This window comes from Crotalus tigris, unplaced genomic scaffold (assembly GCF_016545835.1).
Source record: "Crotalus tigris isolate CLP2741 ecotype Arizona unplaced genomic scaffold, ASM1654583v1 scf7180000017987.690289119674:8195010, whole genome shotgun sequence".
NCBI lineage: Eukaryota > Metazoa > Chordata > Lepidosauria > Squamata > Viperidae > Crotalus > Crotalus tigris.
In genome coordinates, this window is record NW_024096758.1 from 7,208,877 (window position 1) to 7,269,824 (window position 60,948).

The following is a 60,948-nucleotide window of genomic DNA, read 5'->3' on the forward strand; positions in this document are numbered from 1 at the left end:
CACTTTTTTCAGTGCCGTTGTAACTTTGAATGGTCACTAAATGAACTGTTGTAAGTCAAGGACTACCTGTATATAAACCCATTTTTTTTGTAAATGGCAGCAGAGCTTGGGTCCAGAATGTCCCATGGTTTGTCACACTTATGATACTCTTCCATGTGAAAGTACTAGTTTCAGTAGTAGGTTACAACTAGCTTTCTCCATCAGCACAGAGCAAGGCAGTGGTAGTGTTGCTGAATTAAAGCCTCCTCCCCTGAAATCCTTCATCATTGGCCATGCTTCCTGGAATTGCAATCAAGTGACATCTCCATAACTTAGATACAGGGGTAGGCAACCTTGAGCATGGCTGGCTCAGGAATTCTGGGAGTTGAAGTCCACAAGTCATAAAAGAGCCAAGGTTGCCTACCCCTGTTCTAGAACATTCTGAATGGTCTTTAAAGATTTTGAAGAGCAATGTGGTAGACAACAATGTAAATTAATTCCAAAGTGGAGCAGGTAGCACCATTCCTCCATAAAAATGTGCTGGAAAATAAAATAAAAAAAACCAAATTCCAGAAAGAGCGAAATGGGAATTGTCTGTCTTTAGAAGAAACTGGATTTTTTTGTGAAGGGCTATTGGAGAAAACACAGTGGCAGAACATGTGTTATCAATGATAGTGCATAATTATGACACGTCTAATCTTGTATAACAGCCTTGACAGATTGCAAAATTAGCAACAACAAAGGTGAAAAATAAAAATTAAAAGCAGTAAAAACGTTAATAAATAGCACAGGAAAGATATGCTCAAACATGTGATAACCACGATACCAGAATAGCGTTGGCACCTAAAACAAACTTTTCAAAATGCTTGGAAGAACATAGAACATAAAATAATAGAGTTGGAAGGACCTATCTAGTTCAGCCCCCTGCACAAGCAGGACACCCTATCCAGGAATAGGCAACGTTGGCTCTTTTATGACTCGTGGACTTCAACTCCCAGAATTCCTGAGCCAACTGGCTCAGGAATTCTGGGAGTTGAAGTCCACGAGTCATAAAAGAGCCAACGTTGCCTACCCCTGCCCCATACCATATCAGATAAATGGTTACCCAGTCTCTTTTTGAAAGCCCCCAGTGATGGAGCACCCTGAACTTCTAAAGACAAGCTGTTCCACTGGTTGATTGCTGCCACTGTTAGGAAATTTCTCCTTATTTCTAGGTTGCTTATTTTCTTGGTTAGTTGTTTCTCATCTTGTTTTTGGTGCTTTGCAAAATAGGTTGATCCCCTTGTCTTTGTATTGGAATACTGGAACACTTCTATCATGTCTCCCCTAATCCTTCTAGACATACCCAATTCCTGTAACCATTCTTCATATGTTTTAGCCTTTGGCCCACTAATCAATCTTGTTGCTCTTCCCTGTACTCTTTCCAGAGTTTCAACATCTTTTTTATATATTGTGATAACCAGAACTGCATCCAGAACTGTATCCAGTGGTCTTCTTAAGGCAAGGGTAGTCAAACGTGGCCCTTTTGACTTGTGGACTTCAACTCCCAGAATTCCTGGCTGAGGAATTCTGGGAGTTGAAGTCCACAAGTGATAAAAAGGCCAAGTTTGAAGACTCCTGTCCTAAGGCTTTGTAAAGTAGTACTAGAACTTCACATGATCTTGATTCTATCTCTCTATTAATGCAACCTAGGAAGTTGACATGGATTAGATACGGCCCTTCCTGGTTAAAGAAACCTTGGCAACTGCCACTCAGGTGACCATTGCCATGCACTCCATGTGAAGCTACCTTTGAAGGCAATTTATAAACTTTAATTGGCAAAGGACATAGCAGCCAGGCAAATGCTGGGTGTAAACCTGCTGCCACAGCATAACATCAATAATTTTATCACACTAGTTGCCCAGAAGCTTCTGAATACAATTCAAAATATCCTCACTACACAGCTCTGGGTTATTTTAGGATTCATCTTCTCCAAATTGTGAAATTCTGTAGATTACCTATGCTCAGGATCCTGCTCTCTTGAGAAATGAAGAGGGCCAGAGCCTGAAGGCAGCCCTTCTCTGTGGTGACCAATTCCCTCTGTAAGCCCCCAGAATTTCCCAGCCAGCATGGAGATACACCAATTGCTTCCCTATTAGACTTTGGTAAAGACCTTTTTTTTTTTTTAATGGGACTTTAATGGCTGAGTTTTGTGGTGGCAACAGCTGCTAGAATTGCTATGATTTTATCTGATTTTATTGGGGATTACTTTCAGGGATGTGTTAAAGTTTATTTGATTTTAGAACTTTTTGTATATGAAGCTGTGAATCACCTAGACTAGAGTCTTAGGGCACAGTAGTATATAAATAAGTGTAATAAATAAAATAATAGTACCATATACTGAACTGATTAGACCACACCTTGAGTATTCTGAACATCACATTTTAAGAAGCGTGCAGGCAAACCAATGTTGATGGTCAAAAGATGGAAAACTAAGGCTTATGAAGAAATCAAGAGAACTGGGAGAAGCCTGAGAAATGATATCATAGTATTCTCCAAGTATCTGAAGAGGTATCATATAGGAAAAAAAAGTTAAAGCCAGTTCTCCTTTATCTCAGAATTCAGGACATTAAAAAATCATCTTAATTTTCAAGAAGAATCTGGATGAATATTAGGAAAACTTTCTGAGAATTAGAAGTGATTGATAGTGGAACAAATTGCTGAGAAAAGGCTCAGCTTTCTTTCAATGAATATCTTCAAGCAGTGCTTTTTTTCTTTAAAAAAAAAAAGATGCCGGAACTCACACTTCATACAACCTGCCTTGCCTACCCTACAAGGTTCTATCCAAAAAAAGGTGCCAGAACTCTGTTCTGGGCGTTCTATGAGAAAAAAAGCCCTGCCTTCAAGCAGAGGAAAGTCATTCATCCACCAATGACATTTTATTTAGATGCCTGGTCTTTCCCCACTTGCATCTAACCCCAGTATAAACATCCCCTAGTCCCCGCTGACAGTTTTGTTCTGCCACATCCCATGACTCTGGCGTCATCTCATATAAAGATGAGACCACATATGAAATAACCTTAAGCCATCCATATGTAGCTGCAGTGGTGTTAAAGTGATAGCAACTGATGGTACTTTTTGGAATAAATACAACCTGCCATATTTCTTTCCCCCTTTTGTTGGTGCCACAGACTGGTCAGCTTCTGGGTCAAAAGAAGCCCGTCACTTGTTAAATAATGACGGCTGGTACTCTGTGTATTTGCTCTCTTCAAGTCCAAGGTACTTTTTGGGGAAGAAAAAATGGAGCACAGCTACCTCCTGCCATAGTGTTGGCAGGTTTCTCTGGTTGCCAGCCATCTATTCAACAAGATGTGGGAGCTTTATAGTAAAAAAGGTATCTGACTCCTATGTAGGAGGAGTTCTCTGCCATTTGCTGAGAAGACTTGTTTTGAGTGCTGAGTGGTGGAATCAGCTGTTGGGAAGCTTGCTCTGAGTGCAAGTCTAGCACTCTGTCGAAACAATGCTAAATCCACCCAAAGCATGTCTGCCAGTTGATTAGTGGACTAGGGGACATTTCTATTAAAGTTTTCCCTAGATACTTGTTCAACGGCTTAAGGAAGTATCAACCTTTGACCAATGGCTAATCCCATTAATCAACTGTCAATCCTATCCACCAATCACAACAGTGCTATAATTGGATGAGTTCCCACCAAATGGTATCTTCCAGAATGGATGGCAGGTAAGTCAGAGGGCTTAACCAATGGCTTTATTTAACCTACACTGAGCCCCTGAAATCAGGACAGCATCACATGGTGTAAAGGCAAAATTGGGGCTACACTGTAAAGTCAGGGTAGGGATTGGCAATGGAGACGGCAAAGTTTATACGAGTGTAATTTCCTGCTGGTTCAAGGATGGGTAGAATGACCCATGGGGCAAGATTTGATGACTCCTCCTTCCTGTACTATAATTTGATGACTTCTATGCTTGTGAACGAGTTATGAATCTAGGTCTCCCTGCTCACAGTCCAGTACCGTAAACACCCTACCACATTGACTGTGCAACAGAATAACAGAGTTGGAAGGGATCTTGGAGATCTTCTAGTCCAATCCTCCTGGTCACACCCCTTAGCAGTGGCAGTTCCAGTTGCTGTCATTGGGTGAGGATCTTCTGTTTCTCCTGTCCTACTGCACTTGCCTTTGCTTCAAGTCCCCCCCCCCAATCTCTGCTCTTTTGGCTGTTTTGCATTCTACTGCCATCCATCTCTGATGCCCCCAGCTGAGCATCACTGCTTTTTTTCCTCCTGCTGCTGACAAAATGTGTCAGGCTTAGGCAGCTGCTAGCCCTTCGTAAGGCAAAAGGGCACTTGTGTGCCAATCTTTGAGAATTAATTTGGACTCCTCCACTACTTCCCAAATTCATGAAAAGCTTGGATTGAGTGTATCAACCTATTGTGAGTTATTTTTGCTTCATGTTAGAATTCTTCTTTTTTTCTTTAAATACTTAAAAAGCAAGAAAAACAAGCATATTTTTCAATATACTTCAATCCTACAAAGCCATGTGATAAATGCGAGATTTAGAATAGAAAACAAATTTCATGAGAATTCATAACTATAGGCAGAAGTCAAGAATATATGCATCAATTGCCTGAAATTCCTGCATGGTGTTGATATTATAAATGAGAATCAATTTACAAAACATATTAAGAAAATTTGTGAAAGCAACATGAATGGATCAAGAGGTAGGGGAAGACTAAGGTTGTAGCTGGAATGGATATCCCCAGAGAGATCGAAGAGAAAGTTTAAGAACAAAACTCAATGGATGAAGCTATATAGAGATACAGTATAGTGGAAGGATGATTTGCTGGTGAACAATATTGGTACAAACTGAAGTCAGCTATCAAAGCACAGGTTTTAATTCCTTTGGCTTACTATTTCTTCTTCCCTTACTATGGGTTGCATAATGTTACCTACTCTGAAAGGAAATAGCACAATGGAAGAGGAAACAAGGAGAAAAGCAAAATTGTGGTTGTCAACTGTTTGTCTGCCAGGTTCGAAGAGGCATCGCTACAAGTTGATAGTGCCCTTCTCCAAAATCTGATTCAAGAATTGGAAAATATGCTTTAGGTTAGGGCACTGAAATCAAACCCCAAATGCATCACACTATGCACACTGCTGAAGCCACCTATCCTATCTCACTCTGACCCCAGAAAAAAAAAAGCACAATGCTCTTAAGATATCCTCCAGCAATGTTTAGTGAATGCCAGCTAGATCAGCAATTCCTGCCTTGCGAGAAGAGCTGAATGAGGGGTCATCATGAGTGGTCCTGCTGTTTCCTTTTTGTCTTCTTCAGTCTGGTCTCTGGCCATCTGGGCAGCCTGCTTGTAGCTGGTTTCCAGGGCCTGAACAATGCAGGACACAATCCAGGTGAAGCAACTAACTGAGGTCCAAGTTAAGTGAATTAGGAGGTTCTCCAGATTCCAGTAGTAGCTTTTCAGTAGTGAAATCCTCTGGGCAAGCTGCTTTTCCAGGACCTGGCAAGCAAAAACAAGCAAGAACATGTCAGGGTGTGTGGAAGGAATGGCTTAAATGGTGGAATTTTGGAAAGGGGAAAGGCCCAAGGACTCTCTGCACCCCCTTCATCCTAGAGCACTCCGTTATCTGGGTTCAGACAATCTTCCTCCCCTTGAATAGCTTTGGAAAGTGACTCAATACATTGATGGAGGGAAGGTAAATTGAAGACTATCAGGCTTGACAGTGTGCCCAAATCTGCACACTTTCCAGCTTTTGATCACCTGCTTCTGTGCCCTATCACAGACATGTCAAACACAAGGCCCATGGGCTGGATCCGACCCATGATTGGCCAATATTTGGCCCCTAGGGATGCCCCAGAAATGACAAGGGACTGGTCCCTGCCCTGGCCAGCCCGGCGGACCCCAAGGCATGCTCACAGGAGGCAGTGAGTGCACAGGGGCCAATGGCATCCAGCAGCAGGGGCTGTGTAGCCCGCTGTGAATACTGGGCTGGTCCTCCAGCAGCAGCGCTGCGGCAGCGCTGGCAGCACACAGAGTTGGGGGGGGCACATGATGCGGACCACTGGACACGACTAGTCTGTCCAATCTCTTTTTGGTTGGAGAGTAGGTGACCACTGGTCATCTCCTTAGCCCCCTTTAGGATCTTGCCCTTGGCCCGCAGGTGGAGCGCATTCCCATCGTGCACCTCGGTACCTGCCATGGCCACCAACTGCTTGTGTAGGTCCATTAGGCCGCTGCCCAGAGCTGCAGGCCCAGCCAGCACAAAGGAGGCAAAGTGGTCGGCTAGGAAACCCCGAGTAGAGGTTTCTACAGGGTCAGCAGGCAAAAGACCACCCCGAGCGGGGAAAGCCAGATCCCCATCGGCGTCATGGCTGCCCAAGCCCAGCAGAGATGGGGAGGAAGCATGCAATCCTAGCTGGGACTGGGGGGCCATGGCACCGATGGGGATCCGGCTTTCCCCGCTCAGGGTGACCTTTTGCTTACTGGGCATAGGCGTGCTCTACCACCTCTACTTGAGCTGCTAGCTGGCCATTTTGCCTCCTTTATGCTGGGCAGGCTAGGCCTTCTGGATGGCACTGGTGGCCTAATGGACCTGAGCGAGCCGCTGGCAGCGGCCCAAGGTGGGGCCAAAATGCATCGGGTACGCAAGGGGAACAAGCTCCACACACAGGCCAAGGGCAAGATCTGCGACAGGGCCGAGATGACCAGCAGCAACCTGCTCTCCAACCGCAAGCAAAAACAGATGGGACGGAGTAGGTGTGTCCAGCAGTCTGCATCATGTACCTTCCCCTCCCCTACTCCACCTGACGCTGAAGAGCTGGCCCAGTATTTGCAGTGGGCTGCGGAGCCCCAGAGTGTGCCATTCGAGGATCTGGCAAGCTGTGACTGCTGACGGACACCATCAGCTTCCATACGCTCATTGGCCTCTGTGTGCAGGTGCTGATGGTGTCAGGCAGCAGCCACCCCAGCCCATCTCACCTTGCCCCGAGGCAATGGCACCCCCACCCTGCCCCCTGCCTCGTCTCACCTCACCCCACAGGACGAGCTTCCTGCCCACCACTCCACCTGCCAGAGACCCCCTGGATCTCCCCCAACCCTGCCCAGCCCCTACAGATGCCCCCCATAAGCAACATTGAGGTGGCCATGCTCACCCCGGCCACGGCCACCTGGCCACCCTAAGGGCACCACAATGCTGATGTGGCCCTCAATGAAACTGAGTTTGACACCTCTGCCCTATCAGAAGGACTTTATCACTCTGTGTCTCTCACCAGCCTTTGTAGGAATGATCTCCAGCCATATTCCTTGGCTCCACTGTGAATTTGCCATGCTAACAGCAGGAGCATCATGGAAGCTAGGAGGACATTTTGTGCCCAACAGAAGAAGAAGTCTATGGTTAGCTCCAAGGAAGCATGGATCCAGCACAGGAGGTCCCACTGAATCTGCTTCAGACATAAATACCAATTCAGAATCCCCTCTTGCAGTGAGAGAAGGTGCAGGTACAGGGTTCTCAGCCCCCCTCGAACTGCGCCCTGTAGGTTTTTCCCCATAGTTGGAAGCGAGGATCCTGACTCAGGAAATTTGCTAGAAGGGTGTCTCTTGGGTTCCATGGGGAAGCACTGTTTGGCAAGAGATGGCACAACACACAACACTCTTCAGAGATCTGTGAATGAAGACAGCCTCATACTATCAATTTCTTCCTTTTAAGCAAAAAAATAATAATGCTGTACTAAACTATATATCCTGTTGTTCTTTTTGATATCCTGCTTAGTGTATGAACTAAACTTTTACTCTTTCCTCCCCTTAGCAATCCTGTAAAATTGCTTAAATAAAAAAATAATGGCTAAATATTTTAAAAATAGCTACTAAACATGCTAAACTATAAATCAAAACACATTAACAGTGACTAAACTAACATTTAGTTCAGGGGTCTTCAAACTTGGCCCTTTTATGACTTGTGGACTTCAACTCCTAGAATTCCTCAGCCAGCGTGCCTGGCTGAGGAATTCTGGGAGTTGAAGTCCATAAGTCATAAAAGGGCCAAGTTTGAAGACCTCTGATTTAGTTAGTTATAAAGTAAATATTATACAGGTACACATAAGTGAACCAAACAAGCTACAATATGCAACATGCTAAGCCACAAAATTAATCAAGCTTAACATGCCTTAACTGCCACAAAATCTTTAATTTGATTGAATTATATACATAAAAACGGTGGCTGTGTTTGCCCAAGTGAACCCATTGAATCTGTTCAATCATTTCAGCTTGTAAGCAGCCCTCCACAGCTGGGAGGCTGTCACTTTCTCTTCTAGCTCCCTTTTATAATTTTTCACTGGAATACTTTCACACGTAATCATTGGAATATTCCCTCTCATCCATTCCTGTCAATAAATCCAAATCCATGAACTGGACATCTATTTTAATCCTGATCATCAAGCATTTGACTGTTTCTTTGCTGCCTTCTGTTAAGTCCCTTGTGTCGAAATTTTTATAATTCATTATGAACAGATTCCTTAGTCATCCTGCTTTCTTTTTCCCTGTTCATAATTTTTCCTTTGGAACTATTTCTTCACAGGTGGGAAGAGGGACGGCCCTTAGAGCAGTCCCCCTTTGACTCTCTGCACTTGGGAAAGAGCAGAATCAGATTTCCCTATCTGGACACATACAGTTCCAAGGTCCTGAGAATTTTCAAAGAGACAAAGACTTGTCCACAACTTTCCTTCTGCTCCACTCTCAAGCAACTGTTAAGCAGATACCAGTTAAATATCTTGGCTTTGTGACATAGCAGTGATGTCATTGCAGAAGGCCCTCGTGTGAAATCATGAAAGTTGGCCCAGCTGTGACCATACACTAGGGCTGGCTTTACACAATGCACTATACCAGGGGTGTCAAACTGCCGGCCTGTGGGGTGGATGCGTCACATCAAAACTGTGCTCACCCTATTGCCGGCAATGGGGAAAAAGTCACGATATGTTGCGACATGTCACGTGACATCGCGAGTTTGGCACCTGTGCACTATACCTTATACCCAGGTTAATACACCACAACCACTATTTGCAAAATGAAGTTATATTACTATTTCACACAATGGCTGAGATTGCACAGTATTCTGAACCACAAACTTTCAATCCCCAGGGTTGCCTAGATCAGCATTTTGTGGAATTCAAGGAAACGTATTATGATTGGTAATTATGCTTGGCAAAGTTCAGTTAAATGTAAGGGGACAGCAACAGAGAAAGGGAGGGGAGCATCAAAAAGCTTACTCAGGTCTCTTTGGAAAAGCTAGACATTGATAAAATTTGATCATGATGGAGAACTTTTTTCCATGCAGTTGTCAGGATTAAATCCATCTTGGTAGCCTTTTATTAGCATGCTGTGCACTCAGCTGATCAAGGACCAATAAAAGTTCTGGCCACACACTTAACAAAGGCAAAGAAACTGATACATGTAATGAGGACTATCAGATTAGAAACTCAATCCTATGAACGCTATGAAGACTATAAAGACAAGTTCAAGATCCAAAAAGATCTTGACAGATTTGAACAATGGGCCCTATCCAACAAAATGAAATTTAATGTGGAAAAAAGCAAGGTTTTACATTTAGGCAGGCAAAATCAAAAGGTACAAGTACAAATTAGGAGAAAACTGGCTCAAAAATGGTAACTGAGAGAGGGACCTTGGAGTTTTAGTGGATGGTCACTTAAAAATGAGCCAACAGTTTGTGGTAGCAGCCAAAAAAACCTAATGTATAAACAGAGGCATAGAATTAAAATCACATGATATTAGTACTGCTTTATAAAGCCTTAGTAAGGCCACACCTGGAATACTGCATCCAGTTTTGGTCACATTACAAAAAAGATGTTGAGACTTCAGAAAAAGTGCAAAGATGATTAAAGGCCTGGAAACTAAAACATATGAAGAACAGCTGTAGAATTTGGATTTGGCTAGTCTAGAGAAAAGAAGGACTGGGGTGTGTGTGTGTGTGTGTGTGTGTGTGTGTGTGTGTGTGTGTGTGACATGATAGCAGTATTCCAGCATTTGAGAGGCTGCAACAAAGAGAAGGGGTTCAACTTTTTTTCCAAAGCACCAGAGGGCAGAACAAAAAACAATAGATAGAAATTAATCAAGGAGCAAAGCAACCTGGAATTAAGAAGAAACTTCCTAACAGTGAGGACAGTTAACCAGTGGGACAGCTTGCCTTTAGAGGTTGTGGGTGCTTTATTACTAGAGGTTTTTAAGAAGAGACTGGACAGTCACTTGTCTGAAATTGTATAGGGCCTCCCGCTTGAGCAAGGGGTTGGACTAGAAGACCTCCAAGGTCCTTTCCAGCTCTAATTGATCAATTGAAGCCTGAAAGAGCATGCCATGTTCAACCTTGAGAAGAATAAGCAGGGACTCTGGCAGCATTCTTTGCTTCTCCTCCCTGAAAGTAGAACTAAGCTTGTACTAAACTGCACAGGCTCAGGAAAATATTACTTTTTCAAGAGCTTTTAATAGTTCCAATAAAGGAGCTCCACTACGGTAAATCTAAAGCCCTCTGTCTTCTTCAAAACACTGTATGTCTCTGCCTCAAAGGATGTCACATGCAAGGTTAAAGGGATTGTTTATTTTGAAGAGTGTTCCTCAATTCAGCAACTTTTAAGGTGTTCGACTTCAACTCACAGAATTGCCCAGCCAGCATGGGTGACCGGATAATTCTGGGAGCTGAAGTCTGCACATCTTAAAGTTGCTGAGGTGGCAAAACATTGCGTTAAAACCTCCTGAGCCACAGATCCTGGACACAGAGAGACCATAAACTGAATTGGGCTGGAATATCCTGTTTGGGTATCTCAGAGCAAGTCCTTGCTTGCTGCTCCCACCAAGATAACTTAAAGTTGAGGTCTTGTTTTTTTAAAAAAAAATAAAATAAATCCAAGGAATAATTATTGAGTGTCCTTGAACTTCTAGTTTCCCTTGGCCTGTACTTAATACTTCCCCAGCTTCCGGACTGATAAAGGCAGCAATAGGGCATGTTTATACAAAAGAAGCAATCCACACCTGCCCTTTAGATATTGTTTCTTTGTCTCCTTAATAACATCCTTGTAATCTACTTTTTTAAAAAAAAAAAACAACAACACCTCTCTGGAGCCAACTTGTCTGCCCTTCCTGGGAGTTCCCAGATTCCACCCGCAGCAGCTACCGATCCCTCGCCCTTTGTCTTGTTGAAGAAACAGGAGGAGTAGCCTATTTTCCCAGATAGCGCTTCTGTCGAGCAGTTCCCCAAAAGAGAGCACCCCCACCGCCAGGAAAAGCGCTCAGGCAGCGCCGAGGGAGGTAGCGTCATAAGCGGGTGGGCCAATGGGAGGAAAGGCAGCGTCTGCTTCCAGATAGCCATGGCCGATCTCTCCAGCCGTCCCCTGGCCGAAGTGCAGCGCCGCGTGGCCGAAGTGCATCACCAAAGAGATCTGCAGCAGCAGCTGCGCTTCTATAACGGCTGGGCCAAAGACTATGACCAGGTGCCGCTCCTTTTCCCTCCCCACCTCGCTTAGGGGAGAATCTCGCTTCCTGCATCCGGAAGGAGTGCTTATAAAGGAGAATGTACTTGTTCAGGGTTGAAAAGGGATCCTGGGTGCTCTCATATGAGCTTGTTTTCTTACAGACGTTTCATTGCCCAAACTAGGTAACATCATCAGTGGTACTGCTTAAAGCGTTTATCCTCCTGAGCATGTGCAGACCGCGTTTACCCTGGTATCAACTGTTGACGGGATTCCACTGTTGTCTTCCGCGCCAGTGGCTTGGCTGGGGACTGGTGAGGGCTAAATAAAAGGAAGGGATTTGAGAAATTCTTGGCTTTCCTACGGTAATACCTACACCGAGCCTGAAGCGCAGAGATGCTTTAATACAGATAGTTCACAACAGTTCATTAGTGATTGTTCAAAATTACAAGCCCTGAAAAAATTGGCTTATGACCGTTCTTCACACAACCATTGCAGCATCCCCAAAATTAAGATGCTTGGCAACTGACTCATACCTATGACCGTTGCAGTGTCCCAGGGACATGCAAACTTCTTACAGGCAAAGTCAATGGGAAAGCCAGATTCACTTAAAAACCATGTTAGTAACTTAACAACTGCAGTGTTTCATTTAACAACTGTAGCAAGAAAGGAACCAAAATTCACTTAACAGTTTTGCTTAGCAACAGAAATGTGGGGCTCAATTGTCGTAAGTGGAGGACTACCTGTAGTTAGACTGAATTGGCAGAGTATTTCTGAATTCTTAATATAAGTATTAAGAGTTACGTATCCCTTTTCCACAGTGTAGTGGATCAAAAATATGTCTTTAGGAGATCTAGCCCCACCCCATTCCTAAATCAACCAAAGGTTAATCTATAAACAAGTAGCTGATCTGCACTAATAAAAATTATTAAGCAATAAAAATATTAATCTTATCAGAATAATTTACTCTCCATAATTTGAAACATACCAAAAGAATGTTTTTGAAGCATCCTGTACTTATGTCCTGGCTTATCTCTAAGAGTTCCACGCAGCTTCTGTGGGGATCTCCCTTTATTTTATTTTGGTGAGATAGGATAGGCTCCAAGGTTTATTGGCCCAAAGTCACATCATCAGTTTCCATGGTTGAGGGTAGATGTGAAGTCAGTCTCTCTAATCCTTGACTTACGACCATAATGGAGCCTGACCATTACAGTCATAAGGTGGGTCACCCACATGTCCAATCCAATTTTACAATCTTTTTTGCAGCAGTCATTAAGCAAACACTCTATTTGTAAAGTGAACATCACTGTTGTAAAGCAAACCCATTGATTGCTATGGGCTGTTTATGATATAAAAAAAAAACATTGTAAAATGCTGGCACCCGACAGCGGGATGCTGCAAATGTCTGTAAATGCAGACCAGTTACTGAGCAGCTGACATGCAGTCACATGACTGCAGGAGATAGTGGCTTGTCAGAACTTTGAAACCAGGCACAAGTAGCCCTGTGGAGGTCTGTTGTAACTTTGAACAGTCGATTAGTGACTGATCATAACTCAAGGACTAGTTATATTCCAAATTCTTAAGCACCACAGCTCAGAGACTTCTTAGTACTCTCTCATCCAGGTACTAACCAAGCCTGGCCAAGTTTCAGGTTATCTTCCTAGACAAGGGTCTCTGGGCCTCAGAGAAATAAGACTGGTCCAGCACATCTGGAATGGAGCCACAAAACAAAACTGCAGAATGTTCTGTTTGGACAAAGAACAAAGTTTAATTCTTTGCACAGTCATGAAATTCTACAGATGGCCTTCAGCAAATCTTAGCCTTACTTTCAGGAGCTGATACTGCCTTTTATTAGATGCAATTATTTTAACCACCCTATAGATAAACATGCAAACCTTGGAGCTCCCCCATTCTTGGAGTGATTAGAACTCTTTTCTCTTGTAGGATGTGGCAGTGTTGCAATACCAAGCCCCCAGTCTGGCCGCTGCTTTCTTGGCCTCCGTTTTCCAGGGTTCACCAGAGAATGCATTAGTGCTGGATGTGGCCTGTGGCACAGGACTTGTGGCCCAGGAGGTAACTGAGATCAGAGTTGTGCTTTAGCCAGAGACATTAGGCTGGCGCCACCAGGTTTTGAAAACTATCATCTTATAATTGTCCCTCTGATGTGATTTGCAAACTCATCACTGAGGGAAGCTCTGTTTTCTTAATGCTGCCCTACAGATGACGTGCAGGCCTTCAACCCTCTTTTTGTTTTGTGCCATTGCCATTTGGGGTACCCTATTCATTCAATTTTTTCCCCCTTGAACTAAAGTTAATGAGAGGGTTGCTATCATTGGCACTGTTTTCAAATGGTGTTTAAGGCTGGTGCTAATACAGAATTTGCATGTAGCAGGTGACGTTTTTAAGAGGTTTTGAACGATTTGGAGCCCAGCAGAAGCCCTGGTGTACAAACAAGAGCATCATCATTCATTTCTGTAACTGTGAGGGTACATAGGGAGAGGTAACAATGCATGTCTTGACATCATTGTGTGAATAATACTTTGATGTAATTTCTGTCATTGGCATGATGACATTATTTTGCTGTCATTGTGGTTTCTAAGAGATACTTGGATATGCTGCTAAGAGTGGATGAAGTAGTTCAAAACATATAGAGAACATAGTATTTGGAGGAAACTTTTAAAAAATGTGTTCTCTTTTGCAGAAGTAATGCTTCCTGATGAGTGTGTTCTGCTTTCAAATACTAGATGCTTTAATAAGCCCAGGGTTCATTAAATTAGGAGTAGTTATATTAATAGCAATAATTTATTAATAAATAGGTATGAAAAGAATAGCTGTACTTTGTCAGATTGCATTCTTATTACCCTGTAGGCACCATCCTAGAAGATGCCTTCCCTTTCGTGTGACACACATAAAGAAGAGAATGCCTCTTCCAAGTCTGTTTCAGGCTCCCTTGGTTTTGGTAAATAGTTTTAAAATAATTGGATGAATTAAGAGCACCATTTGGAGCTCATCAAAACATAGTCATCTATTACAAGCTACAATGACACCAAAATAATGACACCTACACTGTGACATCATCATGCAAATGACTCAATTATGTATGCTCATGCACAAAAGCATTTAAGCATTAAAGAGCACTCTTGTTTCCTGGCATAAGAACAAGAAGTGACAGTGCCAGCCACTGGCATCCCCAGTTAACTGCTGGGATCCCAAAATTGGGAGCTGCCTAGAAGATTGGCAGCTATATAAATGTTTTAAATAAGTAAATGATGAAATGTGTCATGATTCCATTTTGTCTTTCCATATCGGCAATGCAGCATGGCATTCAGATACATAAGAATCATCATCATCCACATTTCATCACTTCCATGGATGATCATGGCAGCACTTCGTTGCCACTGAAGGTCCCCTTACTGATTCGGCCTTGGCCAGATCCCAGTTGGTTTGCAGCATTCATTTAACTGTTGGCAAGCAAGAACCGACTGTCTTTCTGGCTGGGCTCCTGTGACTTATGCTTTGTGTTCTAAGCTTCAGGCAAAAGGTTTTCGCCATTTCCATGGCCTGGATGGCAGCCAGGAGATGTTGGAACATGCACGGCACAAAGGACTGTACGAGGATTTGAAGTTGTGCTTGCTAGGCCAGGAAACCTTACCAGCTCCTGAAGGTAACAACGGGAACAGTTATCCTTGGCAATGGACTGAATAGATTAAAGAAAGGGAAGAAACTGGAATGTGCTGGCATGCATGGAGATTTCTAGAGAACAATGCCAATCTCCTTCCTTGACGCTACCTGTTACTCCTTCATCTTCTCTGCAGACTCCTACGATACTACTGTGATTGTGGGTGCACTCAGTGAGGGACAAGTACCCTCTTGTGTCATTCCTCAGCTCCTTCTGGTCACCAAACCAGGTAAGCATTTGCAAAAGAGACTCAGATGTACTTTCAGAGGACTTATGAGCAACTTTTTCCAGTGTCTGATCACCACGTTATATTGTGTTGATGAATGTGAAACCATGAAAATGAAAAATTATTTACATTGAATGAAGTTGCCAAATTTCATAATATTTTACCTATTCCCCTGTGAGAATATCAAGCATTGCTGAGATCTGGCCTTTCAAAATAGTTAATTAGTTCATTAATTATAAAGTAATTTTAGCATTCCGTAATTATGGCCGGCTGGGGAATTCTGGGAGTTGAAGTCCAGGCATCTTAAAGTTCCCAAGATTGGGGAACCCTGATCTAGTTCACTGTTTTTCAGACTGGGGGAAATCTGGGCGTTGAAGTCTGTGCATCTTAAAGTTGCTAGGTTTGAAAAACAGTGATCTAGGGTTATAGTAGGTGAGGTGCAATAAGCAGTTATGTGGCAGGGAAAGTCAGTGGGTTTGAGCACTGACCAGCATTGTGCAACTGTTCCATCTTACCTTCCTTAATAGATATGCTCTGGCAAGAAAAAAAATGGTGGAAAAAAATACAGGAAGATTATATCCTATTTTCTGCATTCCCCATAAAATTTTGTGGATTAGGCAAGGAAATTACACACTAAACACCTTGCAAGGAAATACAATCACGACTGCCTGAGGAACATCAAGTAACTGGAAATCTTGGATTTGTTAGGTTGAACCCCAGTTCCCTCTAGCCATTGGTGGAGAGAAGGACATTTCCTTCCCCCCCCCCCCCCCGCAAATGGCTTTTGTTCTATGCTGCAGCTCTCGGCTGACCAGAATGCTGAAGTCTGCCAAATGCTTCAGATCAATCCAGGCTTTTATTTAAAAGCCTATACAGTAGTTTTAAGAGCAAGCATTGATGAGGAAATCGATGCAAGCAGAAATGAGACCAGACTGATTTTGGCCAGTATAATTGAAAATACATAATTGAAAATATGTCTGAAGCATCATGAATGAAGCAAATACTTCTCCAATCTTCCAAAGAAGATTCAGTCCCGTGAATGCAGACAGGAGTAAGATATTATCTTACAGTATATATTATGGACAAAATTATCCTAACCAGATGCTCTTGATGAGGGCAGAATCATTCTTATCAAAGGTAGCAACAACCGTTAATTGAGACGAAAGTTTTGTAGATAACAAGGAAAGTGCTATGTTTACCAATTTCTTTTTCAAGGGCATATCGAAATATGCAATTAGGTCATGGGTCAAGCAGATTAGATGAGTTGGTAGTGTATGATTATCTGTAATCGGTGGCACTTTAACTGGATTTTTCATTGCTGAAACCATAAAGAATGGAAGTTCTTTGTACATATAATGTTGCTTAATGCTTTATGGATTTATGACACTTTAGGGACTAGAAGCATTGTTGGTGAATATTTGCTTCATCAGGTATTAAAATCAGGCTGCGAACATAGATGGATATCTGGAGGTGGAAAGGACCATAGCTTGTGATGCAGGAGTTATAGATTTGGAAAAGATCCAAATCTAGGAGGCAGCTATCAGTTATGGCAGTTAATAATTCCAAGCTAGGTGGGTTGGTGATCTGATTTAGTATGAGACTGTTCTGAGGTCTTAGATACAATAATTGAATCCCCTTTGGCATTTGGGGGATTAAAATGGGCAAGGTGGGGGCTGCAGGGTTGGATCACAACTTCTCCTCTTATACAGTACAAAAGGGGCGGGGCTTGGACTGCAAAGCTATCCCTGTCCTCTTGTTTTTTTGACTCACCCAATTGACACTGATTCATTCCCAGAGATTATGGTGCTTGGATTTGTGATGCTTTTCATTAGAACTGGCCCAGTGCAGGTTAAGAAGGATGCAGTGCAATGCACCTCAGCTTGAGCTTCCTCCAAGGCACCTGAAAATCTTCTCCAGAAATTATATAAGCAACTGGATCTCAGGCTGATCTTGTGAAACTGGGTGATGAAAGAGAAAGGACTTTCACACAAAGTACAAGTAATTTCTGAAATGCCCTATGGCAAGATGCAGTGATAGTTGTGTATCTTTTTAAACAGAGGTCAGACAAAATGCATGGATTGGAGATGGGAAAGAAATGTAACTGGGATTGCTAAATGCTAAACCCCACATTCAGAGGCTGTTGACTTTTAAATAGCTGGTAACCAACCATAAGAGAAACCTTTTGGGGTTTTAATGCCTTCAGAGTTTCCCAAAGGGACTAAATCAGCCCTTTTTGGACACAGGATGTCGGACTGGCTTTGATGAAAAACTCATAACCACCAGATGGTGCTGCTATCTTGCAACAATTCACACACAGACCAGGGAGCCAGATCCTTGCATTTCATGTAGCTCTCAGGAGTGTGCAGGGCTGAAAGAAATACCATTTAAAATGTATTTTGACCAGAGTCTTGTAGAACCACAGAACTTTCTTCAGATTGCCTATATTTGTGTGTGTGTGTGTGTGTGTGCGCACACCTATGTGTGTATCCTGGCATCAGACATGTTCTTTCTCAGAAATTTAGTTTTAGTGATCGCTTGCCTCTTCTTTTTTTATCTCCTTACATGCATTTGGCCGGGGTTTTATTTGTTATTTAATTTCTCTCTCCTGTGTGAAGATGTGATGAGTAAACCTTGCCACAAACTTGCTTTTTGGTCATCTCTGCCCTCTAAGTTACTTGGTGAACAGGGTGAGATTGGATAGGTTCACACAACATACTTAACCTAAACCTGGATTAACAATGCTAAGTCCTGTATCCAGAGAATATGCTATTATTGCCTGCACAAATAAATCCATGCTATAGTTTCATGTAATAGCTTAGTTCCCACAGTCTAAGTTATAACTGAGTTATAGCTCAACTGCATTTTATCTTAGTCTAGCATTTATGGAAACTCACCCATTCAGTTTCATCAGTAACAGGGAGACTTGTCTTCTTGTCCTCCTCTTTCTTTTATTTTCATTTCATTACCTGATTGTAAGGGGCAGAATATTCCTGTACGATAATATTAGTGCATCTAATAACAGTTGCATCTCTTTAAAAAGGACTAGGATTTTCTGGATTTTCTGCCACAGAGGCATTCTGTGGTTGACCTTTTCTGGGTTTTAAAGTTAAGCAGGTTCAAGCTTTTAACCTGTAAGGAACAGGTTAAAACAGTTGACATGACAGCCCAAATTATATGGTTATGGTTGCTGTCTTTATTTTATTTTTAATTTTTTTACAAATTTCTTCCATATTGTGACCTGCTCCAGGAGTCAAACTCGGTGCAAAGAAGATTTTAACTTTATCTGGTTTCTAGGATTATCAAAACTTTCGTAACGGTTTAAACTGAAATGTTGTGATCTTGCACAACAGGTGGCTATGTGTGCCTGACCACACGAAGCAACTCAAGCAACTTACAATACAACATGGAATTGCAGCAGTTGCTGAATGACCTGGAGCAGCAAGGATTGTGGGAAAAGGTTGGGATGCAGGAAGTTGAAAAATGGGAGAGAGCAACATCACATCAGGAATCCGATCAGGGGTCGGGCTATATCTCTGGCGTGGTCTACATATATCAAAAAAAAATAAAAAGTCTGGTTTAAACTCTTCATTCCTCTTCATGTTGGAAGACCCTTCTAGGCAAACTCTGGAGCCTCCTCATGAAAGGCTTAGCCTCACCCTAACTAGCTTCAAGATCTGTAGTTTTTAAAAACAAAATGTGAAGCGGTAATAAAGCAGGCTGGGCCATGGGTTGGTTGCAGAGTATTTTCTCTTTACCACTTGAGGAGCTGCCCTCAATATTCAATATGTTCCAGACCAATTTAGATTCTTCCATAATTTCATGTTTGTGCATAAAATGTTCCCAGCTTCCACTCTTCCAACAGTCTTCACTTGTGAAGTCTTCGTGGAGTTTTTATTTCTGAATGTAAACTTCCTTCATCTTAGTAGTCAACACTGCCAAATATTTGCAATACTGTAACACAGTGCATCGTCTAAGAAAGTGTGTGTGTTGCTTCATGGCTATCTCCCCCCACCAATCACTCTCCTGACCCAGGAGACTAACCCCATTGTAAATTCCAGCCAGCACAGCCTTTTGTTCTCTGAGCTGAGAATTACAGTGCTTTTAGCTCATCATTTCTCAAAGGTCTGGGTAGGGAAAGGGCAGCATGAGGAATATGGCTGCTTGTGCATTGAACCTTTGCAGATACCCGAAAGCTCATGAAAATTCCTGAGAGGATGAAGGGAATTCCAAAGAAGAAATCAGAATCTCCAAATGCCTTCCTTTTCCTTTTATATGCCCTCTAAGTCAATAATTCTCTCTCCAGACATGTGGTCTATAAATGGCAGATAAAATCAGTCAGAACCGGAAAATACCAAGGTTTTGGGTAAAATGTTTGTTTATGCAGGAAGGTAAGGCAGGGAAAACAGAGGAGAGACATATAAAATAATGCACAAAAAGCGGTAACAAATCAATTTGTTCATGGGAATCAATCAGCAGTGTGTGCAGGACAGAGAGTGCTAGATACAATCAGGTTCCAAAAACATTTTATATTTCTTTGGGGCCAAAAATGCTAGTGGCAATGATGGCCAATGCTAGGATGGCCTTAAAGAGGACTTGGAAGAAGAAGAAATGCATGTGATGAGTAACACCTAGCAATTAGAACTCTATGGAATCTCCCTGTTGAGAAACAGTCTGCTTTTTAACGTCATTTGCTGGAGTTCCAAGGAAAGAAGATGGCCATCCTTGTCACCGCTGGAAGCAGGATGCTGGCCTAGACCTTTTCAGCCTGCTGAGTGCTTATATTCACAGCTCAACTGGAATGAGTGGTTTGGACACATTCCTTTGAGAGGCGTTCCAGGGGCCATATTCATAGAAGTGGGCGAGGCCAGGACAAAGAAGCACGTAGGGACTGAACAATTTAAATTCAAATGAGGTTAAATCAATTAAATGCTGCTATGGTGAATACTCTCCACATAGTTAATAATTTCCATCCTCTGTCTCACTAAAAATTACAATTGCACTGTGGCCCTGGGAGGAGGTCTGGAGCCTTTTGGGAACCACACAGGGCTTAGGCTGCGTACCTGTAGACTACACCTTGCAACTCCCTTGAATGTCATTATTCCCATCTTTGAAAGGGATCCAGGGATGTGAAGTTGCTCTGAATGGTTTAACATCTCTGCTCCTTCCACAAAAGATATGTGGATGGGGATGAGTGAACATGAAAACAAAATTTCAGGGAATGAAAACATCTTTAAACACCACCAGCCTATCAAGGACTTAAAAGGCAAGGGCTGGGCAGCAGAAACAAAGGACAGCACAAGCTAATGACTTAAAAGCCAGCCATCAACACACCCCAATCAACATCTAAAAAGCCACTTACAACAGACACTATAAATAAAAACTCTGTTGAAGATGTTACCTAGCCTGGTAACGAAATGTTCAGAAACCAACCCACAAGCTCAGAGAACGAACCTTCACCCTCACTATAAATACCACACACAGAACAGCACACACTCTGCTAGAGGGAAGTTCCCTGAAGATGGACTCCAGCATGAGTCCAAAAGCTCAGAAGACTAAACTTCTGGTCCCAGTGACTGACCCAGATTGGATCCTGCAACATTATCCTGGGACACGTATATTTGCCTTCATTCATTTAAACACAGATGCCCCCAATTTGGCAGCATCATTTGAAGGAGGTCTTTCATTTCTCAAGAGTAGTAATAGAGCAGGGGTCCCCAACCCTTAGGCCACGGCCCACTGTTGGGCTGTGGCCCATTTGGAACTGGGCCACAGAAGTGGTAAATGGGTGCATGTGTGCACACATGCAAAGCTACATTTGTGAAAGTCCCCTCTCTCCCCAATGCCGTTGCCACCACCTCCGCTGGTCTACCAAGCTGGAAAGGTTGGAGACCAATGTTGTTGTTGTGATTCCTCGCCAGCCAGTGGACCCAGCAGCTGAGTCTGAGGAATCAGAGGAGGAGGAGTGGCCTGGAGTGACATCAGAGACAGAGGAAGGCTCTGAGGAGCTCCAAGACTTACAGTCTGACAAGGAGCCTGACCCCTCTACTCGCACTCAGGCTGAGACACAGCTGTGCTGAGAGTCTCAGTTGGACAGTGATGAATCACAGCTGGGAGGTATCCAGGATGCATGAAAATGGGAAGAAAAGAGAGTAGGACAGAGGAATGCAATGGGGCGACTCCAAAGGCAAAGGAGAAGGCATTAGGAAGCCACGCCTTAGCTGCCTAATAAAAGGGAAGGTATGGGAGGTGCTAGTTATCAAAGCCAACTGTTCATGTTGAGGATTGAGTTTCTGTGAACTGTGTTTGCCTTGGACATTGACTCAGGTCTGTGAGAATAAAAGGGGATTGGTTTTTTGCTGCGGTTTCAGCCTGCTTCTTGGAAGAGGGGTTTCTCCTTGTGAGCTTAACAAGGACTCATGTAGGCTGGGACAGAACAGTTGTATAGTACTGTAGTAATAGTAGTAGAGTTAGCCCTTTACTTACAACCATTAGTTTAATGACCGTTCAAAGTTACAATGGCACTGAAAAAAAGTTACTTATGACCAGTTTTCAAATTTAACACCATTGTAGCATCCCTGTGGCTATGTAATCAAAATTTGGGCATTTGACAATTGACATGTATTTATGACAGTGGAATTGTCCTGGGATCTTGGGATCACCACTTGTAACCTTCCCAGCTGGCTTCCGACAGGCAAAGTCAGTGGGGGATGCCAGATTTGCTTAATCACTGCATGATTCACTTAACTGCAGTGATTTGCATAAAAACTGTAGCAAAATGGCCATAAAATGGGGTACAACTCATTCAATAAGTGTCTTGCTTAGCAACATAAATTTTGGGGTCGTAAATCGAAGACTACCTGTATGATTTTTGCAATGGAGATCATCATCATCATCATAGGTGGAATGGAAAACATGATTCACAAATAAATGTGGTTTGGAGTGTCCCCTCCCCACCAAACAAGTTGTAACAAGGACTATGAAAATTGAGAGTGTTTGTCAAAAATGGTTTCGCTATCTTTGAAATGTGGAGAGCTCCAAGCTGCCAGGCAGGTTTCTCCCTGCAGGAGGCAAAATAATTTATGGGGAGGCAGACCAATAGGAGAAGGAAAAGATGGCTCAAGCACTGAGCTGCCTTCAATAAAAAGTTTGGACTTGTGGACAATGGACCATCAAACTAATCATGGAGGTTTAGATGGATATATCTACAGCCTTGTTCACACAAAAGGTGCAACCCAGTTAATGCCAGCTGCATTCATGCAGTTGCACACTTGGGCAAAGTTGGCTCAAGTTAACCTTAGGTTTGGGAGTCTTTAAGAGAAGCAGTCCCCTTTCTGGCTTGGCCTGGCGGGGAAGGAGGGAATGGTTCTGTATGAATAGCAGGCGTGCATGCAAGCACGTGCAGCTCCATTTGTATGGGGTGGGGCACGTGCCTGCCACTCACACAAATGGAGCTCATAGTTTCGAACAGGCTGCAGTCGGGTAGTGGGCTGCGGCCCGGGGGTTGAGGACCCCTGTTTTAGAAGGTAGCATTTTGTGTGAATCATTCTACCTATCTAGTAATTTCTGATTCATCATGTAGTACCACTAGTCATGCTGTGACCCATTGGGTCATCACTTCAAAGAAATTTCCTCATCAGATTCCTCAATGCCTTGAATAATGGCCAAGTTTCTAGTGTACTGGAAAAGTATTTAAAAAATCAGGGTAAAGATGTACAGGTAATCCTCGATTTACGACCATAATTGAGCCCCAAATTTCTGTTGCTAAGCAAGACAATTGTTAAGTGAATTTTGCCCCATTTTACGACCTTTCTTGCCACATTTGTTAAGTCTATCACTGCAGTTGTTAATTTACAAACACGGTTGTTCAGTGAATCTGGCTTCCCCATTAACTTTGCTGGTCAGAAGTTTGCAAAAGGGGATCACATGACCCAGGGACACTGCAACCGTCATAAACATAAGTCAGTTGCCAAGCGTCTGAATTTTGATCACATGACCAGTCTCAAGTCACTCTTTCAATGCTGTTGTAACTTTGAACGTCACTAAATGAACTGTTGTCAGTCGAGCTGTATTTGCCTTGAAAGTATTCCATGTTAACTGTGCTATAGCCAAGCATCCAAAGTGGACCACAGAAGAATGTTTATGACATTTTGTATTGTGTGCTAAAATGCTTTATGACGTTTTTATGTCACAAAACGTTTTATAAAATTTGCCAAATTTTAGTTCCACGGATGTCATGGATCCCAGATTTCGGATGCATTCTGTAAGTTACTCCATTTGAGGTGCCTTTGGTTCAAAAGGTTTTGCCCTATGATGCATCATTTAACCCGGTTAAAACTATGAGAATTTTCTTAGGTACAGATTTCAGAAAATGGGTCAATTCAGTAACTGCAATCAAAATGTTTGGCGAACAGAGTCTAATATACAAATTTAAGGCACTGCAAACTTCAAGTTGTTGCCAATACGATGGGAATGGAGAGAGCATTAAATACAAGGAAAGTGCAATTTGTTTAATCACTTTTTAAATTAACATTCAATCTAATTTAATTTTTGTCCTGGCCTTCCCCATGTTTCGGCATGCATTCCTTCCCTTCCTGCACATTCTGCTTACAGGCCAAGGGTGGCTTTCAGTCTCATAGAGGTACACCCCCTTATGTACAGTACAGATGTCCTGCTTTCTGCCAACATAACTTGACTTCCACAGAACAATGGATGCACACTTTTAACGAAGGTCTGGATAAATATAGCCTTTCTCACACAATTAGAATTGCTTGTGCAACTGGATGAAAATTCCTTTAAGGAAGTTCTTAGCCAGTTGAACTCCCCTCTAGAAACGATTTCCTCCTCTTGAGACAATATTACTTCAACGTTGGTTTCATTTAAAAAGTAACCGTCATTCTAGCTTCAGTTTGTGCCTACTTTATGAGGCATTTAAACTTCCGCTTATTCTTTTCCATTCGTAACTGTTTTAAAATATCAAAGTGCACAAGGTAGATCACACGTCCCTTTGATGCACAGCGAACCTAACTGAGGAGGCAAAGAAACAGGTTTTATGCAAATCTTGTTGGATTCTGACAATAAGGGGACGTCTGCAAAACACCAACTCCTGATCAGAAGAAAGATTTGAAGCGAAGTATACAAGAAGAGCAGGTCAGAAGGATGACTAGGATGGGAGATTCTGAATTGGGTGGATGGGTTGCTCTCACAACAAATTATTTGATAAGTCATATTTGTTTTAAAGGAAAACAGATACTATCCTGCCATAGATAAATAGACCTTTGATCTGATCCAATAACATTTTTCAATATCATCCTTTCTCCACTAGATTTTTTTTTTTTACACTTGAGCAGCTTTTTCCATAGTGAGGTCATTTTCTACCTGCATCTAACCTGTGGGGCAAATATATCCCAACAACCCCTTTTTTCTGCCATAACCTCCCGATATTGTCTTCAACTCATTCCCCAAACCATACCTGGAGCAGCTTTAAATTTGCTTTTAGCTGTCCCTATGTTTAAGTACTGCTTTTCCTCTTAGTCAGGCAGCAACCTGTGGCTATTTTGATACAGGTAATCCTCAATGTATGATCCCAGTTGGAGCCAGAACTTCCATTGCTGAGTGAGTCAGCTGTAAAATAAGTCAAACTCACTTTCATGCTCTTATTTGCTGCAGACTTTAAGCGAATCTGGCTTCCCTGTTGACTTTGCTTGCCAGAAACTCCCTTGCAAAAGGTTGCAAAAGGTGATCACGTGCCCCTGGGATGCTGCAACTGCATAAATGCCAGTGCCTGAATTTTGATCAAGTGACTGCAGGGCGGCTGCGACAATCATAATTGTGAGAACTGCTTGTAAATCCCTTTCTTTTAACACAATTGCTAAACCAATGGTTGTAAATTGAGGACTACTTGTAGGTACGATCTGCTTTGCTTCACTAACCATTTTGCTATTGGCACAATCAGGTGACCCCTAAGGGGCTGCTTTGAGCATGCCCTTTCCCTACAGGTCACTGGTGCTATTTTCCAGTTTGGGCCAGAAGTAATTCCAGTTATTTCAAATGAGGTTCTTACTTTTGCACACTTTGGAGGGCTGATTTTGAACGTGTGATCCTATATCAGCTATTGGGAGATGGTTGGCAGTTCTAAAAATTGGCTAGATTTTCAATGTCTCTTCAACATCACATTGGTTAGGTGGGGTTAGGAGCGGGTTGAGTGCTTCTTCAAAGAAGCCCATCTAAAACTGAACAAAGAGATGAGGGGAACTATGTGACCAAGTAGAATACCTCTCTATCTGCCCCTCCCAACTTCAAAATGTCCCCCCCCTTTCAGCTATTAGGTTTATTTTGACCTCACTCATGCAAAACATTTGTGTAAAATTAGGAACATTTTTTGACTGATAGCTAAATCCCCCAGTCTAGACATCCATCAAAACTCCCTCCTCCTCAAGTCTCTTCCCCATCTCACAACAAGGAAAATGGCTGGTGGACGTTACCTCACGCTCTTAAATTTATGCCTACTGGACCAAAAAAATGTTGCCAAAGCCGGAGTTAACTCATCTTTCTGATACAATTCTTGGCATGTCATCAAACCACAGCTTTTAGCACTCACTTGAGCAAACTGTCACATATCACAAAAAAATAATGCTTCTTTGTCAAATAAAAATCTTACAAATGGCTAGAGTGAACTTTCTCTTGGTGTCATATGTCATGTCAATGTGTTCTCCATGTAGACAGGCCTGACAGGCGTTTGGCATCGCAAGATTTATATTCTGTGGCATTATTGCATCAGGTGAGTTCTTTTCGCCAGCCGATCCTTCTTTCTCAAGGCTTGAAGTAAGGTGTGTCTGGGGGTAGCTTTTCCAGCAGGGTCACACATAGTCTTTGCGAGCATAGCTGCTCGAGGAAGGGTGTCTTCCTGCCCAGTATTTCATTGGATAGGATTTATTGTCCTCCTTTGGAGGAACGAAGCAACAGAATGTGCCTCCACCAAGGATCAGGAAGGCACTAGCTGCCCAACCTATGTAAAGTGAAATACCCAGCTCTCTCTTCAGGGCCTCGGGAACAAGTGGGTTATAGAAGTTGCTCACAATGTTCCTTGCTGACCAGGAGACAGGAAAGAGGAGCGCCACTCCAGCTAGGATGAACACCACACCAGCTATCATCAAAACTTTGGCCTTGGTACATGGGTCTTCTATGAAGCGGGTGCAACTTGCTCCAGAGACGGCAATAAGGAGAGCCAGGAAAGACATGGCGATGGAGACCACCGCCAAGGCACGGGCAGTTTGTAGGTCTGCTGGTAGGTCAAGTAGTGAGTCATAGACCTTACATTGCATCTGACCAGTGCTTTCATAAACACAGTTCATCCACAGCCCCTCCCAGAAGACCTGTGCCACAATGATGTTGGATCCAATGAAAGCTGTCACCTTCCACATGGGTAAAGCACAGGCCAAAATAGAGCCCAGCCAGCCCAGGATAGATAGTGCCAGCCCAATCAGCTGCAGGGCCAGGGCTGCCATCACGCTCCCACCTGCTGGAAACAGAACCCTGATTGATTAGGGTGAAAGCAACACCAATTAACTAGGAGATACTTGGGTAACCCACAAAAAGGATCCTGGTCATATACAAGGATGGGGAGGGAAAGTACACATTCCTCTGTTCAAAGAGCTAATATTTACAGATACATGAATCAAGATACATTTTCAGAGAATTCCTTTTCTGCATATACATTCAACAGTTTTGAAGTCTCTGAGAAAGTGAAATTGACCTGAACAAAGGACGAGATCCTAAAACCTTTCTTTTTTGTAATTCAAGTAGAGCACTTATTGAGCCAGGTTTTATCAAGAGTGCCCATAATGCAAGGCAACTCTACAACATTGATTATAGATGGATGTACAGTCGGAACCTGGATTTTTCTATCTTTTGGAGTTGCTGGGCCACTATGAATTTGATTATAAACTTTAGGACATTGTGCAAACAAACAAACAAACTGGAAAAACAAAATACAAATAACTTGTTCCTACGGTTGGTTATGATGCAGAGGGGTAGTAAAGCCTCAAAGCTTACCCCACGCCCGGGGAACCGATCCCCCCATCCCCCACCCACCCCATCACACACACTTTACTTGCTCATTCAAAAATCTCCCCAGACCTTTCTCCAGTGGTGGGATTCAAATATGTGAACAACCGGTTCTTTGTGTGGATGCTGCTTTCGGAAGTCCATTCTGGGCCTGGGCAACAAAAAATTAGCTACCGGTTCTGCCGAAGTGGTGCGAACTGCCTGAATCCCACCACTGCCTTTCTCCTGTCTTTATGCTCCCAGCGGGCAAGATTAACTCACTCCAGTTACTCATTCCTCTCTTTCAAGAAAAACCTGAAAGAAAGAAAAAATCCTCTCACACATACTCCCCAATACATCAGACGCCTTCTGATTCCTTCTCCCTCTCATCTGGCTAAGCTTTCTAAACTTCACTAATACTGTAGAGCAGGGCTTTCAATAGGCTCTATTGAATAGAAACTACACCTGCTCACTCCAATTTCCCCTTGCCTCCTTCTCTTTCCAGTGTTTCCTTTTTTTTCCAAACTTGGCAACTTGACAACAAAGTGGGCTTCAGCATCCCAGGTCATGTGATTGAAATTTGTGACCTTCCCAGCCAGCTTCCAACAAGCAAAGTCAATGGGGGAAGCTGGATTTGCTCAATGACTATGTAATTGTCTTAACTGCAGTGATTCACTTAACAACTGCAACGAAAAAAGTTCATAAAATAAGGTGTGACTCACTTAATCGCCTTGCTTAGCAACAGGAATTCTGATCCCAGTTGTGTTTGTAAGTCAAGGATTAACTGTACTGTTTTGTGTAGCCTCCAGGGGCATCCACAGCATATGCAGGACCAATCCAAGCTCCCCTCATCCCTATATCTAATGCACCATTATGGCCCCCATCCTGGCAGTGCCTGCTTTTTTCTCCCACTCTATCAATCCATCAAATCTTACTCAACCTCCCCCCAAAGCCTCCCTCTTGCTGAGAAAATGAAGGAGAGGCAGGTTCATCTTGGGGGGGGGGAATCAGTCTTGTAATAAAATGCTGGCCTCACGTCTACTTTCCTGTCCCCTTCAAAAGCAGTCAGTAAGGAATAAAGTTGTCCTTACAGTACAAATACCCATGTAACAAAAATATGGAATAAAATGACATATAAAATAATAAAATAACTAATCACAGGTATCCAGAAGATCTTGTGGGTGCAGAGCAGTATATCTCTAGGGCAGGAGGTCAAATACAGTAGGCAACTTATATTAACTCCCATTCAATAGTTTGCTAACACATTGGACAAGCTCCCTCTTTTACCCCAAAACAAGACTCGGTGCAGAAAGTGCAGAACTGGGTAGAACTTAACTATCTCTGTCTAGATGATCTTCCATTAAGATTAATTCAATGCAACATTTCGGGATGCAGACGGGTGTGTGTGTGTGGAATGAGGTAATTGAGCTGGTTAATTTGCTTCTTGTTTAGTGTTTGGCTCTGGGATGCTATGTAAACACTGACCAGGAAATCAGAAGCCTGTTTTTCCAGTGGCCCCACCCGCCCAGCTGCTATGTCTCCCTTTTCAGCAGCTCCATACTATGATGGAGATGTTTTCTTACCCAACACCTTCAATGTTGTGATGCTCCTGCAGCCAGAAGGGGGGGAAAAGTCACCCGCCCTGCCTGGCTTGTTTCCCATTCATAATCTGAGCTACAGATTTCTCTGGTGTGCGTTATGAAGAAAATCCCGGGGCAGGTATGCTCTCCTCATCCCAGCCTTCCACCTCCATTACTGAGGTGAAAAGACCTCCCACTTCATTTTGGAGCTCAGTTTTGTGGGTTTTCTCTCTGTGTTCAAACACACTTTGGAGTGTAGACATGCCAATGTCCCTGGATTAGAACCATCCAGACGTGCTAAGACTAAAAGATTTTTAGAACTCCCAACCACTTTTCCCTCAGAATGTTCGGAGCTGTCCCAAGGTATAGACCATTGTTGTATCATCTTATATGCTTTGCTACTCTTTTTTTAAATATTTTTTTACTATTTTACTATTTGATATTATTGTTTTGGTATGTAAATATATTTTAAAATTAGTATGCTGCCCAGAAATACGTGCCATGGCATTCATAAGTATTTTTAACAACCAATTAATTATTCTCCTCAGTTTTCAAATTCCAAATAGTTTCTCCCTCTGCTGTAGCCATAACTTCAGAATACAATGACTCACCTCATCTTAAGGCACAGTATACTGATTAGCATTTGGAGTTTTGTAGCAAAACAGTGACTGTGTTTTCACAATATGCTTAACTTAATTAATTCTGGCTATAAACTAGCCAAAGAGGCTGGGTTTGTACAAATTGCTAACCCATCAAGGATACTAAGCTTGCTTTAAACTAAGCAAGCTTCGCATATGATGCAAAGATAGTCTACAACGGGGGTGTCAAACTCGCAACGTCACGTGACGTGTCGCGACGTATTGTGACTTTTTTTCCATTGCTGGCAATGGGGTGGGTACAGTTTTGGCATGACGCATCTGGCCCACAGGCTGGCAGTTTGACACCCCTGATCTACAAAGAGTGTCCAACCCACAGCCCACGGGCCACATGCAGCCCTGGACTGCTAGTAATGTAGCCTCATATGGTTGTGAATGTTTAACATTATAATGTGATTTTATATTATAAAACTATATTATATATATATTTATATGCAGCCCAATACAATTCCTTTTCATTCAAAATGGTCCAGGAAAGTAGAAATGTTAGACACCCATGGTTTGCAATCTTTGACTGGTTGGATTAAACATGTAGTGTGAATCACCCCCAAACCGAAAGTCTAGACATGTTTATCTGGAAGTAAGTCCCTTTGAGTTAATTAGCCAGATAATACACCTAACCCAACTTAATAAAACACAATTACTATTGAAAATATAGCATGATACATTTCAACACAGGCATTTTATGTTTTAATTTGGTGCTCTGGTTTATACAATACATTAAAGTAATGAATAACTGCCCCATACCATATTTAATAACAAATTGCCTTTCCTATTTTAGTTTATCTAGCATGTTGTGCAAACTGATCTAATGTGTACAATTCTTCTCTTAACTGTAGATGGACAGATAGCATGATAGAAAGTGATTGACAATCAATTCCTAGCTGGACAACTTATTGTACATCATACATAAATTGTGTATGGATCTCATTTCTACTAGAAATAGTGGCCATCGGATCTGATTTACAAAAATCTGGAGAGACCACTAGATGACAGCTTGTTTCTCCAAATCATGAGATCTGGAATTTTGGAGCCTGAATCTTGGTTACCTTGATTTTCAAGTTTTATAAAGAGAAATTATCAAAAGACCAATGGGAGGATGAAGTTATCAGTGGCTGTTAACCAAGATATCAAAAAAGAACATCTGGTTGTAGAGGTAATCAGTTCTAAATTATGAGTGGTGGAGAGTTCTTGTTGGGAAATGCGGTTGTGCTCATGATCTGCTTTGGAGTTCCTGTGCAAGATTCTGACTGGCCCAATAGGGAACCAGTGTGGTGGAATCAGTAGATCTTTTCTCTGATCCAGCAAACAGCTTTAAGCACCATAGCCAGTTTATTTTTACTTACCATTCAGGCAACTTATCACCCCGCAGAAATCCATTTCAAAGGAATCAGTAATGAACAGTAGTAAAAAAAAATAATCAGCTGACAGAACAGATGATTCCCCTCCTTCTCCATTAACAACCCAATGTTTCAGCCACAAGAACCAAGCATCTGATAATTTCACTAACCAAATGCACAGGAAAATGTCCCTGAATGATAAGAAAGAACAGGTGCAAAATAAATGTGCACTGTACTGTATAGATACATTAAGTTCAAGGAAAGACAAGAAAGGCACACATGAAAAACTCCAAGGGTGTTTTTTGTGCTTATAATTAAAATATTTATAGGCTACTTTTACACAAGCTCAAAATAATTGACAAACAATAACATCTCACAAATAAAATATGAAAAAACAGTTCTAATAATGTAAGAATTGACTTTCCTTTCTTCCTTCAGCATCTCTGCAAGGAAGGAACAAGTTTGTAACACCTCTGGGCTCTGCAAATAATGCATTTGTCAAAGGAGAGCTACACACTCATCTGGAAACCTTGACAAAATCTTATTTTGGAGAGTAACTCATTCTAATGATAGTCTGACACTCGATTAAATAATAAGAACAATAATAAAACCTGACTTCTGTCTATGCCCATAGACATTTTTTTCTTTATTTGATAAGCACCTGGATAGAGCCCTGCTGTTCAAAATTAGTTGAGGTTAACCTTCCAAAGAGTCTGCTAAAAATCCAGCCCTGAATGGAAGAAAGGTGGAAATACATCATTTTTAATACACTTGGTTCTGTTTAACATCAGTCCATCATTCCCAAATTGCCAATTGGAATTGGAGACACTCAGTGCAATTTCAACATAATTTAAACAGTATTTTATACATGAACAGAAATACCATCTTGGTAGTCAGTCTCAAAATGTTTGTTTTTTTTAATAATCCCTCCCTCACATAGATTTACAACTGCATTCAGGCATTCAAAACTGGTTTAACTCTGAGTTTAAATTAAATCATGCAAGACATTAAAAAGGTACATTGTTGTTATTCAATCTCTTCCCTGTATTGCAGAATTCAAATTTCCTATCACATCTCTGAAGATCTTCTATTTCTCCTTTCTCCACTCATTGTCTGACAGCCCAGAAACTTATTATTCCACAGTTTGAGCTTCCTCTTCCTAGACCTCCACAACCCACAAACCTAGACGTAGTCCTGCTTAATCATTGCGTCCTTTTTAAATAGTTTATAGCAATTTGATCCTATCACTTTACTGTATAAGTAGCATGCTCAGTTTTAGGAAGGTAAGCGAATGGGGACCTTCCCAGAGAGCTTCCTATTTCAGCAGGTACCAAAACACCCACAAGAGTGATTGCAAATAATGGAAAACAGAGTTATGGAAAGAGAGCCAGAAACCAAACTTGAAGGACATTAAGACTCTATACCACCCAGATTTCCAAATACGAAGAGACAGCCAGCAATTAGAGGGGACTTACACCCATGCTCTCCACCTCCACCAATGACTGTTCTTGCCACTATTATACACCAGGTCTATGTCCACCATCAAATTCTTCTAGCCAAATTTCAAACGTGTCCGGAAGTCCAGCAAGCTCCCACCCCACTCCAAGCTTCCCTGTTGCTGCTGCATTCCATGTGGGCCTCCACGTCAGCAATTATTCTCCAACTCTTCAGTTGAGCTGAGCTAGCTAAGATCTTGGTGAGTTTGAAGGTGACTAGTCTTCCATTAGTCTCACAGAAGCCAGTTTTCAGTACAGTTTGGATAGGAACAGCTGTCACTCTGGTTCTTGAGAGATGTTTGTTCAAACAGGTGAATGCAAGAAACTAATCCTTGCTTTCCGAATCTGGATGAAGTATGCCAGGTTTCCTGCTGCTACGCCGAGTCCAAAGGAGGGAAAAGGAGGGTCCCTCCTCACACTGAAGTCCATTAGTCCCTAACTGTCTCCTCCATGATACAAAGTCCCCAAGACAGATGGGGGAGGAAAAAAAGGCTTAGACATAGTTGCTGGCTGGCACCGATTGAGCTGCTGTGTATTTTGTCGAATAGGGCTTCTCATGTTTGGGGGGGCAGTTGCAACACAGTAGTGCTCCTCCAATGAACAGCAGGCCACAGGAGGCCCAGCCAATATAGAGAGAAGCCCCCAACTCCCGCTTTCGGCTCTCTGGGACCATGGGGCTGTAGAAGTCCCGTATGATGTTGTTTGCCGTCCAGCAGAGTGGAATCAGAAGCATGATGCTGGAGATGAGGAAAATAATTCCAGAAAAGATCATCACCTTGGCTTTTGTAGCTTCATCTTCCACACAGTTAGTACACTTTCCTCCAATGATGGAGAAGAAGATGCCAATGATGGCCAGCACAATGGCAATGACTACCAGAGCCCGAGCAGCTTGCATGTCCTGTGCCAGTGCCAACATAGACTCGTAGACCTTGCATTGCATCTGTCCCGTGCTCTGGACCACACAGTCCATCCATAGGCCCTCCCAAATAATTTGGGCCACCACAATATTGTTGCCCATAAAGGCTGTCACCCTCCACATCGGCAACCCACAACAAAGGATGGTACCTAGCCAGCCGATCACCGACAAGGCAATTCCCAAGACTTGCATCCCCATGGAAGCCATGGTTGTTCTTCTCCTGCCTCTTGGAGCGGCTACAGCTAAGAAGGCAAAAATTTATTTAAAAACCCCCAAACTGGAGGACTACAACAAGAGACAGTGCAATAATTCTGAAATGTGGGTGGCAAATTTGGGGAAGTTATAGGCTGCGGTGATGGGTGGAGTTTTACAGAAGCCATCCAGTCTGAACAGACAGGGAGGCTCAAACCTGTTCCCCAGGATTCTTCTCCTCCTCCTCCTCCTCTTCTTCAAAGAGGGGTTGTTATCCCAGCAGAAGCAAGTTTCTCCGATCCTGACTCACCAATAAATCCCAGCCAGAAAAGGAAGATACAGCATGAGATAAGAAGCAAAGGGTCAGAACAGAAGGTTTCTCCACCTCGTTCTTTGTTGAAATCTTTGTAGGCTGATCCAAACAGTTCATTCTTACTAAGAGCATAGAAATTGTTTAGCAAGTCTAACCCAACATTCTTTCTCGCTCACTGTCTATTTCCATCAGTGATCATCCAAATCCTTCAGGACAATCTAGAAGGAAGTCTTGCATTGATGACATTAAAGGATCCACTGCTTCTGGTTAAAGAGATTCCAGTCAATTATCATATCTTAGTGGTCATCAATATCAATTCTCTCTGCAAACTGTGCTTCTGCTACAAACTGTAGCAAGGAGGATTTTCTCACCTTTCTGTAGGAGCACAAGGCTATTCACAAATAAATTTTCCCACAATAACTTTTTGAGGTAGATTGGAATGGGTGCAACTAGCCCAGTGTCACTTAGTGATCTTCATGGTCCCAAGGTTACTTGGTTCTCCTTAATTCATGCTTAGCATCTATTACCCTAGTGTTTGTCTTTAGAACTCTCAAAGTGAAGAATTACTGTCTTAGTCTCCACCTAATATAATGCATTCTTCCCTTCCCACACCCTTCTTTGCAATTCAGATAGGACTGTCCTGCTCCAGGGCTTGCTTCTAGTCCAACTGCTGTGAGGGCATCATAGATGATCACCTCACCCTCAGAGGATGTGATGACCACAGGCAGCAGGGCTACACCCCTGAGAGCACCAAACTGGTTGAACAGCAAAGGTTGCAACATCCTTTGGAAACAGAGGGGAAGAAACTACAGGCAAGTTTCAATACACCATGACATCTCTTCTCTCACAAATATCTTTAGGGTGATAATCAGAGTCTTTGTAAGAATCTTTTGTGGGAATTAACTTCAACTTTAATGAAGTGCAAGAGTCACTGGAGATTTTTAAGAAGGGATTGGTCAACCATTTGTCTGAAATAGAAAAAGGTTTCCTCCTTGAGCAGGGGGTTGAACTAGAAGACTTCCAAAGTCCCTTCCAACTCTATTATTCTGTATTTCCAAACAGATTTCACAAAAGGAACATAGTCATGGTGTCAATGCTTGTGAGTAGTACAAACAAGGTGAAATGAACAGATTTCTCAACAGCATGCATGGAAAGTTTCAGCAAGAACTGATCAAGCCGATATAACATTGCTGTTCTTTTGTCAACATGTGCTTCCGGCATTTTGTCTTGGGAAAAGGTGTGGAGACTAAACTAAAAGGATCCCATGATGTAGCCATCTGTAAAACCCTCTGCCTTTTTTTTTACATGCTGTATGTCATGCATATAACACACATAAAACAAGTGGGGCTTTGATCGTGTTGTCATGGTCATCCTCTTGACTTTTTTGATTCCACCTTGCAGACATCTCTGTGCTATCCAGATAAGAGTTTCAAAGAGACCAGTTTACTTCTATGTAGTTTTCAAAAAGAATCTGTCCCTTTTGCTGAAACACCCAATCATTTTAAAATTGGATACTATTGTTTACATAATTATGGGGCTATCAAGGACCTGCATCTCTTTGGGCCAGGAATAACTTTGGATTATCTCAGAGCCAAAGTACTTACAACTATAGTGGGAAATTTGTAGAATGTAGAATTATGGCGTTCCATGAAAAAAATAATAGCTTAGGAATCAAATTAAGTAAAACAGATAAGTGGCCCAGGTCTGTAAGTGCTGGGGGGGGGGGAGAGAGATATTGACTCTCCCATACACCAAGATTGTTTCCCAGTCATATCTTGAGGCTGTATTTAATGTTGTTGGTGAGTTATAAGATCAGGAAATCAGCAGAAGTATCTTCTCAGACATAATTTGTATTTTGATCCTCAGCTTCCATTCTTTTCCTGCAATCAGGAATGATCTTCGTGGTCTTTTCCAATCTTTCTTTCAATGAGTCTTTGATTTTAGCCAAAAGAGCAAGAAGTGATATACCAACAGCTTTCATGTTATCAAACTAATGGGTAAAAGTAACTTTAAACCAAGAATACCTGACAGGGTGCCCACAAACAAAATTTATTGCCAGACTTGCTGCCCTCTGGTTAAAAAAAAAAGAGCAAAATATAGCTTATTATTTAATTACAATTAAATGAGACATTATTTAATAAGACAAATTTAGGGAAAATTGCTGGTGTCCAATAATGAATACCTCTAGGCCTCATATAACCTATGAGGTATTCATAGAGACATTCCAGGAAAATAAAAATGGATGGGTGGTAGTTGTAACCCAGAGCTTTGCTTGAAAATGTGCCCACAAATGCAGGAAAAGGTCAAAGGCTATATTCACACAAGATACTTAATCAGGCAGTTAAAGACTAGTGGCTGAATTCCTGCAACATACAAAGCTTGGTTGGCATTAACTCTTTCTTTATGCAAGCTTAGCATATTTTGTAAAATCAGCCCATTTGATAAGTTTAGATTTCAGTTCCTGAACCTATCCTTGTGGGTTATGCCATAACTAGGTTAAACATGTTGCAGACTGAGAGTTTGCAGTCACAGTTCCTAGTGACTGTTTTCCCCTTTATGGATGTCATTCTTGTAACCAAGCAAGCCTCCCAGTCAGCCTCTCAGCTTTTATAAAGCAGCGTGTAACTGCTGTCAAAATTTGAAGTGTGTCTCCCTGTTCAAGAAAACTGCCTACTCCAACTTAAAACATTCTTTCAACTTCATAGTCTGGAGTCCCAAATGAACGTGACCTTTTACAGGTAAGGGTGAGCAGAAGATGACTAAGGTCAAATGCATCTTGATATCATTTATATGATGAGCTTGATCATCATAGCTTCTACCAAACGTCTAGGCCAGCATGTCTCAACCTCAGCAATTTAAACTGTCTGGATTTCAGTTCCCAGAATTTCACAGCCAGTATGCTGGCTGAAGAATTCTGGGAGTTGAAGTCCAAACTGCTAAAGTTGCTGAGGTTGAGAAACGCTGATCTAAATAACTAAGCATCATTATCCACAGTGAGAAGAGTTTGACTCTTGATTTATCAATGTTCTCAGATGTAAATGATAGAGGACCACAATGGTTTGAGTCCTCTTTATTCTTCTTCACCAAATGTAGCCATTCAGAGTAGCCCAAGAGTTGAAAGACAGCTAGGAAGAAAATTTAACTCCTTATGCATGGTATGAGATAGCAGTTAATAGCTCAGACTAAGGAGTGGAGGAGATGATAGTTTAAGTTCAGCTCATGAGTTTGCAGGGGTTCTATAACTGAATATCCTGTCTGGGGAATTCTAGAAGTCTATACTGTCATGAAATCAGAAGATATTCCTCCTCGGCAGCCTTGGGGGTGCTCCTTCATTGGGGAATCTCCTTGGAGCAACCAAGTTCTCTGAGGGTCAGGATCCCTTCTTGCTGTCCCAACTTCTCAGGTGGAATGGTGAGGATTCTCAGTCAAACTCCAGCCGTAGGAGCTCAGCTCTCCACTTGAACCGTAGCCTGTGCTCCGGCAGCCGGAGCTGTGTTGAGGCTAGTAGTCAATTCTCCCTTCTTCTCCATCTTGGCTTCTTCCCCGAGTCTTTGCTGTCCTCTCAAAAGTAATGAGTAGGCGACTGGGGCTCAGGACCCCAAGGCAAAAGATAGAAGAGACCAGATAAATCAGAACTTCAAGGCTAGAGGCTTCCTCAAAGAACATATTCATTAGCTACAAAGTATGGGCACGATCAAAAGTGAAACCAAGTCTGAAATTCCCTCCTAAGAGTTACAGTATTATGAAGTTAAACTTCCCACCCCAGTACTATGCAATCAACTATGTTTCCCAATAGAATAGTTCAGTAGGCTTTCTAACAGAATGCTCAGCCATTCTAACTGGCAGAAATGACCTTGGTTCCTACGGAACAGAAAATTGTTTAGACTAGCATAAAACCTCTGCTTTCCCCTCCCATTCATGTGGCAACCTAGAACGAGCAAAAGATATTTTAGTCCAATTCCCCCACACAGGGCAAGAGTCCCCAGTTCATCACAGGAAAATTTGGAATCAAAGCACTATTCAACTCTAAAAAAAATCTAATGGCAAGAACAGACAATGACCCAAAGAGCTGGTGGACATACAGGAGTCCTTGAGTTATAACCACAACTGGGACCAGAACTTCTGTTGCTAAGCAATGTGGTCATTATGTGAGTTGGACCTGATTTTATGACCTTTTTTGCCTCAGTCATTAAGTGAATCCAACTGTCCTCTGATAGGCAAATCTGGCCCTAAGTTCTGCCTCGGTTTACTTTCCCAATAAGCAACTGAGTCGGAAAATTATTTAAAAGCAGTTTATTAGGGTACCCTGATAAAGTGGGATCTCTCTATGAAAAGGGAGAACCCCAAGACCCAACTTATATTCCTTTCTATAGTTAACACAACAAAGAAAATGCGAGAAGAAAGATGATTGGACAGAATAAAAGTAACCTCCCCTTTGCATAGGAAATCAGTTACACGTAGTCAAACATGTTACATATTTGCATCCCATAATATCACACATGTTGATTAAAATAAGGTCTGACACCAGAAGGAGTATAAATTGTAAGGAAAAAGGTTGTTTAGAGTTCACAAAAAAGATAAACCAGACTCCAATTTGTACTCACAAACTTTTTCTTATCTGGAATTAGTCTCCAGCCAGTTTATATTTTCAGTTAGGAATGTTAAAAGCTATTGCTACATTCCAGTCTGTAATGAGCCTGAACATCATTTTAAAAGAAAAAATAAATCAAATTAAAATACAAAGTATGTTAATTAACAAATTACAAAATCCATGTCATGTGCCCCTGACCCCATTGGCTACTCTTCTTAAAGTTGCCAAGGTTGAAAAACTCTGATCTGGGATCAATGGACAAAGTGAAAAGACAAAGCATTTGAGCCCCAAGTTAAGTTATCGGCCATGGACCTACTATGAGCCAAAATAAAATGAGCATTTTAGCTTATTGTTTGCTGCTCTCTAATAGAAACCAAACAAAACCAGTTGCATGTTTGGGACCCTTATCTGAAATAACAAATATACTGTATTCATTTCAGGAATGTAGAGTGGCAGTTGTTCCTGGCATGATAGGTATCAGACTTCAGGATAGGAATGTGAAGTATAAGCAGGTGACTCGCCGATCCCTCCTACCTCCCAAGCAGGGAAAGGCAGAAAAAGACTGTCTATGGCAGGGGTGTCAAACTTGCAATGTCACATGACATGTCGCAACATATCGCAACTTTTTTTCCATTGCCGGCACGGTTTTGCCATGATGCATCCGGCCCGCGGCCCGGCAGTTTGACACCCCTGGTCTATGGAGATTCTCAGTCATCCAGGCAGTAGTGGGATTCAAAAATGTGAATAACCAGTTCTTTGTGTGCATGCCACTTCTGGAAGTCCATTCTGGGCCTGGGCAACAAAAGATTAGCTACCGGTTCTACTGAACTGGTGCGAACTGGCTGAATCCCACCACTGCATCCAGGTCATGGTTGTCCCAAATGATGAGAAGCGAAACGTCTTCAAAAAGAAATAGGAAAGTTTAGTTGCCTCGTGAAAAAGCACCTTTGGGACAGAAAAAGACTGGTTCCTCTTTATCCTTTATCTTTCACCAAAATGCCAGGAAAGATTGGCACGGGCCATTTCCAATCAGAATCCTGCTTCTAAGGCATGCTGGCTGAGGAATTCTGGGAGTTAAAATCCACAAGTCTTAAAGTTGCCGAGTTTGGAAACCCCGTTCTAAGGAGTGTGTGATGGTTAATGGGCTTCTCTGTAATTGAGTGATTGTACTTCCCCACCCTTGTTTCCACCACTCCAGTTTTCTTCCTTTTATGCTACCATATCCATGTAAATTTGTTTTAACCTGGAATTAAAGAGAAACTTCCAACAGTGAGGACAATTAACCAGTGAAACAGCTTGCTTTCCGAAGTTGTAGATGCTTCATCACTGGAAGTTTTTAGGAAGAGATTGGACAGCCACCTATCTGAAATGGTATAAGGTCTCCTGCTTGAGCAGGGGGTTGGACTAGAAGACCTCCAAGGTCTCTTCCAGCTCTATTCTGATTGATTGAAAAAAAATCTATCCTTTTCCTCTTGCTGATGTCCTAACAGGGCAGATTTTATTATTCGTTCTAGAAAGTCCCAATCTGCAAGCTGCATGCATATGTCAAACATCATAGGAAAATCAAAACACAGCTTATAACATTTTAATATGGATTTTATTTACTTTCTATTTGTATAATTACTTTAATTGCACTAGTTTTAATGCTCTTTTCTTTTGGTGCTAACTGCCTTGAGCATCCTTGTCAGACAGAAAGGCATAATAGGCTTCTAAAGAATGATTACAACAGCAATTTGATGTTTAGCAATGAGAACATGGAATTTCAGAAGGAGGGCCCTTCAAGCCATTCCTAAGTTCATTTGGCGTTGACCATAAGCAGCACTTCAGGGTGACTCTGACTTCATATTTTAACTAGGCTTTTCCACCAATAAGAACAGGGAATGCAACTTCTACCCAACAGTTCAAGGACTTCAACAAGTATTGTGCAGTATGTTCCAGCTGCACCCCAAAATGAGTACAGACAGGCCAGGGCTATGTTGAGGAGCTTCTGACAGTGCGAAAAAGGTCAAAATGGCATCTGCAATAATATTATTGATCCCTCAAAAATGACCATTGCCAACCAGTTAAACCAAACAAACACAATTCTGAATATTTTAGCCCTGTTCATTCCTGGGGAGCAACAAGGGCCTTAGATCAGTGTTTTTCAAATTTGACAACTTTACGATGTGTGAACATCAACTCCCAGAATTCCCCGGGCAGTATTTTGGGAGTTGAAGTGTACACATCTTAGAATTGCCAAGCTTGAAAAACATTGCCTTAGACAGAGTTCCTGAAGCTTGTATTTGGTTTGAAGGCTGCCAGTTGTTTAGGTTAGCACGTTGCATGAGCCCAGCCATATTTGGTTTACAGTATTCAAAGCCTGGTTAAACAAAAATGATTTAACTGCTAAATCTGATATGTATATTCACAGACATTGTCATGCCTGCAAGGACTCTTTTCCAGCCTCTGCAGTCTCCAAAAATCACACGAAAACATACGCACACACCCCATTCTTGCACGACTTTTGGGAGTTCCAGAGGCCAAACGAAAATGTAACTTTCTTGTACAACATCTGGAGGCCATGTGAGGGCACATCCCTTTCTCACTATGCTCAGTAAAAATTGCACAAGATCATGGCACGCTTTTGAGAATAGTTGTCCTCGGGGGTTGGTGAATGCTGGTGTATCACCCAAAATTTTGTGGTGCGTCACTTTAGACATGTGTGTCATGGGTTAGCCATCAGTAGGCTAAATAGTCATCACTGAATCATGTGGTCTGCATGCAGTTGAATCCCTTAGGTCATTTCTAACTTTATGATTCTATGTCAGGGCAACACAGATCTCATATAAGTTCCCTCACATTACATCATATCCTAAGGAGTACAGACTATTGAATAATAGTTTCACAATCATCAAGGTAAGTCAGTAGAGAGTGTCATCTTTTTGGGGAGGAGCCCTGGCTTGGAAAAGAGAAGTCACAACAGATTGGTCATAGCTTACCAAAGGTAACAGAGAGCAAGTAAATTACCCTTCTGTGTTATTGGAACAGTATGACTCTTCTTGTTTTCTAAATAAGGGGAAACCCGAAAGAGTTTATTACTTTTCTCCTTCTGTTGGAAGCATCTGATACTGTATGTGCTTCAAAACTTCCTTTGGGCACAGGAAAGTTTTTATAGTATACAATAAAAAAAATAAGGGTCTTACCAAAGCATGAAGTTGTGCTACGTGCCTGGCAATTTAACCTTGCTTGCGCATATGCTGAGGAGTAAGATGCCTTGCAAAGGAAATTTATGTAGGGTTGCCACATATTGCAGCTTTCTAAGTTCTACATGATTTTACAAAATTGATTAGGTAACCTTGTAATACGATACTACTGTTCCCTCTGGTGAAGTTTTCAAAACATTAAATGTCCCTCTAATCCCAAAAAGGTTCCTACTGCTACCTTCAATGGTTTATTTTTATTTATTTTTATCCCTTTTGTTTTTACGTTTATTCCCACCTGTAGTTGTATTTTCCTTAGGTCATACTTTAGTCTATGGTGTACCTTTTAGGTTAATGATGCTCTATAAATAACAATGGATTTTATATTTCCACCTATATTTAACATTTAAAGAATCCTGAACAGCATTTCAAGCTCCATTAAGTCTCAGGACAACCAATCCTGCTTCCCCCATTGATTTTGCTTATCAGAATCCCACTGGGAAGATCAAAAATGGTGATCATGTGACCACTGATACTGCAACTGTCATAAATACATGCCAGTTGCCAAATGCTCAAATTTGAATCATGTGACGATAGGAATTGAATAATAACTTTATTGTCACTTTGAACCCTGCAATGATTCATATGTGTGAAGACTGGTGATAGGTTATTTTATAACAACAACAACAACAATAATGTTGGAAGGGACCTTGGAGGTCATCTAGTCCAACCACCTGCTCAGGCAGGAAACTTTATACCATTTCAGACAAATGGCTATCCAGTCTCTTCTTAAAAACTTCCAGTGTTGGAGCATTCACAGCTTCTGGAGGCAGGTTGTTCCACTGATTAATTGTTCTGTCAGGAAATTTCTCCTTAGTTCTAGGTTGCTTCTCTCTTTGGTAAGTTTCCATCCCTTGCTTCTTGTCCTGCCTTCAGGTGCTTTAGAGAATAGCTTGACTCCCTCTTCTTTGTGGCAGTCCCTGAGATATTGGAACACTGCTATCATGTCACCCCTCGTCCTTCTCTTCATTAAACTAGACATACCCAATTCCAGCAACCGTTCCATACGTGTTTTAGCGTCCGGTCCCCTAATCATCTTTGTTGCTCTTCTCTGTACTCTTTCTAGAGTCTCAAAATCTTTTTTACATTGTGGTGATCAAAACTGGATGCAGTATTCCAAGTGTGGCTTTACCAAGGCATTGTAAAGTGGTATTAACACTTCACGTGATCTTGATTCTATCCCTCTGTTAATGCAGCCTAGCACTGTGTTGGCTTTTTGGCAGCTGCAGCACGGTTTTCTAGCACTGTTGTAACTTCAAACAGTCATTAAATGAATGGCTGTAAGTCAAGGACTACATCTAAGGTATAACTCTGCTTAGCTTTCTGAGACCAGACAATGTTAATCTACCATTATCAGTTAGAATCTAAGTTAAGCTTGCGGTGTTCCTGTATCCTGTATAAACCATATACAGTATTTCTACAGGATCAGTAAAGTTTCATGTTTACATTCAGAGTATCATGTGTACTCCCATACCAAATTTAGATAGGGATAGATTTAAAAAGTACAGGCAGTAGATAATCACGGTCTGACTCACCTGTTGACTCATTCATTTAAGAGTTTCACTGGGTGTTAAGATACTTCACCAAAGTGAAGTTCAAACTTCAAGCTCATATACAACATGAGCTGGCAATGAGATATTCTCCGAGTTTCTTCTGAAATGTGTGCCAGACTATTTTTGTCACAGAATTAATCAGCATAACAGGAGGATCCTACTCCTGCCGCAAGAGACATAAAATTCTTTTTCACATGCAAAAGGAGAAGTTCAAGGTAGCAACCAGGAACATCTCACCCATTTTAATACAATCGGGTGGTTGACATGCAACAGAATGGGTGGGTATGTAAGGAAATTCACTCATTTAACATTGCTGAGACTGAATTTGGACAATGGTTCCTACCAGCAATCTGGAACAATTCCCCATGTGTACATTGCAAGAATGTAATACTATTTCTTTACCAGAAGTGAAAACGATTTCTTGCTAAAGAGTATATTCTATTGAAGAAGTGGGATTTGGAACAAAACGTTGCACAAAATCATTTGTTAAACGGTCCAACTTTTTCGATAATACTCCATTGCTTGTTCTCTGAGCATATTCAGTTTTCATAAAATTGCTGTAATATTGTTGTTGATGGTGATGATTGTCTCTTAAAAAATGATAGTACTGGATTATTCTACCCACCCACCCACTGACTGGCTTTTGAAAACTGTGGGTTTCCCTACAAATATGCTAATATTCCAAACCATCTTTTAGGAGCATGGATGTAAATCCACTACTCAGTGTTCTAAGGTGTGTCCTTTTCCAAAATGCATTATTTCTCTCGCTCCCTCCCTCCTTCCCTCCCTCCCTCACACAAACAAACAAACAAACAAACATATTGTGGTACATTTGTTTCTCTTGAATAGCCAATAAATATTCTGGGGCCTGTGAGCCTGCCCAATTCTTTGCCTGAATCTCCCATCTAGAATATTTCTTAATCTGTAAACACTGGCATTCTCCCAAGTCAGCCAATTCCTCCATTTTGTACACATGCAGTGAATTAGAAAAATCCACTTTCACAGAATACATTAGTTAAATATATAAAGAACGATATTCTGAAAAGGGCAAACCTTTAGATCCCAGCTGTTAATTACCTGCCCCTCAAAATACTCTTTGCAAACAATCAAAGAATTCCATTGATAAATAACATCCTTATAAAGAAAGCTGCTTCAGTTTGGGAGCTGTGTGAAAATCCAATTACAGTCAGGAAAATGGATTTGTAGTACAGCTCAGGTCTGGCAAACTTAATGGACAAACAAAAAACCCGGCAGGGAAATATTGAAATCGGGGAAATGAGAATAAGTCATGAAGGCATGTATATGTTTTTTACAAGTGGAACTTCAGCCTACTTCTTGGGAACTTCATTTGACTCACAAGGGAATCTAGTTTCCCCGAGACATGATCCCACACTGCTGCAATTTGGAGCACATTAATTGGGCCCAAAGAAAGGACTTTATCTAGTGAACATCTCAATGTTCAGCCAGCCTCTGCTTAGCTGGGCAGGTGGGAGCAAAGGAAGGGGAGAATCACTCACCTGTGGAGTTTGTGTGCCTGCCAGGGAGCAATTGAGCAATCCAAGGAAATGGCAGACCGAAGGAAGAAGGAATGGGGGAGCTGTCAAGGGTCCTTGTGCATCAAATAAAGTCACAGGACAAGTACCTTGAGAGGGAAGGCTGGGCTGGGCAGGTGGCCAGGGGAGGCGGGGAAGACATTCTGGAAAGCTACAGAGATCCAGGCCAAGTGTATAAGATAGAACAAAAAGGATGCTAGAAGGGGATAGATATGGTAGGACCACTGACTCTGTAAGAAGCAATGTTTGCGCATTCAAGTACATGGACAATTCAGAATAATCTCCTCTGAATCTTCTCCTGTTCAGCACTGTAATGGTTAATCTCGTGATGTGCTCATTCTGGCATACATAGACATTTCTGCCATCACCAGACTGATCTCCAAGTACCTTATATCTGGCAGCAATCTTGAGATACCTTTCCTTTGCTAGCAAGCAAAATTGAATTCTGTATTAATTACACTGCTGTTGTTTTTCTTACTAATCTGCATTAAACCAAGATTCATTGAAAATGGAATGTAGATTTTATCATCAGGTTTGCAACCTCCGCAACTGGATCAGAAAGTGATTACTGGTCTCTTTCATTTTCTCTCCAGCCTTTTACTCTAATCAGAAATAGACAGGCCCTATACATAAAGATTAATAACCATTGATATAATCTTTTCTTTGATCCCTCTTATGAAATAAATTATCCTGGATAATGGCAGCACCTAGCCAATTTTGCCTGATTCCAAAGCTAAGCAGAATTTACCACGTGCACCTAATCACAAGCCTAACCTGCCAAATTGGTTTTTTTTACACCACATCCCCGCTCACATTGTTACCTTCATCTGCTGATTGTTTTTTGTCATCTGAGCACAGATCTGTTGTAAAATCAGTTAGGCTCTGTCACTCATAACCTTGGAGGAGTACAGTGATTTGGAACAGGCAGGATTGGGACTACCGTAGCAATGAGGACTGCAAATTTCACTCTGGTTTAATTTTCTATTGAATTAATTCTCAGTTTCAGATAATGCTATATTAAGTCTTGATAACTCACCTTATTGCGTCTCATAGGCAACCTGCAGTTAAGGCAGCTTAAAGTCAACTTTACTAATCTAGTTTTAAAGTAGTAATTACCTGTTCTTCTGATGCTATTCTCTAATGGTTTCTGTCTGCCTGGTACATTTGGGCAGAGTGGGTGCACTCCACATCCCCTCAGTTCTATACTGGCATCTTGTGGGATCAAAGAAAATGCCCTCTCTGCCAGGATCCCTGCTCTCTGGAACAGCATTCTCCCTCCCCCCCCCCCCAGGTATGGAGGGCACTTATTCTTCTGGAATTTCAGAAAGCTCTTAAGCCCTGGCTTTGTTTCTAAGTCTGGAGTTAATGTGTTCACTGATGTATTGGTGGGTTCCTTGTGGTATCCAATAGAGGAAAATGTCTGTAGCTCAGGATTGAACTGTGGTATTCTTGATGCTCTCTGAGATTAGTTGTTGCTTGCAGACATTCCATTACCTGACTGAATAACTTCATCTGCACAACACTGTCATACCGATGATGTTATGTAGTTCGGTAAAGAAACATCTGCAAGCAAACAACCATGCTCAGGGAGCACTATGGATTCCCCTGTGATGTTTTCATACAGTCTTCTGAAGTAAGCAGCCATATAAATCTAATACATGAAATTAAATTATTGTTGCTGAAGACATAATAAAATCATTTTTTCTTTTCCATCTCTAAAACCTAGGATAAAACAAGAGTAGTAGTTTAAAACACTTAGGACATTTCATTAACAATGTGATTGATGACATGTCTGGGGTTTGTTCTTATGGGTCACTTTAAGCTGCTGCAAACACATGGCTCACTCTGGTTATTGTTTACTGTGCTTTGTTTTGAGCCATAAGAAAAACTGGATATCAAACTTCTGCAAGAGTTTCACCGCTTTCACCGCTTCTGGAGGCAGGTTGTTCCACTGGTTAATTGTTCTAACTGTCAGGAAGTTTCTCCTTAGTTCTAGGTTGCTTCTCTCCTTGATTAGTTTCCATCCATTGCTTCTTGTCATGCCTTTCTGAAGTGCTTCTCCTTGTCCTACATGGATGAAAAAGTTTAGCCCTCTTTGTGAAAGAACAGTCCTCCACTGCACAGAAGGTCAGTTTCAATCAGCAAGCATTATAAAGAATGAGCCTGTTACAGATAGTCCTCAAATTACAATTAGTCATTTAGTGACTGTTTGAAATTATGACAAATCTCCAAAACAGCCACAACCCGATTTCGAAATTCCAATAACCCACCATCACAGTCACACAATCACATTTTGGGTATTTAGCAAGTGGCCCACATTTATGGCTATTTCCCATGGTCACACAACTGCGATTTGTTATTTGTTATTTGCATTTTTTTGTCTGAAACTGGTATTTGCTCTGGTTTCCAGCAAGAAAATAGCCATTGGGTACACTGGATTTGCTTAATGGCCACAGTATTTGCTTAATGACTGTCTTAAAAAGTTGTAAAATCGGGTGTGGCAACATGGTGACTTTCTTAATGATTGGCTTGACTCATGACCATAATTCCAGGCTCAATTATGGTCATAAAAGCAAGACTACCTGTACAGCATGCTGGCCAGGGAATTCTGGGAGTTGAAGTTCACACCTTAAATTGCCAAGTTTGAAAAACAGTGGTCTATGGTAGCAAAAACTCAGAAAAAATCTGGTAGCACAAGGGAATTTTATTAAACAACATATGTTACTTGTCAACACATGTAAAAAAAAAAGGACAAGATTTTGATTGCATGGTTTTGGCTGCCCTCTTGACTTTTTTGACCCTCCTTCCCACAGACATCCCTGAAAGAGAGTCACATTTGGTGTGTTGCTAATGTTGTTACATATGACAACATTATGTTTCTGTTGAAAAGGGGATGTGTGGGGCTGGCTTTGTTTTCTATTTTTAGTATTTGTGGAGATGCAATTTTACTCATTCCAAGTGCCACTGGCCACAGATGATCCCAGCTAGCCCTGATATACCGTTGGAGAAGTAGTTGAGAATAGTGCTTGCTTATTATTGATTCTTCCTTCCCACTTCACTGCCCCATACCTTTCCATTAGCCCAGCTGAGAGGTCCCAGAACCAGAGAAGAGCCAGGGGATGAAATAGGAGGGAACTCTCCCAATATGCTAACAGGGAGATTCTCTCCCAATTCACCCCATTCCTCTGCACTTCCGCTGCATCTGCCATTTATTTTTGCTCATTTCTGCCCCACTGCAATCAAAATTAGAGGAGCTGCTACAAAAAAGAGGGGGTCAACTTATTTTCCAAAGCATCAGAAGGCAAGACAAGAAACAATGGATGGAAACGAATTAAGGAGAGAAGCAACTTGAAATTAAGGAGAAGCTTCCTAACAGTGAAAACAATTAACCAGTGGAACAGCTTGCCTCCAAAGTTGTGGGTGCTCCAACACTGGAAGTTTGTAAGAAGAGACTGGACAGCCACAAGTCTGAAATGGTATAGGGTCTTCTGCTTAAGCAAGGGGGGGGTGGACTAGAAGACCTCCAAAGTACCTTCCAGTTCTATTCTGATTGATTGATTGATTGATAAGACTCTTGGGGGATCACATAGAATATAAAACTGATTGATTGAACATCCATGGTATAAAATCCCATACAAATAATAGAAACAATCAGCCTCCAAACATAAAAATGCAAACAATAAAAACAGAAGTTGATAAACATCAGGAAAAGGCCAAATATCAGTATCAATATCATGATATTCAATATCAACCCTGAATATCAGCAGCCTGATCTCCATCAGGAAGCTGTTCCGCTGTTGGATCAGATCAATCAGGCCAGGCTGGTATTACTTAGTGTAGATGATGCTGCAGATTTATCTGCCAGGTCAATTTCTCAACATGTATTTGGCACTCTTTCCCAAGCATCACAGCTGTCGCCTCTTAGTCAGTCCACAGCTGGCTAAACTTGCCATTTAAACCCATCACTTATACTCCCCTCTCTTGCTATTGATTAGGGAGAGTGACAGTGTTGCTTTCACTCAGTGGGAGGAGAAATGAAGGCAGAGGAATACCCATCACTTTCCTTCACTTGTCCCTGTTGAAAAGGACAAGGTCACTCCTGCTTGTTGGACTTGTTATTCAGCGATAACACAGCATCCAGCATGACAGCATAGTTGATGCTGGGCTATAGCTTGGAGAGAAGCATCTTAATGTGGCTGTCTGTCTGTCTGTCTGTGTTCTAAGACTTCAATTCCACAGTAGGGAAAGGTCCAGAATGACACTGAGTGTTGAGCACTCTCATAGTCATGGTTCTGCCACCTGACACAAAGCATGGAGTAGAAGGCAGTCAAAATGTATGCCTTGCCTCATATCTTTGCACCTGGGTGGAATGTTTACCCTCTTTTTCCTACAATGTTTCTAAGTAACAGGATGCTATGTACTAAAGTAGTGTTTGTCAACCTTGGCCACTATTCTGGCTGGTGAATTCCAGGAACTGAAGCCCACACACCTTCAGGTGGTCAGGGATGAGAGCCACTGTACTAAAGGAAGAAAGTTTCCTTAGTTAAACTGCAATAGATGCACAAACATATGTACCTGCTGCCTTCCAGTCATACTTTGATACAACTCTTTTTTGCCACGTGGTTTCCCTACAGCCAAGACCACACACTTATTTGCCTGCAATAGATCTTATACAAAAGTCCCCATATGGTCAAAAAAGCCGAGATGGCAGTCATGATAGTGCATTTTAAAAAAAGCCCCTGCGGACATTCTTTATCTTACAGAATATATTCCTGATGACAAGATAATTAATCAGAACACAAATCCATACATGAAGCAGCTAGGTTTGCATTGCAGAGTATGTGGGCAATTCTTTGGTGCATTAATGTGAGGAGGGGCTGGGCTGCAATGAGCAGGGCAGAAACTGAATGAATGGAAGCACATTGCAAGTAGGGGTAGGATTTCCTGATTTTAAAAAACTTGTAAGCCTATTTTAAGGCTTAAAATATAGTTTTCATGGCCTCAACTTGATGGGAAACTACATTAATTACTGCCCCACCTAGTACATACACTTCAGAGAGCTTGAGAGGGAACATAAAAAGGCTTGGGGGTTGAGAAAAAGCGTTAAATTAGTAATAGTAGTAATAGTAGTAAAGTTGGAAGGGACCTTGGAGGTCATCTAGTCCAACCCCCTGCTCAGGCAGGAAACCCTACACCATTTCGGACAAATGGCTGTCCAGTCTCTTCTTAAAAACTTCCAGTGTTGGAGCATTTACTGCTTCTGGAAGCAGGCTGTTCCACTGATTAATTGTTCTCACTGTCAGGAAGTTTCTCCTTAGTGCTAGGTTGCTTCTCTCCTTGATTAGTTTCCACCTGTTGCTTCTTGTCCTGCCTTCAGGTGCTTTGGAAAATAGCTTAATTCCCTCTTCTTTATAGCAGCCCCTGAGATATTGGAATACTGCTATCATGTCCCCCCTTGCCTGTCCTGGAGTTATAAAATGTATCATTGTACCATTCTCTCTGTTTGTCTGTCTTTCTGTCTCTCTTCACACATACGCACACAAACAAATATTTTCTGCCCCAGCTTCATCATAGTTCCAAGCTTCAGTTCCAAGAAATTAGCATCTTAATAAAAACATGGCAAACACAGTATTTACATTTGTAGATCCCCACAGAGTTCTGAAGAAACCTGAAACCCAGAAAGCAAGAATCATAAATTTCTGAAGTCACCTCTCAAATATGAGGAAACAGGAGAGACATAAACAAAAAGAGAGATAGAGATTTCTCAATAACTCAGACTGAAAAACAACAAAGTGAAACCGTATATCAACAGGGCAGAGTGAGATATCAGATGTGGCCAGACTCCAACAGCACAGCCATTTTAGTCCAAGCCCAGTTTAGAATACCATAAAAGAAAGAAAATAAAGTAATATACTGGCACTGTTCACACAACACACAAAGCCAGGTCAAGGAAGACAAGCAGATACATTTGCAAACATACTAATCCTGGATGATGTTTTTTTGTGTGTGAAAAACCCAGCTCATTTGATGATTCAGTGTATTAATTAATCCAGACTATGGATTAATTCAGGAACTGCATGATTCTAATTGCTCCTGGAGACACGTGGATCCTGCCAGATCCAGAGGGGATGCGGTCAAAGCAGCAAGATGGCGGATGTGGAAATACAGTGCAAACTCCGCCTCTTTGGTACATCCATACAATGCACATACAAAAAGGGAAAGTTTGCCTATTAACCCCATGTCACCTATTTTGGCCATCCCCCTGTGAACACTGCTGCCTTATCCAAATTGTGTCACTGAACACCAGCACAGCTGCTCACTGATTTTCAAAGAGTAATGAGTATTAAGCATCGGTTACAGTTTGCATACAGAGAAAAATATTCAAAACAAAAACAGAAATGTGGGAAATCATAAATCCCATCTCTATAATGTCATCATTATGTCACTACCCAATCCAATACAGCCCTTGACTCCCAGGGAAAAGAAAAGGGAAAGGGAAAGAAAAAAGTACAACCCTAACTGCTGGAAAGCTGGAAAGATTATTATTATTTTTTGTAATGTATATGTGGGTGTTTTTCATCATGCCCCAGTTGGCATTCCATAAATTTAATATAAGAACATGAGCATAAGAACATAAGTTATGTCCCTCAGGCCAGACTCCTGGCCCATCTAGTCCAACTGTCTGTTTTCAGTTGCCAACCTCACAAGAAAGTTCCCTGGTTTCCCAGCAATTGGCTTTCAAAAGCAGTTCCACTGCCATCAAGGCTAATAGCCATTGATCTCCATGACTTCTATGAACTGGTCCAACCCTTTTTTTGAAGCCACTTCTCTGGGTAGCGAATTCCAAACTTGAATTATATGTTGTGTACAAAACTATTTCCTTTTGTCTGTCCAGATTCTTCCACGATTCAATTTCATTAGGCAGCCTCTGGTTCTAATATTTTGGGAAAGGAAACAGAGCTTATTTTTGTCCATTTTATCCACGCTATACAAATATTTGTACATCTTTCTTGTGTCCTTTCTCATTTGTATGTTTTGTAGATGAAAATGCCCCAAATGTCACAATCTGTTCTCTTAGGGAAGCATTTCCAGCTTCTTGATAGTCTTGAGCTGCCTTCTTCTGAACCTTCTCTAGATCCCCTTTTTTAGGCACAGTGACCAGAATTGCACGCAATATTCCAGATGTGGTCTTACTATTGATTTATATAAGAGATTATGAAACTGACATCTCTGTTTTCAATTCCATTTCTTATTATCCCTAACAAGCTGTTGGTCTTTTTTAGAGTGGTTGCACACAGTGTTGACACCGTAATTGAACTGTTTACTGTTACTTCAAGATCTCTTTCCTCATCAGAAAAGCTCTGATCCCATTCATTTTATGCATACAGTAACTGATTTTTGGCACCGATGTGCATAATTCTTGGCCCTAATTCCTTCTTCGTGAGATGGCAAGATTGCTTTTTGGCTTTCTATCTGTGTTGCGATGGAGAATAAGGTACAGCTTCAGCCTGGCCACTGATCTGCTATTTTCGCAGTTTGTCATATTTAGATATAAACAAGTTGGAAAGCACTGTGTGCTAATTAGATTGTGGACCAGGAGCTATTTGAGAGTATGTTCTCAAGGATAGGTTAAATACAAGTTCAAACAAACTGACTTTCTTCAGGATAGTTTATTCAACAAGCTTGGCTCAAAGGTCACCAAGCCTTAAATAAACTGCAGAACAGAAAGCAGTAAAAAGAGATTTGTTGAGAACTGCTCAAAGTCATCTGCTTCAACTTGCTGTCTCCAATAATGTCAGACAACTTTACTGCAAAACTACTTTGTAGATTGATGGCTTTACTAAACTGCATTATTGGCTGATTGTTTCCTGTGTGTAAACCAACTAGAGAGGAAGATGGCCTAAGAAATCTCTTTATGGGTGGGGAAAAAAGAAAAAAAATATTTTACTATTTTTTCTTTCACTGGAGCTAAAAGAGAAAGTTGCAGAATTCCGGTCAATTTCACTCAGTCAAACCAAAGACAGATCTTGGAGGATTCCATTTTACTTATTTAAAACCTTAAAAACATTGTTTCACTGTTCTGTCACTGAAGTTTAAAAAAAAAAAAAAAGCCCAGTTTTTCACCATGTTACCGCTAGACCTCTGACTGCTAGATTAGATGTGATACCAACAAGTGAATGGAGGGGTTTGCTTCCAAGGTATTAAGATACAGCACGGAAGTCAGGGAGCGTGGCTTGAATCAGTGATTTGTGATGCAGTCAAAAAATACAGGCAAGGTGGTGTTAGCTACTGACTGCAGATGGTTTCTGAATGACATGATCTCAATGTTGTCTTCTCAGGAGGTGCTGGAGTGAACTGGAAATATGGGATCTACCCTGAGTCGGTTGTATCTTTCTAACCAAGTATTTTTCTGGTAGGAGTTCCTGGGGATTTCAAGAAATATTGGATCTGTCTTGGGCCTATTACCCAAGGCTAAAGCATACAGTGAATGCTTGTGTGAACTGGGTATGTCTAGTCTAATGAAGAGAAAGACTAGGGATGACATGATAGTAGTCATCCAGTATTTGAGAGACTGTCACAAAGAAGAGGGGGACAACTATTCTCCAAAACACTTGACCGCAGATAAGAAGTAACGAATGGAAACTTACTAAAGTGAGATTCAACCTAGAATTAAGGAGAAATTTCCTATCAGTGAGAACAATTAATCAGTGGAAAGGCTTGCCTCCAGAAGTTGTGGATGCTCCAACATTGGAAGTTTTTAAGAGGAGACTGGACAACCATTTGTCCAGAATGGTATAAGGTCTATTTGAGCAAGGGGCTGGACTAGAAAATCTCCAATGTCCCTGCCAACTCTGTTATTTTGTATTCTGTATACAGAGTGGGGTAAATGCTATTTCTACCCTTACTGCTCTTCTCTTCGGAGCTTGATATATCCACTGTTAAAATATTTGCTTGAACTGTTCCCTTTTTGTATTCCATTAAAGCACGAATATGAAAGCTGAGGTTTCTTTTCCACCATCCTTATACAGTAGCACCTTAGATTATAATTGTACACAGTAGCATTTACTTTTATTTTGAGGTGGAAACACAGGAAAAGTGTAGTAAAAGTTCCAGTTGCCTCTCCTATCAGAGCAGTTCACTGATATGCACAGATACATGCATAAACACACACACACACACACACACACACACACACACGAATGAGCAAGTGGGGCCACAAGCACCAGCTCCCACTGCTTGTGTGAGTGGGGCTGTGTGTGCACACATGCTCAGCCGCCACTGGGGTGGCCCTCTTCCAAATGGGCTGTGGCCTGGTAGTGGGCAGCAGAACAGAGGTTGGGGACACCTAGTCTAACTGACTGTAGCTTTGTAACTGTCCTGAAGGATTTTGCTAGTGGGCCTATTATTGAAAAAAGAAAAGATAACATAGCACTTAGCTCAAACTGTGGGGAAGAGTGTCATGAAATGGCTTGGAGGTAAAAAGTTCATTATTAGCATGTTAAAAAACACACCCAGAGGTGGAGAACTTAGCTAATTAAGTGCATCCCCATTCTTATTATAGGACATTAGCCTAATCTACACATGTCTTCAATAAATCAGCAAAAAGTGATGAAATATCAAGAAATTCTGATGTATATATGGGGATTATGGTATAAAGAGAGTTTGTTGAATATCAGCAGACATGCTTCATTTGGACTTGGGAGACCCAACCCAAAGTTGAAATCCAACAAAGGAAACCCAGGGGAATCAAAAGCCTCTCTACACGGCATTTTTTTTTTCTTACTACCAATTCTTTGCCTGCCAGTCTGCTCCGAAACCAAGGGTCACGCCAAATGACCAGCTGGAATTTAGTTCAAGGGTAATTTCCCATTTGCCCTCTACAGCAAACTTTCATTTCTCATAAATGCCATCTCAAACAAAGAAAAAAAGAGAGAGGATGGTACAAGGGTAGGGCAGGTTGAGAGTCCGTTGGTGACGCCCCACCCATGCTTGAGCTAAAGAGCCCGCCCAGGTGACAGGACAGTTTATAAATCAGCTCAGAGCTTTGGGTGCTTCACCTGCTTTGCTCAAAACCTCATGACTACACAGCAGCAGCCAGCAGCATTGAGTTTGGAAGGTAGTGGCTGATTTGACTGCGCCAACATGTCGATGGGTCTGGAGATTGGTGGTATAGCCCTATCTTTCCTGGGCATGATAGGCACCATCTTGTGTTGCGGGTTGCCTATGTGGAAGGTGACTGCCTTCATCGGCTACAACATCGTCACTGCGCAGTTCACCTATGAAGGGCTATGGATGGACTGTGTGGCTCAGAGTACTGGCCAGATGCAATGCAAGGTCTATGATTCCATGCTGGCATTGCAACCAGATCTACAGGCTGCGCGGGCCTTAATTGTCATTGCCATTGTTCTTGCAGTGATGGGGATATTCATTTTCCTGATGGGAGCACAGTGCACTCGCTGCATTGAAGATGAACCTACAAAAGCCAAGATCACCATCGTTTCTGGGGTCATCTTTCTGCTGACTGGCATCCTGACTCTCATCCCCGTCTCCTGGTCTGCCAATCAAATTATCCGTGATTTCTACAATCCAGCAGTCCCACCTGCCCTGAAACGCGAAATAGGACCTTCACTTTACATTGGTTGGGCAGCAGCAGCCCTTTTTCTTTTTGGAGGAAGCTTGCTGTGCTGTTCCTGCCCCCCCAAGGAGGAGAAGTACAGACCCACACCCATGGTTTACTCTGCACCCAGGTCTACTGCGTTGAGCTATGACAAGAAGAACTATGTATGAAGTGGCAGAACACCTCCATGGTTGTAAGTGTTGCATGCCTACGAGGATGGGTTAAATTCACCTTTGCTTGCTCAAGAAGACGAAAAAACTTCTACCAAGATTCATTCTCATATTCAGTGAGAATTTGTATAGCAATGGTCTGTATGACTCGCTTCTCATGGAATTCCTAAGAGGGGGAAGGAACTTGCCTGGCCCCATTTTTCTTTGTTTGCCTCTGATATAAAACATGCTCAGACTTTCATCAGACACTGGTTGTAGAGACCCCATCCCTTCTGCTCAAGCTTGACCTTCAGCCCTCAGCTTAAGGGGTCAAAATGATTGCAGACGGTTAGTATAACTACGGAAGTGTCAAGTAGACTGCTTCTTTGAATGATGGTTTCTGTGCTGTTGGATTCTTCCCCCCCCCCCTTGCCGGGCTTCCAACTTTGGACACTTGTGTTTTCTAACCATTTGTGGTTTCTGAAAGGGAACCCTTCAAGCAATGGGTGAAGAATATGATCATTTTGCTGGACATCGAGATGAGGACAATGTCAGCACTTGAGGTGGCTGGACAGTTGTTGAATATTCTCGGATATGGGTGGCAAGTGGCAGAGGATGCTCTTTCCCTAAAATTTTATCTGCATTTACACAACATACTAAGAGTCCTTAGCTTGAATCATGGTTAGTTTGGGAGGCTATTGTGTTGCATAAACCCAACCCAATTGCTTAATTTATTATTCAATGCATATTGAGCTTAGAGAAATGGTTTAATTCGGTATCCAAGTGAAATATGTTGAGAGGACACTACCCACAAGTCTTTTCCACACTAAGCAACAAATTTGAGATAGGGGGAACAGCTGTGTGAGGAAGTTTGGCAGCCACATTTGTACATCCGAGCACAGGAATTTGCCTAAATGAGGAATCAAGAAGGCTGATACTCTTCCTCTTCTCATTCTGAGTCTTTTAGAATGAGGGCAAGATCCCCTCTTCCCATCATAAAGAACAGCCAACCATGAAGGTACTGCTCCTTCAACTGCATGTTGGCAGCAACTGGTGGAAGGAAGAGAGATAAAGAGCTGCCAGTGGCCCCTCTAGCCAAATAAAGTTCATCTCCGGACACTTTTGTCCTTCAGAATCATTTCCCCATCTTTCCAAGATGATATAGAGAGAGCACTTGCTGGCAATGGGATGTGAGTGGGTGGATGGGATTTTATTATTCATAGCTGAGGGTAAGCATGATGCCCTCTTTTATTCTGTGTATATAGGAAGTTACATTGTGTTTCTTTCTTTCTTCCCCCCAATAAAACCGTTTGAGAAACCAACCAAATCTTGCATACTTAATTATTTGGGAGTTGGCAAATTCCATTCTCCTGGGAACAGTGAGCTGTACTGGCGAGTCCCAAAGAGATCTATCTTTCTCTTCTGGTGAACATTTTGTTCCTTTTGCTCCACAAGTTAGTTTTGTCATTATTATCTTTTCTCCAATATTCTCTCCTCCCTCGGCCCCAGCAACATAAACAATGCTTTGCTTGTTTTATGCTCAAAACCCTGCCAAGAGTCAAGAGACCATTGGGGGCTTGACAGAAGCCAAGTTTTTGTTTAAAAAATATGAGCTCAACTCTGAACACGGCCAACAGCAACGGTGGTGAACATTCTGGAGTGGAGAGAAAATCTGTGTCTGGTTTGCACAAACTGCTAGAAATGGATTTTCATAACATTAGTTTGTACCAGAAGTACTCCACAAGAGACTAATGAATAAGGTAAAATGAGGAGATTAAATAGTAAAGATAATGGAACAGATTAGCTGCAGGGGATTTGCTTCTCCTATTTCAAGTCACTCTAAAACAGGGAAGTTGTGGGGAAATAGAATGGAAAAAATGGATATAGATTATATTAATATGCCAGTTAGTAAGTTCGATCAGCAAGTTACAAAAAAAGTCCATTTGACAAAAAAAATGTAAATTAATCTGCAGAACCCACTGCCATAAGATCCAGCAATGGCCAGCGAAATGACTTTAACAAAGGCTTGATAAAGCATGAAGAATGAAAAATGAACATTGTCCATCAGGCTAAATTCAGCAGATACCAGTAAAAGAGGCCATCGAGGCCCTGCTCACAAGCACATGTAATTAGATGGAACCAGTTTTGTTTAATCAGCCCAAATATATTCTAAAAACAGTTATTTAATGAGATTCAGAAATAATATATTAAATTAGATCAGCATTTCTCAATTTTGGTAATTTTAAGATAAGTCGACTTCAACTCCCAGAATTCCCCAGCCAGCAGAGCTGGGATTCTGGGGGTTGATGTCCACCTATTTTAAAGTTGTCATGGTTGATGAAGTCTGAATTAGACCAAGGATGTCCAATCATGGTTGGCTGGGAAATTCTAGGGGGTGAAGTGCACAGGCCTTAAAGTTGCTAAGGCAGGGGTAGGCAACCTCGGCTCTTTTATGACTCGTGGACTTCAACTCCCAGAATTCCTGAGCCAAGGTTGCCTACCCCTGTGCTAAGGTGTAGATTAATGTGTGTGTACATGAAGAAGGCACGAGGATTTATCACAAGCTTCAACTTATGTTATTCTCTCACAATGCCTATAAGTTTCTTGACCTTCACACAACCATCTGAGTCCAAGTCAAAGAAACATCTTTCCTCCCTTTGGCCTTTGCACCCCAATGGAGTGACCTGAGCCACAAAAATCCCCCCACCCCAGTTCAAACCGTATCACTTGTTATTGAAACATGATCAGAAGCAAGCAGGAAAACTGGCTACATTAGGCAGGGAAGCAAAATGGGAGATAAATATCACACACACACAAAATCACTGGGCTGATGGTTTGGATTTCATATGTTTGAATGAGTTCTCCTGTACGACATACATAAGGCAGAAACGTATAACCCTCGCTTTCTAAGGATGATTGATACAATTACCCTTTTCCTGGTCTCAAACAACATCATTCCCCTGGGAAAAAAGCACAACTGGTTGTTTTACTGTAAGTTTCTGTGCAGCAGCAGTCCCAAACTGGATCCTCAGCTCACAAATAAACAACTACAAAGTGCTCCATTACCCCCAGCATATGCCCAAATTACCTCCCAGGATAATTACACCCCCCACCCTAAGAACTACTATTTTACATCATGTTCATTCCAGGACTTACTTATACTATATTTAAAAAAAATCCAAACCTTATGAAATTTAGTCCAGAACTTTATTGCTTATAAGAAAACATTCCAAAGCATAAGAATTGTCCTCATGTTTGGATTGGAAACCTATCTCCTACCTCGCAATTTACAAATTACTTATGTTGTTTGTTTGTTTGTGTGTTTATTTGTTAAACAAATTTATATCACCATCCAATTCACACGTGACTCTGGGCAACTTACAGTATTTTAAAACTTCACCACATAATAAAAACCAGTAAAAAAAATCTCTCCCCACCTCACCTGGCAGCAAGGACACAATCAAATCAGCCCTTGATCGGCTTCATCTCCATTCGTGTCCCCAAGTCTGCTAACAAATCCATGTTTTTAAGGGCCTTTTGGAAAAGCAACACATTGGAGGCTAATCATATGTTGGGGTGGGTGGGTATGGGGGAATGATGTTTTACAGAGAAGGGGTCACCACCAAGAAGGCCTATTTTTCGTATGTGTCCCACCAGATATACAGTACAATCCTAATCAATGGGATCCATAAAATACACTTCCTTCCCATCCTTGTGGGCCAAGTGGATGTAATAGGCGAGAGGCAGTCCATGATAAACTTTGCATGCTCAAAAGCAGGGGTCTTCAAACTTGGCAACTTTAAGACTTGTGGACTTCAACTCCCAAGTTTGAAGACCCCTGCTCAAAAGCATTCTTTGATGTATAGTTAACTTTACGTGGGCCATCTCCTATGCTGAGAACACTCTCAAGAGCAAGTAGCCAGTGTTTCAACTCAGGTGTGAATGGGGCTTTGGCTTCTCCTTAACCTGCAGAGAGTGGTTCAAACCTGTTTTCTTTCATTCCCACATGGGATATGTTTGGGATCTCCAGCCACTTCTCACTTGCACGTACTCAGGCAGGATTGGATTGAGCAAGCTCCTGTTTATTTTCTCTTGTTCCTGGTTTAGAGAGTATAACAAATGATCCACACCCTTCTGCTTGGCTTGAGTTACCAGCTGTAGATAAAGAATGAAACAAACATTGCAAACTGCAGAGGCTTGGGAAGAAATATAGAAGTTGGGGGGGGGGCAGGATTTCAGCAAGAAAGGAAGTGGAACAAAATGTCTTTCATATCCCAATAAAATCGATACAATTATTTTGTCCCCATTATCTGGAATAGCGTTCCCAAATCTGGTTGCTCCAGACGTATTGAGACTGCAATTCCCAGTCACCATTTTAGCAGTGTCTTTCCCCCCCCCTTAATTAAATACTTCCAATCTTTCCTTTGGCACTAAGCCAAACTTTAAACACTTTATTATCTACCATTTTATGGATAGCAACCAGCAAACATGATAAATAAATGCTTAGCACTACATAAAGAATTGATTTAATGTAATTTTTAAAGCAGAGCTTGGCATATATTCAGCTCATTTGCATCTGGACACTCCCACTTAATCTTTAGAAGACTTCCTTGATTGATTCTTTCATCTTCTGTTGCACATAGGATTATAGTCCATTTCTCCAGCATTTTGTTTGGTCTCTAATATGTATATTCTAATCTATGTGAATGTTTTAAGCAATACAAGTTAACAGAGTTAACAGAGTTGGTTAAGAGAGTTGGAAGGGAGCTTGGAGGTCTTCTAGTCCAACCCCTTGGTCAGACAGGAAACCCTGTACCATGTCAGACAAATAGTTGTCCAATCTCTTCTTAAAAACTTCCTGTGTTGGAGCATTCACAACTTCTGGAGGCAAGTCGTTCCACTGATTAATTGTTCTAACTGTCAGGAAATTTCTCCTTAATTCTTCTCTCCTTGATTAGTTTCCATCCCTTGCCTCTTGTCCAGCCTTCAGTAAAGCATTGGAGTACTGTTATCATGTCATTTCTAGCCCTTGTTTTCATTAAAGTAGACATATCCAATTCCAGCAACCATTCTTTCTGTTTTAGACTCCTCTAATCATCTTTGCTGCTCTTCTCTGCACTCTTTCTAGAATCTCAACATCTTTTTTTACATTGTGGCAACCAAAGCTAGTGTTATTTTACCAAGGCATTATAAAGTGGTATTAACACTTTACATCAGAGGTGTTAAACTGCCGGCCCATGGGCCGGATGTGTCATGCCAAAACCGTACCCAGCCCCTTGCCGGCAATGGAAAAAAAGTCACGATACGTCACGACACGTCACAGTGTGAGTTTGACACCCCTGCTT

General features: G+C 41.8%; 5 protein-coding genes and 2 long non-coding RNA genes across 9 annotated transcripts; 3 read left to right on the top strand and 4 right to left on the bottom strand.

Annotated features, from left to right (window-relative positions):
• Positions 1-4,481: 4,481 nt before the first annotated feature.
• Positions 4,482-8,700, bottom strand: LOC120309230. The gene is made up of 3 exons (XM_039346266.1): positions 8,653-8,700; positions 7,258-7,605; positions 4,482-5,488 (listed from the first exon to the last, which is right to left on the bottom strand). Exons 2-3 carry the CDS (start codon positions 7,594-7,596, stop codon positions 5,222-5,224), a joined length of 606 nt encoding a protein of 201 aa, XP_039202200.1. The 5' UTR covers positions 7,597-7,605; positions 8,653-8,700; the 3' UTR covers positions 4,482-5,221.
• Positions 8,701-11,289: 2,589 nt separating this feature from the next.
• METTL27 (methyltransferase like 27) lies at positions 11,290-18,951 on the top strand. Of its 2 annotated transcripts, XM_039346260.1 has the most exons (6): positions 11,290-11,481; positions 11,646-11,774; positions 13,405-13,533; positions 14,989-15,124; positions 15,276-15,368; positions 18,716-18,951. In XM_039346260.1, the coding sequence occupies exons 1-6, from the start codon at positions 11,359-11,361 to the stop codon at positions 18,943-18,945; spliced, it is 840 nt and encodes a 279-aa protein (XP_039202194.1). In that variant the 5' UTR covers positions 11,290-11,358; the 3' UTR covers positions 18,946-18,951. The 2 variants fall into 2 exon arrangements, with proteins under 2 accessions (XP_039202194.1, XP_039202195.1); XM_039346261.1 differs by lacking the exon at positions 11,646-11,774 and having other exon boundaries at positions 11,295-11,481.
• Positions 16,153-31,225, bottom strand: LOC120309232. Its single transcript, XR_005557040.1, has 3 exons — positions 31,215-31,225; positions 27,501-27,504; positions 16,153-17,065 (listed from the first exon to the last, which is right to left on the bottom strand). It is a non-coding gene; the product is annotated as an uncharacterized LOC120309232 (long non-coding RNA).
• On the bottom strand, positions 23,329-44,985 carry LOC120309228 (claudin-4-like). Of its 2 annotated transcripts, none has more exons than XM_039346262.1 (2): positions 44,801-44,985; positions 23,329-26,883 (listed from the first exon to the last, which is right to left on the bottom strand). In XM_039346262.1, the coding sequence occupies exon 2, from the start codon at positions 26,867-26,869 to the stop codon at positions 26,222-26,224; it is 648 nt and encodes a 215-aa protein (XP_039202196.1). In that variant the 5' UTR covers positions 26,870-26,883; positions 44,801-44,985; the 3' UTR covers positions 23,329-26,221. The 2 variants fall into 2 exon arrangements, with proteins under 2 accessions (XP_039202196.1, XP_039202197.1); XM_039346263.1 differs by having other exon boundaries at positions 23,329-26,880; positions 44,801-44,839.
• LOC120309231 lies at positions 28,889-35,285 on the top strand. The gene is made up of 3 exons (XR_005557039.1): positions 28,889-29,350; positions 30,483-30,799; positions 34,530-35,285. It is a non-coding gene; the product is annotated as an uncharacterized LOC120309231 (long non-coding RNA).
• On the bottom strand, positions 31,596-33,692 carry CLDN4 (claudin 4). Its single transcript, XM_039346265.1, has one exon. It carries the CDS (start codon positions 33,600-33,602, stop codon positions 32,973-32,975), a length of 630 nt encoding a protein of 209 aa, XP_039202199.1. The 5' UTR covers positions 33,603-33,692; the 3' UTR covers positions 31,596-32,972.
• A 9,892-nt stretch (positions 44,986-54,877) lies between the features above and the next one.
• On the top strand, positions 54,878-56,925 carry CLDN3 (claudin 3). Its single transcript, XM_039346267.1, has one exon. The coding sequence runs from the start codon at positions 54,980-54,982 to the stop codon at positions 55,622-55,624; it is 645 nt and encodes a 214-aa protein (XP_039202201.1). The 5' UTR covers positions 54,878-54,979; the 3' UTR covers positions 55,625-56,925.
• Positions 56,926-60,948: the final 4,023 nt, after the last annotated feature.

Bases quoted from the DNA above. Each gene is read 5' to 3' on its own strand.
- LOC120309230 (XM_039346266.1), bottom strand. From the start codon at position 7,596: ATGGAACCCAAGAGACACCCTTCTAGCAAATTTCCTGAGTCAGGATCC. The intron at 5,489-7,257 runs GTGAGAGACACA...TTTGCTTGCCAG, and splicing joins GATCATTCCTACAAAGGCTG to GTCCTGGAAAAGCAGCTTGC.
- METTL27 (XM_039346260.1), top strand. From the start codon at position 11,359: ATGGCCGATCTCTCCAGCCGTCCCCTGGCCGAAGTGCAGCGCCGCGTG. The intron at 11,775-13,404 runs GTGAGGGCTAAA...TTTCTCTTGTAG, and splicing joins AGTGGCTTGGCTGGGGACTG to GATGTGGCAGTGTTGCAATA. The intron at 13,534-14,988 runs GTAACTGAGATC...TTGTGTTCTAAG, and splicing joins CAGGACTTGTGGCCCAGGAG to CTTCAGGCAAAAGGTTTTCG.
- LOC120309228 (XM_039346262.1), bottom strand. From the start codon at position 26,869: ATGGCAGCCCTGGCCCTGCAGCTGATTGGGCTGGCACTATCTATCCTG.
- CLDN4 (XM_039346265.1), bottom strand. From the start codon at position 33,602: ATGGCTTCCATGGGGATGCAAGTCTTGGGAATTGCCTTGTCGGTGATC.
- CLDN3 (XM_039346267.1), top strand. From the start codon at position 54,980: ATGTCGATGGGTCTGGAGATTGGTGGTATAGCCCTATCTTTCCTGGGC.